General features: G+C 44.2%; 1 protein-coding gene across 1 annotated transcript; it reads right to left on the bottom strand.

The window, feature by feature from the left end:
• Positions 1-44,274: 44,274 nt before the first annotated feature.
• CRISPLD2 (cysteine rich secretory protein LCCL domain containing 2) lies at positions 44,275-67,534 on the bottom strand. Its single transcript, XM_009814926.2, has 14 exons — positions 67,292-67,534; positions 61,838-61,956; positions 59,628-59,760; positions 59,395-59,510; positions 57,289-57,389; positions 55,572-55,730; positions 54,671-54,731; positions 53,988-54,054; positions 52,885-53,015; positions 52,693-52,736; positions 51,709-51,781; positions 51,211-51,286; positions 46,395-46,528; positions 44,275-44,329 (listed from the first exon to the last, which is right to left on the bottom strand). Exons 1-14 carry the CDS (start codon positions 67,532-67,534, stop codon positions 44,275-44,277), a joined length of 1,512 nt encoding a protein of 503 aa, XP_009813228.2.
• Between the last annotated feature and the right edge of the window lie 4,555 nt (positions 67,535-72,089).

Here is a 72,089-nt window from a genome sequence, read left to right as displayed (position 1 = left end):
TGCTTTCAGTTACAAACATCTCTAAAATGGCAAGACCTTTGAGGATGCAATAGATATCCTATTTAGACATATAGTTTGCCTAGAGAATGAGCCACATCTGTACCTTTACATAAGCAATTACACAGTAATCTGGCCAGCCAAATATCAGCTAGCCTGTTATCAGCACACCCTTACTCTCGGTGAATCCCATAGCCTAACGCTGCTATGGAAAGAATGAATTGGCCCAAATCATTTAATTCTTTCTTAACTGAGGCCATGTTTAACAAAACAATTGTCTTAAAGACTTCAGATTTCCTAAAACTGAAGCAACTCACTGAACTACTGGATTGAGAGAAGACCAGAGAAAAAGATGAGTCTGGCAGTATGATTTCTTTAAGATGCCAGTTAAACTTGCAGTAGGGACCAGCCGGCACAGCAACAACAGGAAAAAAAACAAGGCCTCCACAATGCAGCCACTGTTGCCCTGATATAATGTGAAATCATCTGATGAAGCAGAAAAACTCGAGCGTCTAAAGTCCTTTCTTGCAAACTTACAGCCCAATTAGAGGAACTCCAGGAAGACGAGACAGCTCTTCTTGACAGAAAACCTAGGAACTAGTAAACTCCCAGCAGAAATTACCAGACTTTCAATTTAAAACATCTGTTCGGATACTGAGTGGGGGAAAATCTTCCATAAGAAATAGGTCAGGAACTTCTTTTTATTCCCTGCTTTTTAGAATTCTCCAAGGAAGGGATTTTCCTATTATTCTTAATTTTTAAAGCATGATATCCTCATCAAAAGCTAGAGTATTTTATCTAGAAGCTTATTTTTCTCCAAGTAATTATTTTAAGAAAGTAGAAGGGAAGAATTTTACAGACATATTTTCTGGCTCCTTCAGTTCCTTCAGTCTTCCTGGGATGATATTGCAAGAGCAGTTTACATGTCCTTTAGCTTCTTCTTCTAGAAACACAAGAGAATAAATAAATAAATAATCTGTCTTTTGGGTTTTTTTTTTTTTTAAACAAAACCAGAAATAACTCCACTTTGCCCTCTACTTTTGCCAAAGTACTTCAGAAACATAAGGCTTCCTACAAACTGAGATGAGGTGCTAATGGCAGAAATAAATAGAAGTGTGTTTATTACACTGTAAACATAAATCAAATAGTGACTCGGTGGTTGCCAAGGTGTCATTAGTGATGGGCAAATCTCATGACAGCAGCAGCATCAATCGGCTGATGTATAGCACTCAGCACAGCATACGTGGCATAACGCAAGGGCCTGAAGTCATGACCAGTGTGTGGTATTGCACGGCATACCCTTGAGCTGTGGCATGAGCATTTTGAAGGACACCCAGGCAGCCCTTACAGCAGGCTCCGAAAGGTCTCAGTGCAATCCGTGCATCCCCCATCACTTCCCAAACTGGGCCTTCTGCCAGCACATAGCTGAAGTCTACCCGTTTAAACCACAAGGAATTTCTCTTGGTCCAGCCAGAAGAACTCAAATGTTCCTTTTTTTTTTAATTTCTGGTCTGGAATTTCTCAAGAAAAACTTTGCAATGACAGAATGTCTATAGGAAAAAAGTTGTGCCTGTCCCTGCCAGAACTGAGGGAGACCTGAGCAGTTACCACGGTTGTCAGGGTTTCTGCATCTTCTCACTCTCCTATGTCTCGTACAACCCCATTTGGGTCCATACCCATTCCCTTACATTACATATGTAATTCCTTTTTCCCCAGGCTGGAATTGCCTATGGCAACTGTCCATCACTTTCCAGAGCCAGCAGGTTTAGGGGTGTATGGGTGCCATTCTTTCAGGAACCAGAGACCAGGGATACAAAATCTAAGTTCACTTTTAATCAAAGGAGTTTTAAAATGAAAGTCTCGTTTCTGCAACTAGATAAATTAGAAGTTCTTAGGGAGCTGGAGAGGGCATTACTATGGTCCCTTTTAGAAGCCAGGCTAGGGACACTATAGCTGTTTGCTGAGGCACAGCCTCTTCCCATCCTCTGCAGTTTCCCTGAAATAACTCCTACCAAGCAGTAATTCATGGTTCTTGACTAAGCTATAGAAAATCTCACGGGAATCTAGGAGATAAATGTCCTTTGGTTTTCCATAAATAGAAGCGATGGAAACATAGCATTTATGTTGCCTTAGACACTGCCAGAAGGGTTTGCAGCTTCTCTGCAAATCTGTAGGATTATATTGCTCTGTGCCTAAAAACATATTTACACTGGGAACAACAGGCTGTGTGGAAACGGCATCTTTTTATACTGACAAACCACTGGAAAATTAAGCCACAGTCCTTGATAGACTTTTGGACCACACTGAAAAATAGAATTTAGGAAAACACGAAGAAACTTGAATTGACATCAGTAACGGTGAAAATCTCTGGCTTTGTTAGCAAGTGTCTTTCAAAAGCAGCTCCTAATTGTGTCCACCCTCCCGCAGCCCATCGCTTCGGTCTCCTCCGTTTGCCCCCTGTGGAAATCTGGTGCTGAAAGGACAGATATCAGATACGACCCACCTCTTCTCTGGTCATTTTTATCTTTCTGAGTAATACTCAGATTCTTCCAGCTAGGTAGGCTGTTGAACCAAGTTTAAGTCTAGTAAATACAACTGCCCCTGTAGTTGCTTACAAGATGGGATTGCTATTGCATGAGCAACACTTCATCCTTGTTGCTACAGCCCTATGCTTCCTTTCAAATCCACTATTTAGATTACAGACAGACAGAAATTATGTTGCAGTTCAAGGAAAATCACCCTTTACGTCTGTAATCTAAACCTTGAATTGCAACATCATTTCTGTGTGCAGAGTAACTACTGGGGTGATTAGTATTAGGTCTTGTAGACCGTGGGAAGGTCAATGTGTGCAACACGTAACGGTAGCAATACTCACTTTTGATATGGTGCTCATGATGTTTCCCAGACCAGCCACACTAGATGAGCAAATGCTGCATCAGACTGAAAACTGACTTTGGATGACACCTGCTATGTCTTCAGGTGGTGACATGTAAAGCAGAACCCTGTGCCGGCAGCAGCAGACCTATGGTGTCATCTCCCCTGATCCTTTCTCAGCAGTTGCAGTAATGCAAGGGATACAAGAGGTAGCAAATCAGGTCCTTATAGTCCAGAAGCTAGAATAGAGAGCTCTAGGAGTAAAAAGCAAATAGTTGCAGTTTGTTGGTTCTCAGCACTGATTCATGCATGCAGCCTGGATGTACATCAAATCCTCCACTCAAAAAGCTGTATTAGTCATTGTTTCCAGAAAAATAGATCTTGCAGCAGACACCACAATGTACCTCTTCCCTTCTGCAGTTACTCATGCAATCATTACTTACAGTCTTCCTTGGCTTATTTGAAAAATTCAAACATGAGATTAATTATATCGGTCATTAATTACCCTGATCCTGGCCAAAACTCCCATGTACAAAGCAAAGGCTACAGAATCTCATCTGTTATGACTGAGGGGTCTATTGCTTCTTTGTGGGATTGCACAGCTCTCCCCAAGGAAAGGGGTCAGTCTTCCTCCATGAGAGGAAAAAAAAACTTGGCATGAGGGAAGAAAACACTCTGGGTTTTCTTTTTATGTCACATCCCTCTTTCTGAGAACACTACTCCTCTTCCAAGGGCAGGGCTGACAGTGTTTTGCTTCCAGGTTTCAGCCGTAATCCCTCCTTGAACAAGCTGCCATTGCCCTTCACCAGGACTATTCTTCCTGACACTGGTAACATTTATTTGTCATGGCTGAGGAAAAGAAGTGAACTGAATCACACATATATCCATTTCTAAGAAAGGCTTTTAAAACTCTCCAAGATGCTTTCCTCTGAGTGTTCATATGTATCATCTGAAGAGCTGCCAGACCACCAGCCATGAGGCACTATCAAGTGTAACAACTCTTTGTTATTTTATATATTCCTCCAGTTGGAAATAATCAAATATTGCTAGGGTTCTGTGGAAAGGCAGTCTTGAAACCTTAGTGACTTTTTAAGAAAGAAATAGGACTTTCATCACATAATAACAGGCAAGATCATCTTTACCTCTGTCATTTCTGCCACTTTTCCTGGAACACCACTGAAAGAAACAAATTCAAATTTATCTTAGCTGGACTAGATATCAACACCACCTTTGCTTCCATTACTGCTGGACTTGAGGACTGGTTTTTCTGTAAATATAGCTAACAGAAAAGATGAAAAATGTAAAGATTTTCACAAAGTCTTAATGTTTTGGATCATGTGAGCCCTTGGACCTTGATAAATGTGCACCGAGTTACTATTACCGTGACAAAAGCATGACCCAAACTCCATCTCTGCAAGGAAGTAGACACTGCAAAGACCATTATTTTATAAATACCTGCCTATTTCCATAATTTTTGATTTGCTTCCACTTGCATACACTTTGCATACATATTTTACCATTTCCTTTGCATACCTCAGAGGCTGCAGTCGTAACAGCTCTCTCTCTAGAGCCTCTGCTTTTGGCTAGCAAGCTGTGACAGACTCAGTGAAATCAGTAGGAAAAGAGGTAGGTCTGTTATGAAGAGCTCATCCTTATCCAGTGCAGGATACTGCCAATTCAACACTGCATTTGCATTTTCAGCTTGCTCAGGTGCTCTGGAGAGACTTCTTGGATTAGGGGCAATCCACAGGAGTCTCAATACATTCAGGCATTTAGTTGGTTCTAGCTGGCTGGGGACAAGACCATTATAGATCAAAGGAATAAAGCTTTTTATTGCATAGATTCAAATATCAAATAAATCCATTTATTGCAAAGGACTAAAGCAAGAAAGCATCTGACAGTGAGGGACAGCTGCATAGCAGAGGACTGAGGAACACACGATTCTTCTGTCCTTAAGCCAACCTCTTCTTTAAAATGCAAAATATTAAAAGCCACAGTTTTTCTAAATGTGATCTTGCATTGAGCTGAAAGTATCACCTGCGGCTTTCATTCTTGGTGATCTAACCCAGATTAAGTCAACGATATCAAAGAAAGACTGCCAAAATGTAGCTCTCTTCTTCACCCTGAAGAATTTACAGCTTAAACTAGATTAGGCAAAAAAAATACAAGAAAATGAACAAGACACTGCAACACTTCCCGGAGGGAACATGAGAAGAGTTCTAGAGATGGTATTAAGAGAGGATTTGAAGGAAAAGAGAACATACAAGGTATTACAGCTGTTAGGGAAATGAACTGAAAACATTTCTTCCTGCTGTGGAAAAGGTTGGACCTTTGTTGAAAAACACAGAAATGAAATCAAAGAACCTTTTGTTTTCAAGCTGTGTCAAAAGCACTTTCACTGGTTTTGACAACCTTTTGAGGGAAAGGTTTTGACAAATCCCATGCTCAGCCTAACGAAGAGGGATGAGAGGGCAAAGGAAAGCAGAGGTGCCGGGGTATGACAAAGCCATTGATGGGGGGCAACAGTGAGGAACTGCAGAGAGACAGCGCCAGGAGGAGTTAGCAACAATGTCAATTATATATGTGACCCAAAGCCTGGCTTTCGCAAAGATTTTTTTTCTGTGGAGTTTAGAAATCATCTTAAATCCTCTCTTTTTTGTATTCTAATAGGTGAGTGGCAGAAGGGTCCCCACAGCCTCTCTTCCAGCCATTCCAACAGCCTACACAGCAAATAACCCTTTGGTACAACAGCCCGAACTCTCACACACAAAAATGCAACGTGCCACAGCAAAACAAAAAGCAGAAAGAGAATAGCTAAGTGCTTGGTTCCTTGTGACATGGAGATGTGAAGGTCTAAAACCCAGCTTTGGGGGAAGCCGACTGGGTTTCTCTTTGCCGCTGACAGCCCCATCACCAGAACAACATGAGGATCGCAGGAGACAATAACTGGTCCTAATTGCAGTGAGTCTCATGGTTTGGTGCAAGGTAGTGAGAGGATGGACAGGCAGCGTTCTGGCTGCTATAAAGAGCACTTTGGAAAGGCCAGGTTTAAAGAAATAAAATCCAGAAGATAGACTGCTTCTGGGGGTGGAGGGTGCATGTGAGATAAATCAGTGCTGCCTAAAGAAAATCCTTAAGCTGCTCTGTGTGATGCTTTTCAGGTCATAAAAAGAAATATGCTGCACATGAGGAATTTGTTCTTAGCTCTGTTTCATGAACAGGCAGGCAACAACCTTGCAGAAGTCACTGTCGTTTTTATAGAAAGAAAATATTTTAACAAGATGTTCTGTCCTTGAACAGGGGCTATTCCCTGCGTCCCTGGGCACCTGATCCCCAGAGCCAAACCAAAGCGTGTGGGACTGGAAAACAAGCAGACGAACGGCTGCTGCCTCCCGGCAGCATGCCAGCTGTGAACAGGAGCTGCTGAAATGGACTTTCTTCTTGTCAAACACAGCGTAAATCTCTGCTCCTGAAACAGCTCCCTGAAAATGGGCCATCCCTACCCCTGCCCGTCGGGGTCTGCAGCAAGGCAGGCTGGCAAGCGGATCCGTGGGAGCAGGGAGCATCACTGCCATGGATCAGGGCTGCCGGCTTCACGTGAGTTGGGCACTTGATGCATCTGCCAACCTGTTTACAACGTCCCTTCACTGTTGGTGCCTCCAAGCACACTCTCGGCTTGGAAAACAAGAACAGCCCCCAGGATAAAGTAGGTGCTTTCCCATGCTGGGAACATTTTCTGCCTCACTGACCACATCAGGTAAAACTTTGCTGGAGTCCAGACCGTCTCCCTCCAGCCACCATCTGCTGAAGGTCTGATGGACCCATCAGGGGATTCATTACCCCAGCAGGTCTCAGCAATATGCCTGTCTCTCCCCTTGCATGAAGGACGGGAGATGGATTATGCTGCTACCAGGCTGTAACGCATCCCCGCTGGTTGGCCTGCCCGGATGATCCAGGCATCATCCCTTCCTCCCTCTGGTTCAGCCACTCACTCCCCTGTGCTGTGGGTACGGCCACCATCCTTGCAACACCCCACAGAGATGCTTATTCCCCTTGGGGGATTAATAGCCTAAATTTCCACACTCAAGGACAAGCTGGCAAAAAAAGCCACATCCTGTGTGAGTCAAGTGCAAGAGTGCATGTAAAATGTACAGTGGCCTTGTGGTTACATCAAGCTGTGATGTGACATCCTGGGCAGATTCCCCCTGCTTCTGCATATCCCGTGTCTATGAATATGCCAAAGGGTAACCCTGTCCTAGCAGCCTTACTCAGACCTTGTAAGCTCTTGAGGGTTCTGGAAATGAATATAAATACACTTGTGTTTATTCAGAAAGAAATATAAATAAACATAGTGTTTTGCTTACTGTTTCTGGCTTTGACATGTGTAAGACTTTTGGGTGGCACAGCGTGATGCAAGGATGGTGATGGGAGCATCCTATGGGACCCATCAAAGGCAAAGCATCAGCCAGAACTTTTGGGCAAAAGCTGTACTTGTCTCCAAGCCACAGCATTTATTGAAAGCACAGTGTAAAGGTATTTTTCTTTCCAACAGCTCATGATTTGTGCTAGGTTATTGTTGGCTACTCTGTATTTGTAGATATTTTCACATCTGTTAGGCTGTAAAGAGCAACATTGTTCTCTCCTCTCTCTGTTTCTGTAGGTGAGATTGTTTTGGAAAGGACACTTTGTAGGTTAGATAGGCTTCATCTTGACCTTTAACCATGTCAAAACTCAGGTGGTCAACACAACATATATATAAAAGAAAGACCCAGTTTCAGTTTTGGAATTTCTAGGGGTACCAGCCCTTGTTTATTGCCATCCATCTGTAGAGTGAAAACCCTCTTGGCCATTTTCACCAAATTCTCTGGGACGACCAAGAGCAGTTCAAAAATGACAAGAGCAAAATCACTTTGACTGCAATATGGCTTAATTTTAACCAGCAGAAGTTTCAGAAAAAAAGAAAGAAAAAGTACTTGTTGACATGAAGCATGTGGAGCCACTCATTTAGCATTGTGTAAGGGCTATAAATCTGTCTGGAAATGAGGCATGAAATGCATCATAAAAAGTATATAATCAGAACTATAATATCAGCTCAAAATTTATGGTAGGTAACTTAGGGAGAACATTACATGCCTGATGTAATCAAATGTTCTTCTGCTGTATATTTCTGCAAGCTTTTGTATAAAACTCCTTTATCTTATTTCCCTTTACTTGAAACAAGACTAAGTATTTAAAAACCCATACTATTTTCTATAAATTCAGCAGTGAAAACTACGTAATCTGAAAGGCAATACAAACCTGCCACAGAAAGTGAGTTACAGTAGAAAGCATCGCTGGTTTAAACTTTGGGGGAAAATGTCATTCACTAGCATAAAAGAGAATTCATCCTCTCCTGCAAAGATTTAATTGACTCAACTAATGCATCTCTCCATTTTACTTATTACTTTAAGATGTTCTTTTGACCTCCATACCCCCACTATAATTATCTTGTTGGTGTTAGTTTCTCTGTCTTCCTCTCCCAAAAGACTACTATCATCTTTCTGTGAACAGATGGAAACCAGATGGGGAGGACAGGGAGGAGATACAATGATTTGGGCTATCTACCTGAATTTTGCTGTGCCTGGTGAGTATGGGTAAGCATTATCAAAATTAAATCATTAAATTACTCTCTAAAACCTAATAGAAATCTTTCTTTTGGTTTTAATATTGTGCCAAGGGAGCAGTATCCTTCCAAATTTTTTGGGGCCAGAGCTTTATCTCGTCTAAATTTCTCTGCACCACAAACCAGCCAACAAATTGCCCAGCACAAATATACAGGAGCTCTGTTAGTCTGCAATGATTTGTCAAGATAAGGCTACAGTGAGCAGTGCAGGAAAGATTCTCCTGCCCACAGAAGAAACACAATATAAGAACAATTTCTAAAACAAACCAAGAGCTCATTTTCTTCTGCTGATATCTTTTGTAGCTGGACTTCTTGATGTTTGTCTGGTAATTCTTGAAAGATTAAGAAGTGAACCACAGTCCTTGCACCCGATGCATGGAGAGGTTCATGGCAAGTATATACACATGCAGTTATGAAACTGTTTCATCTAAATGCTAGTTGTAATATATCTGAGATGCTCTTTGCCTTTTTCCTGTTGTTTGGCTCACTGGGAGACAGCCTTGTGCAATCTTTCATGTGCAGTTACATTTCTGCCAGTTATAGTGGAAAAGTTTTAGCAAGGAAAAGTTCCTTGGCTAGACACCAAACACACTCTTAAAGATTAATTTTAGGGTTTTGCTAAGGCTCAGCATTCACTGCTAGAAAGAGCTGATGTGCCCTAGATTTTAGTGCACCAAAGCAGACTGCTGACACCTTCCTTCATCCATCCTTCCTGGGAGTGTCTCACCCTGTGTTTCTTTGCAGGCGTTACCCTCTGTTTGCCCCTGTTCCTCAGGAGATTACGAGTGAAGTCTGGTTTTGGTTGAGTATGAGTATTTCCTTAGACTGACAGAAAATTTATAGCTTCCAGCCTGATGTTATCCTAGCAATGAGTTTATGGTCCCATTAGCATCATATGGTAGTATCTTCCAAGCAAACAGAAACCCTTTCTGTCATCTAATCATCACACCAAAGTCAGGTTTGCAAGCCAAAGAGCAATACAGAAGCCTCCACCAGACAGCGTAAAAACTTTGTGAGCAGCCTAATTCTGTGGCCAACAAAAGATACCGATGTTTGAGTTAGACAACCCAAAAGTTGCTAAAGCCTGACCTGTTATGAACATGTGACATACGAAATAAATTCTCCTGAGTATCTCCAGAATAAACCAGACACTGCTGCCACTGGCCAGTCCAGATGAGTGTTAGGATTAATGAATGATCACAGAATCACAGAATCACTAAGGTTGGAAAAGACCTGTAAGATCATCAAGTCCAACCATCAACCCAACCCCACCTTGCCCATTAAACCATGTCCCACAATGCCTCGTCCACACGTTCCTTGAACACCTCCAGGGATGGTGACTCCACCACTTTCCTAGGCAGTTTATTCCAATCAGTAGAGCAGAAATTTGGAATTTACAGATGAGTAGTGAGTCCTTTGCAACCCCTGAGGAAGCAGGTAGTCTGTAGTTGTGGTGGCTCAGGAGCTGTGTGACCCCAAGGCTCACAGGCTGGTGCCCAAGGTCTCTCCTGGACAAGGAAAAGAGGACCAGATGTTACCTTCATCCTTTGCTCAGCTGCACCGATGGGCTTCTCAGTCTGGATACACAGGCAAAGACTTCCCAGCTTTCATCCACCTCCAGCTACACATGGGAGAAACCAAGGCAGTTTCCCAGTGACTCTTCTTCCCACGGCAGTGGAAAAACCTGGGTGGAGGAGAGACAAACGGCCCTGTGATCCCTTGCTCGGTATGAAAGGTTACCCTCAGCCACATCCTAGAAAGAAGCTGGCATGATCACCCAGGGTGATAAGAAATTTTGCTCTGCTTTGCCAGGCCCAGGAAATACTAGAATAAAATGAGTGTGAAACATGGAAGAAAATCACAGGAGCACAAACAGAAGGCAAATTCAGAGGGAAAAAACCCTAGCCAAGTATATGGTCTATATATATTCTTTTACAAACTTATTACATTATCCCCTGCTATCTGCACGTCACACCCTATCATTCATTCTCTGCTGATTTACACAATAGATTTTCTCCCCCTTGGTGACACAGTGCTTTGGCATTTGGACTGGCAGGGCAACAAATATTGATCTCTCTGGAGTGACTCCTGATTCCAGCACACAATGTCCCGCACTGCAGTCCAAGGCTCCGGCTGCCTCTTCTGCTCCACTTTATCACTGATGTCTTGGCTGCATCTTCTGCTTTTTTTTTTTCTTTTTGTACTTTTGCCTATTTCTTTTTTTTTTTTCCACCAAGCTGTCCTCTAGAAATCTGTTGATCTGAATAACCGCTCTGCCGTAGCGTCAGCTGGAATAGCATTGAACATGGAGCTGAGATTTATATGAGCTGAATGCTCAGACAGTTGTTCGAGGTGGAAACTATTAACCTTCAGAGTCTAACAGTTGATTTTAAGCAAACCTCTCTGTCTTATCTATTTATACGAACCTTCTCGCTGCAGTACCTTTACGTGTAAATCTTGTCGATGCGTTCACCAACAGATGCAGCACTAGGAGCTGCAGAGGCTAGCAGCTAGACTAGGGAGTTTGGGCTTGAGCCCTTTGCTCTGCTGGCACCACTGTCCATACCCTCCCAATGCCTCAGTTTCCCTCCAGGATCCCTGGATGTGCTCCAGGCTGGATTTCGCTGGGTTCAGGACTGTTCGTCACTTCTACAAGCATTTGATCAGCTCCGGGGGAAACCTAGCTAAAAGGTGTGAGGTATGTCAGCACTTTACATCCAGATTTTGAAATGGCTCAAGATCCAAAATATTTTTCAGGTGCTCCAATGAGAGCAAAGTCTTTTCAGTCCAGCCCATCCTCACCCTTCACAGTGACATAACCCCGCTGGCATCACTTCTCATGACCTTTCCAGGTTCTTCAGGATCTCTGGCACATGGGTGTAGCCCCAGGTTCTGGGAACAAACTAGCTGGCACTTGCTGTTTTGACTTTTTTTTTCTTTGCAAAAGATCTTCCTTGGCTTTCAGAGGAAAGCATGAAAAAAGGGAAGCTCATAGTTCCCCACGGAGAAGACACTGTCCAGTTAAGAACATAAAAATTACTAGATTTTAAAAATGCATTACTTTTAAACCATTCCTTTGGGGGCTAGTACTGCTCTTGTTACCCTTAAAGGTGGAAATGTCAGGCTCAGAAAATTCAGAGTAGAGGCAGGAGGAATAACGATCTCAGCTCTCTTCTCCCAAAATGGTATTGCAAAGCCGGGTTACCTTTTTCCTCCTTCTTTCTCAGCTCAAAGCACCTGAGTTCCATTCAACAAGACTGAGTCGGATGGGATAGCAGGACATTTGCAGGGGAACAGCCTTACACCGGTCACAGGGGAGAAAAGTTTAAGTAAACAGAAGTTATTGCTTCGCTGGGATGTGGCTGTGGGCAGGGAATGAAGAGGGCCATAACAGTGTGTCCCAAGGACCAGCATGCAGGTGCTACTGCATGCTGCAGAGCACCAGGAGCCGGAGGCATCCTGATTTCGGGTGAGGGATGCCTCGGGGGAGCTCGTTGCAGGGCTGTGAAGGAAAGCCTCATGTTCGTGATTCCCTTTGCATGAAATGAAAGGCATCAAGAATGACTCTGGCCCGAATTTGGCCCTTTGCCTGTGGAAAACAACAGTATGTAATGTTCCTCATGCCAGTGGATAGCCCAATAACTATTTTAATTACTGTTTACGATAAATGAATTGCAATAGAGAATTCAATAGCACATTTTTAGGTTCTTAACCCATAGTCAATACATTCCTCCTCCATATCCTGGGTAGGATGCTGCATTCAGGAATATACTGGTTCAGAGGCACTTAAAAAATTTGTGTCTAAGGGTATTTATGGCACACTTGCCCAGTCCCAAGTAAATGCTACCCAAAATTCTCCCAAACTATTTTGGTTGGGAGCAGAAGTACCTTGCAACTCCGAGCTTTTTCAACGAGCCCACAAAAAGCAAAGACAATGTTGTAACAACCAGTTGAAGATCAGCAGAAAAATTATTTTAGGAGGATCATGGAAAGCATGACAGCTTTACAAAACTAATACAATTATGTGAAGCTCTGGTGGAGCTGGTGAAAAGGAGCTGTGAGGCAGAACTAGAACTGTCTTACTGCAATCAATGATTGACAGGTTGGTGATTGACATGCAGCAAACAGAGGACTCAGCATTAACCACTGCTCTTTTTCTAACACTTACCCTTCTGACTGGACTCACCCTTTCTGGTTTTAATGTTGTCACCCCTCACTTTAATTAATTAGAGCCAGCTACAGTGCAAACTCTCCACCTGTTCCCCTCAAACTGCAATGAAAGTCCATTAATAACTGAAATACAGAACACATGTAAGCTTTCCAGCAACGAAATGAAAGCCTAGGAAATACCTTGATAGCGTTGTCCCAGGGAGCACTGACTTTAATTTCTGTTCATTTCTCTAACATCTGGTATGTGTTGCTGAGGAATGATGCTCCATTCAGCCTTGGACTCCTTCCACCCTGCGGATTCAGTAACAGAGTCAAGACACCTGTACCTAAAAGCAAAGCCATCCAAGTCTGATCAGATACGCTGCCTGAGAGATATTATTCTTTTTCAGATGAGAAGTAACAATTAGGTCCTGGCTATACTGGAAAGACAACATTGTATTTCTTGCAAGGACTGGGATATTAATTTCTGGCACAATTCAGAGTCAGGACATTTTTTCTCTCCTAAAACTCCCCCACCCTGAATTTACAGTTGGTGGTATTAACCTTTATTCCCCCACCAAAAAACACAAACTCAACTTCTGTTGCCTTGCCAGTATCGTCTGGCTGTACAGCCCCAACCCAGAGTTACAATGGTGAAGGAATGTGCTGCAATGCCGTGTCTTGCCAAGCCCAAGGTAGGATTGTTCTGGCCCCTCCAGGCCGTTACAAACAGCCATACTTCACTACCTACCCCACATCCCTGGTGGAGGCAGCTCTGGAGCAGGCAGGAAGCCACAAACCCCCTCAGATGTGTTGCCAAGAAGGGGACATTTGCTGCACCTTCACTGTTGGGGTGATAGCAGTGATCTCCAGAGAAGGCAGGGTGGCACTGATGGATCAGTCTGCGCATTGGCACAGCTAAAACAATATGCTTATTTTTGCAGTTATCATTCGGGAGTCACCCTGGGCTGTCTGTTCACCATAGTCCTAACGGTGGCTGTTGCTGTAATGAAAAGACCAAAGAAGAGACAGAGCAGTGACAGCTCAGGTCGCGGAGTATGTGTGATGGAGGAGCTTTGGCCACAGTCCTAGACAGGTGGGATCATGAGCTGATACTGCCAAAGCAGTATGTTTTACTGATGCAATATTCTTACAGCATAAATAATGGTGCAAATAGAAAACAGCTTCATTTATAACGGTCAAAAGCAACACTCTAAATCTCAATCTGCCTCCAAATAAAACCTCTCGATGCCATTGCTAAGATATGCACTCTCCACCGCAGGCTTTGTCTAATGAGCACGGAGGGCAGACTCAAATAAATACCGCTTATGCCAAGTTCACAAAGTGTGTCTTTCCAGTCCGGGGGTTGGACCACCCGGGCCAAATGGCAAAAATCGCCTCAGGTAGCTCTGAACGCCTACAGGCATCGAGCAAACAGCTTTGCAAGAGCCGAGCGCAGTAGACGGGGCTATTTATCATAGGCAGGGGCCAGAAACAAATGAAGTGACCTGTAAAACCAAACACTTCTGTGGCTTTGATTGAAAGCGCGTAGGATATTCCTGTTCCAGGATCCAACACAATGGCTGTGTCTAGCCGGACATGCCTTTAAGTGATTGAACTCAAGCTCTGTCTGGGCAAGGCGTCAAACTCCACAAATCTCTATCCAAGCCTCACACCTGATGGCACTTTGAGCCAGTCCAGACAACAATCTGGAGTTTACGTTCCACTTGTGCAACCCCCTCCGTCCCCACCAGCAGCTGCCAGCCAGCCTGCCTTCGTTCAGAGAGAGCAGGGGAGACCAAGTGCAAGTGGAGCATTGCAAAAAACAAAGAAGCCCTGGGAAAAATCAGGCTTCTGGCATCAGAGCGGATCTTTGACTGAGGAGGTGTGAAACCATGCGGCCGGCAAGAACCTCCAAGCACTGGCTGCAAGAAACACAATGTCACAGAGCAATGTGGGTTCAAAGGGGCCTCTGGTAGGACCAACTCCCTGCTGAAAACAGGGATAACTTCTGAATTTTATCAGGCTAATGGCCTTGTCCAGCCAAGCTTTGAAAATCTCCAGAAACGGGGATTTCACAGCCTCTCTAAGACTTTGTCCCAGCATTTGTGCGCACTTGTTGAGTGGCCACCTCTCATTGCTGACTTTCGTATGGACACAGCACCAGCAGTTCCTGCTCATTCTTATTCCCACTAGACATTGCATTACAAAGAAGCATCAGCACTGGCCACTATTTCTAGGGGGACAGAATCAACTAAAATTTGAAGTGAGGCCTTTATTGATGGACTCAAACTATTCAGAAGTCAAGAATATGTTATTTTTGTCATGGTGACGCTTTTGGGGGTTCCTTCTCCAGCGTTACTGAAGCGTCAGGCTTGCTGTCATCTTGTCAGTAATGCATAAAGTCTGCAAATCAGCCGAGCTATCACCGCGTTTGACACGGACACAGGACTTCAAGATGAAAGGAGGAAAACACAATTTTCCTGTTGTCCTGTTCACCTCAGACATAAAGGAAAAAATGAAGTCTTGACTCAGAAAAAAAAAGTATATAAAATCAGCACCTAAGCAGAAGTTGCTCCTGAGCAACCTGCTCTTGTTGACCTTGCTTTGAGCAGAGATGTTCTCCAACCTCAAATATTCTGTGTGATCTTAGTGGAACTTAAAATAATTTTTCATGTTTTTTTGACTATAACTGTATTTAAACATGCATTTACATGCATTCCAGAAATGCAGCATTAAGTGGATAGCTTGTTGATAAAGCCATGGACCCAAACTGAGAAATTTTTGACATTCAGATTTTATGTAACTCCAAGCCTGATCTGGAAATTAATTTAGTTGCTTTAGCATTTTTCTGCATGAGGTCCCCAATTCCTACCTTTATTCATGTGGCTGTATGGATTTCATGGGAGCAATGATGATTTACATACACTCTCTGAGGCGCTGACCCCACTTTGTTATGCCTGTACTTGTATTGTCTCCCTATCAAAGCCACACGCCTTCTTTACTTAATTTATGGCACTGACCTCTGAAACCATGTAACTCCTCTGGATTCTTTCCAAAACCTTCAGAGAGATGACATTCAACAGGAAAACAAAAAGGCCAAAGAAAAGGAAAAACACCCTTCTCACAGAGGAAGAATAACCTGTAATCTTATATACATGGCTTCCAATTTTTGGCAACAGCAAGCGCACAACCTGCATATTCTAATAGGCATCATTTTGATAGTCATTACACTGCCTGAGGTGCACATTGAACGAGCCATTGTTGGTGTCCAGAGGAAAATATTGCCTGCTGTTTCTTCAGCAAAAGAAGGCCCTTAAAATGTATAAAACGCCAAGTCTTGACATTAAGCGCTGGGAAGGGGTGGAGGCTGAGGGAAGGGTAAGATGAACATGGTTATGGATTAAAAAAAGGAGTGAGGACCGGAGGGTGGGAAGCTGGGCAGGTCTGGGCATAAATGCACACGCTGCACAGACAGTCCTACCGCACCGGCGACATCAGCTGCCCCATCTTCTGCTCCAGGTGTCCCATCAGTCCCACATTTAAGTAAATTGCAGACCGCAAATGCAAACATTTTCAAAAGACAAATCCTTCTGCAGCCCAGCTCATGCTGGAGAAGGATTTGGTTTGAGAAAAGACGGCAAGGAGATGGCTCGCAACCTGAACGTCTTCTCAGTCTTCTAAAAACTGTTAGAAGGCCCACAAGGCAACAGCTGGTCCCTGAAGATAATCAAGTCCTATAACTATGACAAAAAACTGGGAATAACGTTGGCAATAGAACACACAGTCTCTTCCTGGGGACAAAGCCAGAACACACTGATTTATGGCAAGAGGAGGAGGGAATTATTTTTTTTTAACCGAGACAAACTGAATCATTGTAGAGGCAAGAACTTAAAAATAAAGACCAGATCCCATGTCCTTTCTCAGTTTAATTGCAGTCACTTTAAGAAGATTTTGTTTGAACAAGGATGCCTGATGTTATGTCTACTCTGAAAAGAAAAAAATGTTTTTATTTCAGTTTGGTCAACCCCAATGAGCTAGCCCAAGTTAAAATAGAGGCGAAAAGACTACAAGAACACAAGAACATGTGGACTAGTTCAGATCAAAGGTCCTTATATGCTCAGGGAGGAACATACAAGCATGGGAAGCAGTGACTAATTTCCATGCTATATTCAGCCCTTAGAAACCCACAGCTTTAGAAATGTTTGAAGTCAGAGGTCCCAACCGATGGACGTGTTTAAGAGCCTCTCATGGGCCTATGCTTCATATGACAGCTCAGCCTTCACAATATCCCACAGAAATAAGCTCCTCAGTCGGATAATGGATTGTGGGACAAATTACTGCTTCTCAGTTGATTTAAAGCTGCTGCGTGGGCACGCCAGCTTCTTCAGTTATGAGCAACAGCCAAAAGGTGATTTGGGTTTTAGGTTGGGGTTGAATTCAAAGTGCTGAACTGAGCAAGAGCCTATGCTATTTTTCCTTTTTTTTCTTCATCCTTATTTTCATTAGTATTAATTAATATGAATTGGTTAACTGGCATTAAAAACATATTTTTCTGCTTCTGTATGTGTATAAACATACCTTAAGTTGAAACAGAATCAGGATGCAGATATGAACCAAGGCAAGGATTCAAGCATGCTCTAGGTCTAAGGAAAGCCCATGCTCCAATCTGAAGTTTGTGTTTGAAATAAAAAAAAAAAAATTTCAGACTGGTGAGAACAATTTATTAGTCTACAGAATATTGGTCTACCTGGTTTTTATTTTAGCTGAGCCTACCTGATTGCAACAAGGATGAATGACTAATTTTTGTTTTCTAAGGCTCCAATCCCAGTAGCATACATCCCTTCATTTTTCTTTTTCTTAAATATATTTGGCAAATAATTTCCTTCTCTGGCTTGTTACACCATATTTTGTATAGGAAGGCTAAGGACAGGCCTGGCTACGCCAAGGGGTCACCATCCAGGTTACAGATTAGGAAATAGTACGGTTTGTCAACATTTGGCCCTGACAAACTTTTAAAATATAAATACAGATGGTTTTATTTAAAAGAGAAAAAGTCTGATTTCTACTAAAGGTTGAAGCTTGTTTTCTTTCCAATCTCATTTTTTCCCTGAATGTTTGGTACATTATGTTCCATTGTTATCAAGTTTAATCGCATTTATATAATAAAATGTAATTAGGAAATGGAAATAGAAATGGAGAGTCCTTGGGGTTTGTGGTTTATTCAAGAAATTCCTAGCCCAACTTGAGTAGAATTCATATATGTCAAGTATTTCTGGGAGTATATTCCAATGTTAGGAGGGAATACCAGCCCAAGTAAAGTAAAATAAAGAGGAAAACTTATCTAATTGCTACATCTGTGGACCAGACAATTAATTCCCTTCATTCAGAGTTTGACTCTGAACTGCTGTGGCTGAACCGCTCTGCACGTGAGCTCTGATCCTGTATAAGTTGCACAATACCTCAAATGCAGTTCACATTTTAGCAGTTCTTGCTCAGGTAGAGATTTCTACCCCAGAAAATAGAAATTGAAGCCTTTACAGTCCAGCTCTGCAACATATCTCTCTGCATCAAAGTTCACAGGCTGACAGTGGGGTCCTGAATTACCAAAGAAAAACGCACAATAAATTTTTCATAACAAGAAAAAACTCTCCACCAAATGCCTGTAATTCAGGCATGATTCATGTTGATAACCTAACATATGGCTTTCAATAAACAGTGTGATCCAGCTCTTGAATTTCAAGAAATCAGTCTAACGTGTATCTCAGGCCTGACACTTTCAGTGACCTTTGGATGCTACTACTTTAAAAATACCATATCATGCAAACTTCATGCCCCAGGGCTAATAATCCAATAAACCCACATCTTGTCATTGCTTCCTGTTTTGCAGAAGCTTTTCATCTTTCTCTCCCCTAACAAAAGCAAAAGGATTCATTCGCTATGTGAAGCATGGAGTAGATGATAAACTTGTGCTGAATAAAGTAAAAACAGTGCTATTGCTTGAAAAAGGGACACATTGAGAAGTACAGAAACAACACTGCGAAGAAAAGTGGGTTAAAAGACCACTGCTTTTATCAAGAGAGGTGAAAAAATGTGGCATTCCTTAGCTAAGAGCTAGATAATGTTCATAGCAGGATACTAGTGAGCGTGGAGCAGAAACAAAGTTTTGGAGATTTATTTCCCTGGGAATCTTACTGTGACTCTGCATGACATTTGGATAAGCTAACATGGGTAAATATGATGGAGACAAAATGCCTTTAACATGAATGTGAAACTAATGAAAACATCCTGTTCAATTTTATCAGTTCAGAGTCAGGCCTTTGGGGTAGACCCATGAATCTGTTCTAGGTGGTATTGGTGCTCAGGACTTGGATAAAGAACCAAAGAATGAACTTGCAAAGGCTGAGATTGTATCACAGTAGGAAGCTTTGCAAGAGATTTACCAGCCAAGATTAAATTCCAAATATTCTTGGAAAACTGGTGAAACGGGCTGAAATGAAGATGATCAGATTCCACAAAGACAAGAGCAAAGGATTGTACTTAGAAAGGAGAAACCAAGTGTGAACGGAGAACTGGTGGCAGGGGCCATACTTGGGTGTGAAGAACCCAGGAGCAAGATGGATCCGCAGACTGAACGAGTCAGTGGGACTCAAGTTGCTTGAGATAAAGCCAATGTCTTACAGGGTTGCAGTAATGTGAGTGCTCCAGTGTTACTCCATCCTGCTCGGTGCTGCTGGCTCTCGAACTCAACCATCGCCTTTTTTCGGGAATGGGAAAGGTGATGAGAATAAACTCAAAAGAGGACAGAAAAGAACAGCTGTGAAAAAAAAGACCTTGGAAAACACAGTGTATGAACAAGAATTTAATTTGTATAAACTAGAAAAGCGGCAACAGGAGATGGGAAATGTGTGTTCACAACTAAGCACATGAAGATCGTTATCAAGAAAACAGCAACCAGCAGCTCTTCAAGACGGCTGCGAGGAGCACACAAAGCAGTTGGCTTTATTTACAACAAAGAACACTAAGGTTGGGTTGTACAAGACATTGCAGACCCTAAGGATAGCTCAACAGTGACAGGTACCTGCCCAGGGTAAGCCAGATGTATCTGATCCTGCCTCAGAGCAGAGAGAAGCAAGTAGCATTTTGCCACCCTCCCCAGACAAAAACATATGTTTGGAATTTCTCCAGCTGGGAACCCTGAACACGTCTTCAGGCTTAAGCACTATATGTAATTGTTACTTTGTTAGGATTTTTTTTCCCCCTTTACATCAAACATCCTGAAGGCAGCAGTAAATATATATATATTAAGAACATGCTAGCTTAGTCATCCGCCCCACAGAAAAGCTGGAAACACTTCAATTTGTCACAGATGCAAACGCACTCCAATCTCAAGAAGAAAGTGGTTCGTTTTCCACGAGGACACTGTTTTCAATGCCATTTTTGTACTGAGCCCATAATAACTGTGATACCTGTCCCCTGGGACCAGTAGCTGAAGGAGCAATGAGTTACACGTTGAGTTTTCTGTCACCAACATGCAAGGCTGGTTTGTGTTATGCAGAACGCATGGTCCAAATGCATCAAGCAGCACAAAGTATGAGCAATACTTCATGGTCAGATTTTGATTAAAATGCGGTTTTGATTCTCCTTAGGATTTTGAGACATTAATCTTTAAGAAAATTAAAAGCAAAGTGGATCAGAAGCGGGGAGAGACAGCACTTACAGCCCTGCAACTCGGAGCTGGAATGTCAAAAGCAAAAACTTGGGTCTGTGTTTCCTGTTAATGCATGAAGAAACTTCAGGGTTTGCGATTCAGCTGCGATTGTGTGGTCCAGTCTGGAAAGAGTTATTTATTTTTAAAGAAGTATACAGAACTAGAAGCCACATTTGCTGCAACACATGCTAAAAGGCAGTGTGACAGCCCTGCAGCACCCAGGGGGAACACTGTGAGCAGCAATGCTGGGTGGAGGAGCCAAGTCACTGTCCCAATGAACGGTGGTCGCTGCCTTTTCCTTCACGCACTACCCTGCAGCACATCCTGCTAATGTATTTCAGGAGCACAGTGGCATTAGGGTGACATTTCACAGAATCACAGAGTCATTAAGTCTGGAAAAGACCTGTAAGATCATCAAGTCCAACCACCAACCCAACCCCACCATGCCCACTAAACCATGTCACAGAATCACAGAATCAGTACGGTTGGAAAAGACCTGTAAGATCATCGAGTCCAACCTGGGGGGGGGAAAAAAAAAAAAAAAAAAAAAAAACACACAACATCAAAAAACCCACAAAAAAAAAAAAAAAAAAACCAAAAAAAAAAAAAAACAAAAAAACACAACACAACCACAAAACCCACGCCACACAACAACAATAACAAGCCACAACCCACCCAACACCACACAGCACCATGTCCATCAAGCTACATCCCACAATGCCACATCCACACGCTCCTTGAATACCTCCAGGGAGGGTGACTCTACCACCTCCCTGGGCAGCCTATTCCAGTGTTTCACCACTCTCTCAGTGAAGAACTTTTTCCTAATGTCTAGCCTGAACCTCCCCTGTCGCAACTTGAGGCCATTTCCTCTAGTCCTGTCACTAGTCACTTGGGAGAAGAGACCAACACCCACCTCTCTGCAACCCCTTTTCAGGTAGTTGTAGAGAGCGATAAGGTCTCCCCTCAGCCTCCTCTTCTCCAGGCTAAACAACCCCAGCTCGCTCAGCCGCTCCTCATAAGACTTGTGTTCCAGACCCCTCACCAGCTTCGTCGCCCTTCTCTGGACACGCTCCAGCACCTCAATGTCCTTCTTGTAGTGAGGGGCCCAAAACTGAACACAGTATTCGAGGTGCGGCCTCACAAGCGCTGAGTACAGACAGGGTGTGTTGGCCGGGACGCACCTTTGCCAACTGAATGGAGACAAAATACGTCACCGAGGCAAAGAGCTGAAACTCCCCTGAAGCCCCACTAGTGACCTCAACAGCCTCCAAAGCTTCCTTTGCACAAGCTGCAAATCTCACCCCCAAAACGCTGATTTTTGTCCCTTGCTATGCCTGTGATTAGCAGAAGCAAAATTCTTGCAACACCTGCGCTCCTGCAGCGCCAGGCAAACCTCAGGGGACATACCGAGCCTTCAGCATAGGAAAAGCTCTGCTTTCCTGAATAGGATGCAAATAATCAAGGTTTGACTATATGACGTATGACGGCGTTAGGCAATGTTTCCTGATCCAGGTGGGAGGTGCTGTAAAAGCTGACAGGGGCTGCAGCTAGCAAATTATACCAGATATTTAGGAGATTGTAGAAAATATTCCCGAAGCTTTCAACTCCATGTGCAGCTGCAGCACGGAAGGCAAACAGGATGTCGGGTGCACTGATAGAGGAATGTAATATAATTGAGAAGATTTGGTTATTATTGTATGAGGAAAAGATAAGATCTTGTGCAGAGTATGGTTTGGTCCAGAAATGACATGGGAAATAAATTATATCAGTTCTCCAGGCCTAAGACAGGAGAAACATTCAGGACAATGGGCTTATTCTCATTTCTAACAGCCTCTGGTAGATGGACCAGCTGTAACATTCAAGAGAATGATGTTTTGCGTCTGTTTGCTTTGTCCAGCTGCCAAATGTGAAAAAACACTTTCAAGCAAACTCTCAAAAAGTTTCCCATCCTCTGTCAGCACAGCTCTGCAGCCGCACACCCAGCCTCACCAGTGCTGCCAGAGCCGGCTCCAGCGCCCAGCGCTGCAAAGCACCTCTACTCTGAGAAGACTTCAATGTGATGCCACCACAAACAGTCCTAAGGACAACCTCAAAAAAATAAATAAAAAGAAGACGCTGCCCCTTAGCATAAGGTAACGCTCAGGGTCACCTCTGGTGATGTGACCTCAGACAACTCAGGTTTTCGTTTGCAGATGTCATGCAAGGGACTATATTTCAAAGGTCTCTGACACAGCAAACCATTGCCAGCTTGGGCTTCACCCTGAGCTTCATTTCACACTTTGCCACATGTAACCCAAATATTTTGCAAACATTACTTCAGCAACTCACCAATGAAAGAGAGGAAAAGAACAAAACAAAACTGTTGCTAAATCAAGCAAATGACATAAGGTTGATTAATGAAAGAGATGACTACTACGCCATTGGCCTTCTGTGAGGTCAAAACCAGAATGCGTTTGTTGATATACCTTCAAAAACAGATGTAGCAGCAAGAACAGATGTACTCACAGTCATGAAAATACAGTTTTGGACAGATGTTAGTTTTGCTGGGTCAGCCACACACGATGATTTGTCAACCACGGCTCTGAAAAATTTTCATAAAGACACATACTTAAATCCATACATCTATAATAAAAGTGGAACCGCTATTGGATTTGGTTACTGAGAGAGAGCAGCAATGATGACACCTGGAGATATCAAATCCCACTTTTCAGATGGGATGACAGGACCGAGAGGGGCTTGTGGGGTCCCTACAAACCCTATGTCTCCCTTGGTGTTTCTCACACAGCCAACTCCAATAACATAACCTCACTGGTGGCTGCCCTAAACACCAGTTTAAACTGGCTTAGCCTCCTTGTTCCTCCCATAACACAGACTTTCCTTACCTCAATTAAGAGCTGACCTCTTCAGGACAAGTCTTCAGGTGAGAGATCCCATCTGAGGTAATGAGCTGTGCTCCTTCTCTGGTCTCTCAACCATCAATAGAAGACCCTTGGGGTTCCCAGGGACATCTCTCTTTCTCCAGGGATGCAGAGGCAGGCCTAGATGCTCAGCATAGACTACTTGACTCTCATTAGGTGCTAGAAGGTATGTATAACCTCATGGATCCCCATCCAGGCCACCAAGCCATAGCAAGCCCAGTTACAACACTGACCTGGACTCTTTGGTAATAAATGCTTCCGCTATTGGCTTTGCTTCGAGGAGGAGAGTAAGTCACCAAACTGTGCTCTTCTCACTGTTATTGGGCATTTTTTCAAAAGGTTTGATGGTTCAATGAAAACCCTGAAGTTCAAGCAGTTGTCTAAAACTTTGTGACTACCAAAGCTTGAATGGGTGATGGGTGACAGATTTTAGATCCCTTATTTCACCAGGGAACACCTGACAATAATCCATGGAAACCAGCGGAAATTATCGTGGTGTTGTCTAGTGCTTAATGATTTGTAATCTGGTCAAGCATAAGGGCAAGCGTCATCCTTCTCCGTTTGACCTGAGCACAACTACCTCTTTTTTTTTTTCTCCTCCATATTTCAGTACCTGTTTAGATGATAAAAACGGGAAAAAAACCCAAACCCCAGAACAAACCCCAGAGGTATATGCAGAGGCACAGGGTTTTCTCAAAGCCTCAGTAGGTTTTTTTCCTTACTTTTACTTGTTCTGAGTTTTACATATCAGCTCTGGTTCTTCTGGGGTATACCATAATTGCTTTATACATTTTCACAGTAGCAGAGATTTTACACAAACAGCTTGTGTTTTCCAATATCTTCAAGAGAAGAACAAAGAGAAAACTCTCTGTGATTTTTGAAAACATCCCTTGTGCTCTAGTTTTGCAAAAGACCAGGCCAGATTTCTGCCAGAGAAAAATTCAGCAAATGGGAGAGCTTTGAGGGAAACTTGAAAGTGGTAGAACAGACAAGGAAAGTAAATTAAGGAGATTTATTTTAGTCTATTTTTTTCATCTCTGGAGTCTTATAATTGAGCATTATCTGACTATAGACACAGACACAGGTAATTTTTGCTAAAGCATTCAGCTGTTTATCTTTTCTGTTCCGTACGCCATGATATGTCTGGCCAGAAAAAGGCTATGTATAAAATTCATACCTTTCTACTCATTTCTTAACAAAAATCAGCTAATTGCATCATCTCCTCTCCCTGCCAAATGGAGACTGTCGTTTTACTTGGCCTACTCCAACTTGTTTTCTGTAGAAGTCATGATATTTCTGGATGTTTCTTTCTCATTTGAGAAAATAAACTTTGCAAAACAGCATAAAACTTCCACAAACACAAGCTGATTTGGACCTGAAAAATGCTGTGTTCAGACTAGGACATTTCTACTGAGGCAAATGGAATTATTACTCAGTGTTTGCCAGTGATCCATTAAAAAAAAAAAAAAAAAAAGCACATGTTTAATTCTGACTAAGTCTCCTCAACTTGTATTACATTGGACTTCAATGTAGCACTTCAATACTTCAATGAAGAAGTTGAGTAAACTAAATGGAAATGTTTGCTGACTCAGCAGATCTTATCTTCCAGCCCTACCAAATGAATTGGTGCAATCCCAATCATACTTTAGGACAGAACATCCAAACTTGGCTAAAAGGCTTCTTAGATTATACAATTTGTTCACCTCTTCCACGCAAAGAGCACATGAAATATTTTGTGTTATCACTATTATTTTTACCCTTCCAACTAGAAGAAAGCTATGTTCCTTTCTGCAGCTCAAGGCTTTTGGAGAAACATTCATTAGAAGATAAAGTAGTCTTAGAGGATGGGGTTTGCCTTGTACTGCCTTATGAATGACAGCTCAGCTACCCCTGCAATGTTGCTGCTGGAATGAGCATAAAGTGCTGCTGAAAGGCAGGGTCTTGCACGGACCTCCAGAAGCCCACACACATTACCTGCATTTGCAGCTTCTCCGCCCAGCTTTGCAGTCCCTCAAATCACTGCCAGAAACACAACCATTGCAACCCAGTGATGCATTTCCCCGTGTGCAGCCATCAACCCTGACAGACACGTCTTCAGTTCGTTGTGCTTGACCCTTCACACTGTGGTTTTTTTTCTAATGACCATCTCTAATGCTGACACCTGCCTCACATGAAACATGAGAGACATGGGGACTCAAGAGCCTTTAAAAACCTCTGAGGAGGTAAACGAACTCAGGTTTGTGGTGACATCACAGCTTCATTAGGCCAAGTAAGACCAAGTGACAAGTGGCAAATTCTATACTAAAACAGTGCTTGAGATACAGCCACACAGAAATACTCTGCCTTCCTTACACCCCATCTTTTGGCAGCTTTTTGGAGAAGGAGGGGTCTGTTGCAGTGTGCACATATAGTATTTCCAACCCTCTTTGTAATTAAAGCATTGGTGGCCTTATATGTAATGACACAGTTAATGCAATGTAATTATTTCTCACCAGACTTTCAAGTGCTACTGCACATTTGTATTTGATAAGTATTTATTCTTGGAGGCCTTCCCGTGACTGAAGTCTCCTGTAACTTCTATGCAAAATGGCAAGATGCTAAATGGTGGCCATACCTCCCCTGCAAGGGGCCGAGCTTCTTTATTCAATTATACACAACTACTTCGAATAACATGGTCCTGCTTTTTCCTTCAGGAAAGTCTGGTCTGCGCATATCCAAATAGGAACCCTTTGATGCTCATGGGCTGCAATGGCTTTGAGGCTGCCAAAGCCAACTGTGGCAGTGCAAACAAGAATAGACTCATCTGTCCCACCACAGTGCCCCGTGTGCCGACATTGCCGTCAAAGACGCTTTCTTTGGGCTATGCTCTTCCCTCATTTATGCAGCCTGGAAGAGAAGCTGGATTACTCCCACAAGGGCTGGGTGGCAGAGGAAGGCACGCTCTATATGAACCTCGCTATAATTAAACGGGGTAGCTGCTGGGATAAAGACAACAGGCCATACATCAGTGAATTCTGTCTGATGGTTTCTCGTATCGCCTCCCACTGTACTAGCTGCCTCTCTGCGCTTGCATCCCACTGAAGGGGGGCAGGATGAGCAAATCCTCGGCACAGGCTGAGTGCGGGTTAGGCTGCCTTTTCCCTTGGTACTGCCCTCACGAATCTCCAAGCAGACATGGAGGGCTCCCCCCAGGCACTGAGCTGCTGTCCATGCTGATGTATCCTCTCCGTGTCTATCTCTTTGGTTCCCAGCCATCTCGGCTGCATCCTCACGAGCAAACTGGAGGACACCTCATTAACGCTTCAGCAGTAGGATCCAAGTGCATGGCTCCTAGTCCCAGGACAGGCTTCCTCCTGCAGGAAGATAAGAAGAAAGAATAACAAGAATGCAAACACCACTCAGCAATTCCAGTGATACTGGAAGTACCCACTTTTGGGATAAAGCGCCTTTTCTTTCTAACTCAGATGCTGAGAGGTTGAAAACAATCTGCTGGTGGGAGTTTAGCCTGGTTTTCTAAGGAAACAACGGATCAAATACTGCAAAAGGCGGTGAAGGTTGGCACTGGGGTCGCGTGGGTGTTTGGCTGCTTCTATATCCCTCCCTTCGCCTCCTTCCAACTCCAATTTCAGCTAACTCCAACAACGCGACCCAGGCTATCTGCCCTGGTTGCTCTTCCAAATTACATTCCGCTTGCAGATATCTTATTGATTGGTAGTGTCCAAAAGCTTATTCTGAGTTGGAGGAGCCAAACACCCCTGCAACTCGGCATGGTCAGTTCACCTCCGTGGGCACCTCCACCACTTCCAGCCAGTGGCGTGTCCCAGCACCAGCCCTCACATTGCAACCTCTTTGTGCTGCATGCTAGCAAGAGGATTTGGCCCAAAAGTTTAAAGCAAAGCAAAACTTTGTGCAGATGCCCGGAGTCAGGAAAAGCACAAATCGTTTGCATTGGCCTGCTGAAACGTTGGCCATGTTGTATAACTGTACCTTTGCACACTGGTTTCCAAGAAGAAAAAAATAAAGCAACTATGCGCATTTTATTGCTGAGGTCAGGTTCCTGTCTTTCCAGTCCTGTTTCTTATTCTCTAATCAAATCATTACTCTTAATATGACCGGTTCCTAAGAACCTGTTTTGCCATAAAGTGCTTTAACCTTAGAATCTTATTTACTATGACCTTAATTAAAGGGTTTATTCAGACTTAATCTATAAACTGTTTTGTGTAATCAGCCAACAACTCGAGATCAGCAGCAAGTCCTGGGCCCAGAAATCAGCTATGCCAAGCCCAGCCGCCCTCAAGGTGACCTTAAACTGGGTTGAAATAACACTCTCTGGAAATGTAGAACAATGCAGTAGAATACAGCACATTTAGAGGAAACCATCCCAGCTACAGCAAGAGCAAAAAGCCTTTCATGAGAATGTAAGACTAACCTAGAATAAGTTGGGTCTGGGCCACCTCACTTTCAGACCTAATTTTTCAAGTTCTGTCATGGTGAAGTCAAGTAGAACTCCACCTCTGTGCCCCACTTAGGAAAAGGGACCAAGTATCAGGCGTGCACTCAGAAATTGTCCAAAGGAAAAGGCATGAGCTGGTAAATAAGAGCTTTTTGTGATCATTTCATGCTGCTGGGACACTGAAATGCCATGGTCTGGTCATCCATTTCCCAGAAATGATCATCACAAGAATATCTTACTCCAGGCCACTGACATGTGTCTTGAAGGTGCCATTTTTCCCTACACATCTCAAGCTATTGTTTTGTTATACAAGATGCTTTTTGATTAATTTAATAAGAAAGAAACCAGGTGAAGTCTCTCGTGCAAGTGGCTTTATAAGTTGCTGTGTCTTTTTACAGATCACACATTGGTTCCCATACTGAAAGATATTCTACTCAGCATAAAGCATTCAGCATCATGAACAGTCATGTCTTTATAGTCACAGCTTGAACTTTGCATGGCTTTAAAAAAAAAGTGTGCCCAAACTTTCATGTTTTCTGGAAACATTTTGATTTTCAAACTATTTGGGTATCCTAAAACAAGAAAAATACTTGACAAAGAAGAGATGCTTGTTGAAAGCATTACTTGTTTCGTATTTCAAAGAGAAAATTGAAAACACTTATGAAGGGTGTAGCTATTTACCAGTCAAAAGTGTTCTTATAAACAAAATAATATAAAACATACCCTCTTTGCTGTTTTGTTGTTTAGTGTCTTCCAGTGTATCACCATGTAGAGAGCAGAACAGAAGAGAAAATAAAGTGTATTTCCAAGAAACCTTGCAATAGACAAAAAAGGTAAAGGACAATAGCGTGGCAGCAGTGTGTTTTAGCTTTATATGCACAGGAATCATGAGATATGAGACAGCTATCAGGTTTCCATCAGCAAAGCAGCAGAGAGTCTCTCATGACATCTACCTGCAATTCCAGTTGGGCACATCAGGAAAAGTGAAGAAACCTGTAGGCCAAGAGAAGAGTTGAGTTCATCAATGGACAAATGCACGTAGGAAATCCTTGAACTTCTTTGACAACCTCTTCGCAGAAATTCAGCTCTGGAAAACAGATTAGCAACAACAAAGTCAAGTTCACTGTTAAATTATTCTTATTAAACATTGTTTCCTGTTTTATTTACAGCTGTTATGCCCATCGTAATTGCTCTACTGGCACCATTTTACCCGCAACGAGCCCTGAGACCATGAAAAATATATTCATGTACAAAGCCTAAAACACATCTCTTGCAGATGGGTTTCCAACAGTGAAAGCATGGGGAGGATATTTGTTCTTTCCACTGGAGTGGAGAGGCTGTGACAGTGCTTAAGAGACTGCATGCTGAAGAAGTGAAGGAGCTGGTTTGTTTTAAAAAGAGACAGCACCAAATGGCTTTCTATCATTTCACATCTGTAGAACAGCTGAATTTATCCTGTGCTTCATCCAACCATTTTATCAGATTTCTGTTCTTTGTAAACCAAGCAAACTTCTAGAAATAACATTATAGTAAGTGAAGAGTGATGCATTTGCTGACGCTGGTCTCTTGATACACCATATACCTCAGAGGAGCAAGCAGTCTGTCAGAAGAAATGCCATGTGAAGTTTATTTCTGTTTCCAGGCCCATGTGATTCCCTGGGAGAGGGCAGATCTGCCTGAATCCATGCAGCCTTTCCAACCATAACAGGAAACCACCTTCAGCAATGGCATAATTCATGGTTAAGACTTGCAAGCCCCACCAAGTCATGTTCTGAACCTTGGACAGTGATGAGATTGCGTTTAATCTAACTGCCCCAGAATATGGAGTTGGGTTTAGCATGCATGACATTATATATCTTATGCTGTTAGCAGCAACATTGTGTGGGGTTTTTGGACTGTAAACACCTGCAGCCAGAATGTGAAGTAGGTCCATCAACTGCAGTGAGGTCGTGCCAATTTACACGACCTCAGATACTGCCGATGAGGGTTTACTCTGCCTTGAAAAACTGAGTGACCCATTCAAACCCCAAACGAGTCCTTTCCAGTTTCAGTCTCATGGATAACTTATGGGCAAGAACACAGTCCGAGCCACATATTCAAGTGCTGCAAATCCAAAGCAGAATATAAGTTTTCTTTCATTAGGGAAAAAGAAATTTCCGAGATGAAACTTTCCTTTAAGATCCTCATTCATTTGGCTAAGAAGTTGAAGTAGGATTACAAATTGTATTTCCCAGATACCTGAGACCAGTTATACAGATTCTCCAAGACACCAAAACAGATCAAAATATTTATCACAAGGCAGAGAAATTGTGTCTAATAAGGACACGCTTCTATCAAAATCAGAAGTACCCCAATATAGTAATGTTCAGAGCATAATGCAACACCTCTCCCTCCTGCTGTCCAAATCCAGACCATGCAATGTCAGAAGTCAGGGTGACACACCTACAGGACAGGTTGGAAGGGTTTTCTGTAAAGCAAAAGAGCAACACACGGTAACTGCCCACCAGCTTCCCAGAGCATGGAAGAAGTGTTTCAAGCAATACGTGACTGTCTTTAATATTTACATTGAGCATGCTCTCATCTTCCCATGAGAGAATTAAAATTTTCCAGAGAAAAAGTCAACTCCTTACTGAAAATACCACAAAATTCAGATGTCACAAGTTCAACTTTACCACCATAAAAGTTTTGATCAGAAAATGGCCATGCCTTAGACCAACATTGCTAAAGCAGGCACCAAAGCTCTCCAAATGACTTGTGCATCTCTGTTCTGTGCTATACAAAGAGCTACTGCATGCTCCGCTGTCCATTGACAAAACCCTAGTTGCTTTCTCGGGGCAAATAATTCATAAAGGATAGCACAGAGTTATGCTTACCTGCTCTATGTTCAAAAGAGTGTCCTGAGTTAACATACTTTTTGGAAATGTACCAGGCAATCTTATCTTCATTCCAAACATAGATCTCACATTGATACTAGTGGACATTGTGTCAAGGAGGACAAGACAGGGGTACAGAAGAATACAAGACTGGTGAAATGAAATGTGCAATATGGAACTCTTCGTTGTTTGTACCCTTTGATGACTACTGATGGGAAGTTTTAGTTGGAAATCATCCAGAGAAGAAACTTGAGAGTCCAACATGGTGGTTTGGGTGTAGTTGCTAGCAGTTGGCTTTCTCAGAATGCAATACCTATTTCTCTCCTTCCCAAAGCCATGAGTCAGGCTGCGTACAGGGATCCAACATGAGTAAAAGTGCAATGAAGGAAAATCCAGTAAGCTTGAAAACGTAGCTGCCTTTTCTATGTCTCAGGACATGGCCCTAGTTTCTTTGGCTCAAAAAGCTCATGGTTAAGATTGGTTCCTCTGGGTGAACAAGGTTGCGCGCAGCTCTTGCTTGTATTGTGATGAGGCACAAACACTGGAAATCTTGAATCAGCCAAATGGGGCTACAAACAATGTAATATCATCTTTGACGTGATTGGAAAGATGTTTGACATCTGCCTTCCTTACTTCTGGAAGGGAATAATTGGCCTCATTAGTAAGGAGACAAGCAACCTTTCTTCTTCCCAGCCCTCCTGTCCAGAACCCATATCTCACTCAGAGCAATGCAGGCTCCTGCTGACAGGCAGTACTTGGAGGCTGATTTCACCTCCTGGCCCGTTTCCCATGGCACATCATGAAGACCTCCATGTCTGCTCTTGATACAGTCAAGAACTGCAATAGTTATGTCATACTCTCTTGAGACTTTCTTGATTTTCTCATATATATTGCTTCAAAATAGAGTCTCTCTTCCTAAAAGCTCATTTTATTCCTTCCTATCTTGTTATTGGCTGCCCAATAAAAAGAAAACTATACCTATGTCTCTAGAGCACCAAGTCTAAGCCCTGCTACAATGACAAGTTTGTGGACAACTGTCCCAGCTGGTGTGAGGAGGAAGAATGACTAAACATCTAAAAGGATGCAACCAACTGTCAGACTCATCACAGTAATATCCTGTTCCCTGAGTCAAGACATACTTGGAAACACCCTTCTCTCTTTTGCTGTGCATCACAGCTCGTATTTCTCACAATGCCTTGATTCTCGATTTGGAATAGTAAACAGCTTTCCCATTCCATAACCCCTGCTCCTGCCATAAAACAGGTTAAGACACCAAAAGCTCATGTTGCACCGCGCAATGGGGTTGCAGCGTAAGGCGCCATCTCATCATCCGCTGACTCACTTGTGTGAGTGTCGGGTCCAAGCCACCATGCTGCCAGCAGACTTAATGGGGCTTAATGAGGGGTGATGATGCTCAGGAAGAGGTACTACCGTGCCCAGAGGGGAACGTCTGTGCAAGACACTCCATTCAAATACCAAATGACACAACGCCCTGACATTGCACCACATCAGCCCACCAACACTCTGCAGTTATTTTAACAATAGTCCTAAAGCAGACCTCAATAAAATAAACGAGGAAATGAGCATCAAGATAGTTGCAATTTAGTAAGCGGCTGTTACCAAACAGTGCATCACGTATACATGAATCAGAGCAGTGCAGTTTGCAGACCAGGACTTACGCAGCTGCGATTCAGGTCTGTGGGCTTCCTACGGCACCCAATTGCCTCTTTTTTCCCCATGCAATATCCTCCAAAAAATTGTGAGAACCACTCATGACCCTTTAATTAGAAAATTCATTTGTAAGCCTTGTTGCAGACCCCATCCCACAGCCCTGTGGATACCCACAGGAGACATTGCCCATACCTTTTTCTTAAGGTAACAGCACAGCCATCAACAACCAGAGGCATGGTTTGATCCCATCTCCTGTCCTGCTTCTTCCATGGTGGAAATCATTTGTCCTGTAAAGACACCTTCACCAAGACGCCACCACGCCAGAAAAATCTACATTTTCCTGCCTGGCTGTTTTGGAGCCTCTAATACAGATCATGGGGCTCTCTAAATGCAAGGCAGCCTGGTTGTGCTGTGCAGCCTGGGGAGGGGAGGTCGTGTGCTTCATGTGAAAAATGTGGATCTGTGCCTACGTTTCCCCACGAATGCAAATTTCTACAGATCTGGGGTTCATGGGCAAACCCTGAGCAGGCAAACTTGGGGCAGAAGTGCAATGGCTAGTTCAGGCCCTGGTTTAATGCTTCCATAAATGAGATCCTGACAGCATTTTGTGAGCCTTTCTTTTAGAAAGGGGATCTGTGTCTTTGCACCCTTTGCAATACTGGGTTCCTGTCCCAGCCAAAACAGATGTTGAAATCTACAGTAATTTTCGGTACACTCATTAAAAAGGAATCAGTGGTTTGGTTTTGCTTCCTCTTCTAATAGTTTTCTTGCCACCCTGCTCTCCCAGGAAAAACTTCCTTCACCATTAATACGATGCTGTACTCTGAGCACAGCCCGTGCCTACAGATCGCTGCCTCGGCCGCCCTCCATGCTCAGCACAGCCCTGCCTGCCCCTCTGCCACCGGGGAAGGGAGAGGGAATGCAAAGGGGAGTGTGTGTGCAAGTCCCAGAGGTCTGCAGTCTGCTTTTAATTAAAGGTAGAGATCACAGAAAACTAGGCTGGTGGGCAGGCAGTAATAAGAAGGGACGGGAGAGCTCAGCACCAAGTGGAGCTTTGATGAGAAAGTCACATCTGCCAAAATTACTGTGCCCAGAGAGCTGGTAGGTAAAAGGTGTTGGTGGGAGTCGGATTTCCCTCTGTTTTGCATGCCCCCAGCTGTGGGAATGACTCCTTTACCCACCTACCAAAACTGAGATGCTCCCACAGATGGGATACAGCTAATTGAGACACAAAGCCTCGCTGCACCCCAGTGAGGGAGCAGACCGGCGTGCCTCAACAGATGGGTGTTTAAACTGGGTCTACAAATGGAGTAGTTACAAGGGGCCACCCACTTGTCAGTGATGGAGCACAAAACTGATGATATCTGTCGCTGGTGCAACAGCAGAAGTTGGGCTTTTGTCCAGGCTTGTAATCCTCGGCAGTTTTCCAGGTTGCACATGTCTCGGTGCTGTTTGACCAGCTGACTTAGCTGTTCCACCTCATTTTCTCTGAGGAAGGCCCACTGGGAAGCCATTGATATGAAGAGGTAGAAACAACAGCCGTGTTGTCTGCCCACCCGCTGAGCTGGAAAGCCGCCCATTAATTTCCAGAAAGCCCAAACGTTAGCTCAGGAAAAGCTAGGCTGCTTGTGGCTGTCCTTTCCTGGTGAGAAACTTCCTTTACATTGCATTTAGCTGAAGCGAAGAGTATCGCGGTCTGGTCCCTCACAGAAGATGGTTATCCTGGAAGAAGGCAGAGCTGGTAGTGGTACTCTTCCATGTGCTTTCAGGGGAAGGGTGGAACGTGTCCTAGGCATTTCTGGGCAATTCCAGCGTCATGTGAGACCTTTCAGTAGAAACTGCCTGGAGCAGATGTGGAAGACATGGACTTACCTCCTACACCCCTGAGACCCTCAGGCTAAGATGAAAGAGAAAACTGTCTCCATGTGTACTTGCTGGCATCTCTGTGCCAATACAGCTCCCAGAGCAGTAACAAGTATTTTCCCTAGGGCCACAGCGTGCCTTTTCTCTCTGCATTGGACCACATCCAGGGTCAAAAAGCAAAATGTGAAGAGGAACATCCATTCCCCATTCCCAGAAAGAGACCTCCAACCTGCACTGCCACATGGGACCAAAATCTACCGCTGAGGGGTGCAGACCTTCAAGCTGATGTGTGTGCTAATTAATGAATCGACTGCTCAGAGTGAAAAGCTCTCACAGAGTCCTTGCAAAGCTGGGGTTTGGCTTAAAGCAGCTGAGGAACAAGAAGCAAGGAGTAATTTGGGACCACCTAAGTGGCAGCAGGCTCCCCACCACCGCCCTGGACCCTCCTCAGCGGGATGGGCTGCAAAGCCAGGGCACAGGGTCGTGAAATTAGGCACCGATGATGAAGCTGTCTTTCATAACTGGCTGAATAAAACGCTTTTCTTTTGCAGAGGAAGAGGAAAGTGTGTTTGTGGTTGTTCAAAGCACTGGGATCACCTCACTTTCTGACTTCCACTCACCCCTCTGGGTTTTGGGGACTGGCTTTCGTTCAACGTCCAAGGCAAAACTGCCCTCAGATTTGATAAAAATAAAGCCTTAGACTCCAGTTTGAGTCTTTGTCATAGCCCCTTGCTCTTCACTCTGCCTTTTGCTCCATTCCTCCAAGAAAAGCCTTTCTCCTTCGCAGTTCTGTCTGGAATATCTTTTTTTTTTTCTTTTAAGTTGACACTCCTTTTCAATGTCAACAAAATTTGCTCCCCTCTTCACCCAGACAACACCTCAGTCTCCCCCATGAGCCAGCAAATACCAGTTATACACCATGGGAAACTAAAAAAAAAAAAAAATCTTATTAAAATTGTCCATTAATGCTTTTCAGTGCCAACAAACTTTCAAGAAGTCATGCTTTCAAACGTGAAAATAAATTACTAAAATAACTTTTTAAAACTTTGAATTTTTTTAGGGTTTTTTTTTTTTTCATTTTGATCAACAAAACCACTTTTCACTTAAAATTGCCTTGCTAGAAAAACGAGGGGTGGTTCTCGCTCCATTTCGCTCCTTAATGCAACAGAAGTCCTTTGGGGGATTGGGTGGTTGCATAAACTTTGCATAAATGTGGTTGGTTTGGGGTTGTGTTTTTTTTCCAGAGGTCAGTCTGGCAATGAAAAAAACCCCCTCATTTATGTGCAATTTGCAAATATGGAGTTAAACCCTCCGATTCCCCAGGAGTGCCCCACTACTGACCCCCGGACGAGGAGCGCTGCTCAACGCCCTCCCTGTTTGGGTCCCTTCCAGGCAAGCTGTTCCCCTCGTGGGACCCAGACACCAACCAGCTTCGCTGACCCAAGACCACGGAGCAGCTCCAAGCCTGCATCTCAGACATGAAAGGTTGGCACACACAAGACAAAAAAAAAAAGAGAGGAACACATACCCAATTCTGTAATATTGCACGTAAAAAAGACCTGCCTTACAAATCCTGCTAATATTTCTGTTCCCAATGTATGAATTATTAATATTTAGTATCTGTGACTCACTGATATTTGCTTTAGGAAGTATTTTTATAAAGTTTGACTGGTTTTCTCGACGTAGGAGCTAATGGACGCTCCTGTTGTTAACGGCCAGGGAGCCCTCCCTAAACAAACTTTTCTGGTCGCTGTTTAAACTGGGCTGCTGGGCTCTTTTATGGCCCTGAACCTCTAACGCTGAGCACTGAGGCTGGCGGGGATCGCTGCCGATGGCTCTGCTGAGACACAGCTAATTTTAAATCTGGATCTCAAGGCAAAGGAAAAACCTCTCTTTTACTGGCAAAACTGTCACAGTCGAACGCTGTGTTCAGATTACGGGAAGAGGCTGTGAGAGAGCACACACAATCCCTTTTTTGGGTACTTGGCATTAATTTTATCTGAAGTCATGGATTATATAAGAGAAGAGCAGAGACCTCACACAAGTTTCTACTGCGTCAGCGCGGGATGCCCGGGGGAGGTGGGGGACCCCCTCCACACCGAGCCCTCGCTGTCGGGCCGTGCTGTGAACGTGGCCGAGGGGCCAGGGCTTGACCACTTTTCCAGTAACTCTCCTCAAAAGAGGATCACTAGCATTTTCTGGAACTGCATCCTCAGCTGTCCACAACATCAACTAGAGTTGGCTTTTAAAGTCCTTTTCTTGGTCTAGATTAGAGAGTTTTGAGCTCACCAAAACTCGAGTGTTTTCATAATTTTATTGCTCTTGTTAAAATGGTTGGTATCCAAACAAATTCTGATTCAGTGCTTTGGACTTAGAAAAATCATCATTTTCTGATAAAGAAGCTGTTCCCCAGAAAAGCATTGATCAGCAGTAGGCTCCTTAGCTCCCTGCATCTGTTTTGCTGTAACTGTTTAAGACAGCTTAACTTCACTCATGTATTTGGAAAGGCGAACGCAGCCTGCTGAGCTGGCCAGCTGCCCTCAGACGCCTGAGATTGTTTCATGACTCTGCAGATGAGAAAATTTCCATGGTCTCCATCTTCCCACCAAAAGCTTGTCCTTAGATGGTGCTACATGCCTGGCACTGGTACGAGATGCCTCCTCTGCATTTCAGCGGTCTGTGCTGCTCTCCAACACCCAACACTCAGTTTGTATTACTCTGCTTAGTGACATCCCTGCAGGGATGCCCTAAATCATCCCTTGTCAGCATTTCAGATCAGCATTTTTCAGGGTTTGTCCCCAGTACTTTACCTCAGACGTCGCAGGAGGTCCACAGGTCCATCTGCAAACCCACCTCAGGATCCCACAAGACTCATTTGTCTCCCAAAAGACCTACAGGGGGAAAAAAAAATCTGAACAACAGTTAGGAGAGCAGTGACTAGTTTTTGTTATCTCAATCCATACTGGCATGACGCTGAGCACCTTTATCCAGGCCACTTCTACTAGAAGATCATCATCTGTATCACCCATGGGACAATGCCAGTTCATGATTGTTCACCGTCCTGGTCCATATAGATGATAACCCTTCCCACATGATTTCATGTTTCTTTTAGCGTTGAAAATTATAGAAATTACATTTTCCAGTCCATCCTCCACTCAAAGCAGGAATAGCAGTGGCTATCTCATTCTTAGGAGCTGCCATCCAGCATTTTCTTAAAAACCTTGACGGATGGCCTGAAAAGACCATGCAGAGTATCTGTTCTAGTCAGAGTCACTTTCCTAACGGCCAGTCTCAATGTTTCCTACTACCGTTTAAGCCCATTACTTCTCAGTGGGGCCTCTTTGGACATGAAGAACAACATATGTTCTTCATGTCCATATGCCCTATCTCCCCTTATGGTACTTTTACACACTCCTCGAGTTCTCTCCCTCTCCTTTGTTATCCTCAGTGATACATCCTCCTTTCTCAAGGGTTGTTTTAGCTCTCAGGTCACTCTCTTTCCTTCCTCCTGGACTTCCCACAGTCAGTTGCGTATGTTTTGGGCAGTACTGTACAAACCCAGACATCATACTGCACTAGAGACCTTAACAGCACGAAGGAAAGCTGAAAGGTTTCTCAGGTGTCTTGCAACATGTCTCTTCGCACATCTGAGATGACATTTATCTGCTTGGCAACAGTATGATGCGTTTAACTTTTTATCTCAGTTGGGCTGAGTTACTGCCTGACTAGTTGGTCTCCATCTTCCGCTATTCCTTGTATTCCTCCCTTCCGAGTGCTGGCTTATTTTTGCAGACTGTTTCTCTAACTTTTAGAGTGATTTTTGTTCTCTGGCCTTACCTTTCAGCATGCTCTCAGTCCGTCCCACCTCTGTGCCATCCATCCCTGTGCAGATGGAATAAGCATATTCTCTGTTCCAGCACGCAGATCATTCATGAAATTATTAGATTTAAACCGATGAAACAAAACAGATATTAGCTGTGAACCATTGAGAATTACTCTCCAGACAGACACAGTTAATGAGCCAGTTTTGGAGCACCCTTGCATTCATCTAAACCGTATTTTGATAACAAGCACATCAAGTGAGATGGTATCAAAGACCCTCCTACAGTCAATCTGTATCAGGTTTTACTCTTTTTTTTTCCTACTCACAAGGCCTGGTAAGCTGGTAGAGAAGGAAATTAGGCTGCTGTTAAGATTTGTTTCTGACAAACTTGTCCTCTGGCCCCTTGACATAGTTCATAGACGGTATTTTCTTAGCTTCCACAAGTGCAAAAAATGGATGTGCAGAAACAAGCCTTGAAGCAGCTACCGAACTAGAAACTTGAGGACCAGTGTCAAGGACTTCTCAGGACAGTGTTGGCAGGTCCTCTCTCGGGGTCATGGTCACCACAGCCCCTAACCCAGAGGAGCCCCAAGTCCATGAGAAGCTGCACTTGCTTGTAAGGCATTCTTAAGCACTGAATTTATTTTACAAGCCTTTCCTCCTGTCCCCTTCAGCTTTCAGCTATAATATTCCACCTGATCCTCCTGACTTTTAGCTCACTATAAATAGCCTTATATTCAATTTGACACTTCATAGCACTACGATGTGCTCGGCTATGCAGCTGATGATGAGGGAAACTGCATATAGCCTTGGCCTGCTCACAAGGTACGAAGGGTGAGGAGCAAATACTGCAGAGAAGAGCGCTGCATAAGGGAGACCTTGTCTGTTGATTTAACTCCATAACCCTATTTTAACCACTGTCAACAAGATATAAGGGTGGTTTCTATTTACACTGAGGCTTCTTTACACTGCTCTGTCCACACCCTAAAGTGGCATAAATGTCTTCTAAGTGCCTTAAAGTAGGTCCTTAGTATAAATGAGAACCAACCCTGTTGTTTGCAAAATGGCTTTGAAAACATTGCCCCAGTGCATCCTATAAACGAATGCGGGTTTTTGGAAGAACACCCATCCCAAGGTATGCCCATGCTATACATAGCCTCTGATGAGCTCAGCACGGGATGAGGAGCAGGCAGCAGAAGGCAAGCAACTGGTAACGAGACATTTCTCCTGAAACGGCGAGCAGGGAGAGCCCTGCATCCTGCTGATCCTGGAGGATTACCAGCAAAGCGAGAAAACAGAGTTATCAGGTCCACTCCTTCTGTAGGCTGCTACCCTCACTGGGATCCACATGCGTTTCTCTTTCCTTTCCACTCTATTTACATTCAGCCTTCCAGCTTTTACGTCCTCTCCTCTTCACTAAAGCATGAACATGAATCCCACCCCCAGATGGGAAAACAAAATATTAAATTTTGCTCCTACCTCTTTGTGTGTTGCTCCAAGTCTTCACTTACCTGATTTGCATACCGGCAATACAGAAAGAAGACACAGCTTTGTCTGCAGCATTGCTCACACACAGCACTCCTGATAACACCATTTTTTTTTGTTGACGAGCATAGGGTAGACCACATGGCTCGAGCAGGAGGCGACAACAATTAGCAAAACCAGAGCCAGCATCAAAGGGATGGAAGCTAACATAAAGGATGGGAAAATCAGCGTTAAATTCTGGATGTTATACTGTTTTCCTCGTTACGCCAACCCAGACCTAAATTTTGCAATGGTATTTTGGGGCATTTTGTAGCACTAGCAAAGAGGAAATCAAGTAAGTGTTGCAATCAATAGGATGGTCTAAGCAGCCTCATTATGACCATAAGCATTAGTCTGAATACTCTGCTCTGCTTACTTTTAAGCTCATGAAAATCTTCCCCAATATTTTTAGCAAGGGAGGTATTTTTGCAGCAGTGAAAGTGGGGGAGAGCAAGCAAAAATTGGGCATGAGCAAGTTCAAACAGGCAGTTTGTAACTGCAGAGCATGCAATAGCCACAAAACTTTCCTTCTGCAGCAATCATAGGCAGCTCAGTAACTGTGTTACCATGTCAGTCCTTGGTTTGGGTTTTACAGGTAAATACCATTCAACCGTAACTGTTATCAGGCCAGCCTTGGAGTAATGCAATCATCTCTGCATCTTATGTTGATCTTCTTGTATATGTAATGGAAAACATAAAATTTCATGGCGTTCTTGTCAATCAGGACTCCCTCCCATGGCTCAGTCTGCATTTTTGGTCAAAAGCCATATGGTGCTTATTGCCTGGAGGCCGAGTTGTAAACCTCCTTGTCATGTTGCTCCTTTAACCAAGACGGTGTTGAATTACCATGAAACAACTTGGTTTGATTTGTGGTGCTGTCGGCAAGTATGAGCTTGGAGAAAATTTCAAGGGGAATTAAAAATAAAAAATCTGTATACTTTTCCCTTCAAAAAAGTAAGGGTACATTTAACAACAGCCTGGTCAGCTGGGGAGGAGTTCATCTCAGTTGTATTTTTCCAGCACTACTTCATTAAATGTTATTTCCAACCCATTAATCTACTTCAGCCCTTATATTGCAGGGACTTAAAGACAGACACCGATTTTCCCTTACTCTAAGGATGTTTCAGGAAAGGATGCATCTTATTCTTGATGGAGTAAAGGCTGACTATTAATGCCTGGGTACTGGGCAGTTTTATTTATTTGTTTGTGGAACAGACTCTGCACATCCCGATCTTGCTTGGGCTCTCCGGGGGATACTCTAGTCCCCAGGAGTAATCCCAAATAGCTCTTCTAAATACAACCCCAGCTCTGGCTGAGCATTAAAGACAAGGGAAGCATTCATTCTGGGAAGGTTTTATTTCACAAATAATTCAGAAATCAAAAGAAAATGGAGGGGGGGGAAAAGATATTTTACAATTCTGTATTTAGAAAAAAATTATAGTTTATAAACAAACACACGGCCCCTTGAAAAACATGCAAAGGCACACAAAAATTTACAAGAAATTTTTATACATAGGAAGTAAAATACATCATTTTTCATAGAAAAAAAAGCAACTCTATGAACTGGCCCTAAATATTTAGACTGCACAACCGACCAACTGGAGACTCCTCAATCAGCTGTTGGCTGAACGTCTTAAAATGAAGAAATTAATGGAGCCAACGGACCCGACAGCACACCGGCAGCTGGGGAAGCGCCGCGCTTCGGCTTTCGCGCTGGTTGTGTTTTCTGGAGATTCGGCTATGCTAAGCCAGATGCTCTGCAATGGTAGTGCCTGCACTGGCAGTCTTGGTTTCACAAATAAATTTACTGGAAAAGAACAACCAGGCAGCATCGGCTTTGCCAGGGGTTTAACCAGACGCTTTTGTAAGGCTACACCCGGGTGCTTCAAGTTGGCACATGCTTACTAATCTGCTGAGCTGGGGTCTAAGGAGGAACGGATCTGGTGATACAAACACGTGCTGCATCTTTAAGCTGCATTGAAATATATTAGGCTGAGAAATGTTTTGGTATCAGAAATAAAATCAGTAAATATTTGGCTAAAACCTGATACTGTCCCACCTATATATGAAGAGCTAGCACACATGATTGCAAGTAACTGATATATCATGACTGCCTTGGAGGACCTGATCGCCCCTAATTCTGGTGGAGGTATGTTTAAATTAATAGCACCCAGGACCTCGAATAATATTTGTGTAGTAAAGTCACAATTTCTCTTTTGTACAACAAATATAAAAATAAACAGATACAGACTTAAATTAACATCGGTTTCTAAAAATCCAAACCAGTTGGCTGAAGATAAAAACACGCAATTGTAACTTGAATTAAGCATTTTAGGATATTTCTGTTGGAATAATAATTCTTCCCTTGCCCCCTTTTTGTCAGGTAGATACATCCCAAGCTGTTTGGATTTTTATGTGCTCACGATAATCCCCTGGACTTTTCTCCAAGAGCCCTCACCTTTCTTTCCGTCACTTTACAGCACACTAATTGTCACAGACAGCATAGTAGAGGTGGGATCCTACGCTAGCATCAAGGCGTTTTATGTGCTCTTGCAGTCCCCGTACCTGATGGCATCTCTTACACTTTCCAATTCAATAAATAGCTCTGTGACTATCATTTGGCCCATGATGGTCCTAGATTCATCCTGCAGTATTTAATGGGCTTGAACCAGACCATGTACAGAATAATTATTCACAGTGGGCAGAAACAGGGAAGCCTTATCTCATTGCCAAGATCTCAAATGCTTCCAACCAGCAGCTTTTCTAAGATATGTTCCAGCTGTTTTTAACATCAATTTATGTAGTAAGAAAAAAATAGTTCAGTTTTCCTATCTAAAGCAAATACTGTACACCTTGGAAGATGATACTATATAAACAAAGACGACACACGGAGTCATTTCTCTCTATCTACCCCAACAGTAGGTTTGCTGTGCAGCACTTTTGGAGACAATGCAAAGCAGCTCCAATTTCCTATTTTACAAAAGGTCTCTTTCCAAATTCAGATTTCACAGAGAAAGAAACCCCATCGGTGAGACAAACTAAGCGATAGAAGTAATTTCCTTGCTGATTTCATGGTGTTTACAGAATGAAAGAAGTACTTAATCACATAAACATTTTTGGTCTGTGTTTTGAAACAGCTTGAAGAGATGGCTTTTATATCTGTCTAGGTTAAACCAAACATAGCCTGAGCGTAAGAGCAGCTATGAGACATCTGCCAAATAGAGGGAAATATTTTCCCATTTGTTATACAATATTACAATCAAGTTAGTGAGTAGAAGGACTATGCATTTACAAGAACTGAAGAACTAAAGTTTACGTTGCTTTCTCATGAGTAATTAAGTTACTGGATGTGTGTGCATCATAAGACAACCAGATTTGTGTTTAGACCAATTCTAAAAATTCATTTCCAATATGAAGCAGAGAATATTCTCCCACCTTAAAGAGCAGGTCATGCTAGGCTCTTCTTTTGGCTTTGAAATGCATTTGGATGCACGTTGAGACATAAATAACAAAATATTAAACATCATCATTACAACACCTATGGGTTTTGCAAAACATACCATCCCGGATGAAAAATGCTTGTGGGTACAGCTTTTACACTGAAAGTTAGGATCTGTTGGTGTCACAAATTGAACGGGAAAAATTCATCTACCACAATTTATGCCATATCTTTAAACTCTCAGAACCGCACACACCACAAAGAGCTTCACGAAGGTGAAGTGAACATGCTTCCTATGGATGCAACCATTCCTAGCAGAAATAAGGTTAACTTTATCACTACTTAACTACTACAGATAAAACAACCAGCACTGCTGTATAAAACAATACACTGCATTTAACTGAAATTTTATTTGAAATGGCGTGTAGTATAGGATGAGATGTGCCAGCACAGGAGCCCCGATTCACTGACTTCTCATAGGTTGCCAGACTTGCAAAATACCTGCGAATGTTTGACCAGCAAACACTAAACCTGCTGTTTTGATTATCTGGTGGCCTCATTTTCTACAGCAAGGATCTCTGCCACCATTTCACGCCCTACTCCAGTCCCCAAAAAAACCTTGATGTCCGACTGACAAGAACGTCCTATCCCCAAATGTGACACCATCGTACAACGTAGCCTAGTGCGATGCCCCAGCAGCCTTACACAGCAGTGCTGATGCATGCCACCTCATTGGGAAAATACCAAATTTTCTCTTCTTTGGTACAGAAAACATCAAACATACACAAAAACACTCTATCAAAGCCCAGCCTCTCCTCAAAAGATGCAACTTTTAAAACAGTTTCTCATTTCAAAGGGTCCAGCGCCTGGACAGTCACTCACTTCCGAGTCTGCTCAGCAGTGCACGTCCTCACACCCATTGCAGTAGGTGCTTCACACCCTAAAAATGCCACCCAAGGCCAGGCCGAGATCCCTACATCTGCTGTACATTGAGCCACGGCCGTTCTGTGTAGCACACCTCTCTCGTAAAGTGGAAGTTAGAACAGTTTATCATTGCTGAATGCCCCTAGAGAAACAAAAACATGAAACGAAGAGATACAACGCTGAACGGGTGCGATGAGATGCGAACAGCTGAGTCAGAACCTGGTGTCTTTTTTTTTTTCTTTTTTTTTTTTTTCTTTTTTTCTTTTTTTAATTCCCTGAAAGAGATTGGCAAGGAGGGTACGGTCAGAGCTGATGCCATCAGAGGAGCCTTCCTGTCTCTGGAGATCAACAGAGCACTCTCCCAAAGAAACCTGCGCCTTCCCTGGGAATTTACTGCTTCACAGCAAAAATTCGGAAAGCATTTCCATCTGAAGGGTTCTTCAAGCTGGAGAAAAAAAAAAAAACAAACAAAAAAGAAAAATAACCATGAATGAACCAAATGCAAGCACTGCAGGACCCATGGTGTGATAGACCTACAGGTAACTCCGAATTTCTTTGGGGTGCACTGCTTTAGCACGCTGGCTCTGCACTGATGTGGCCCCCCCAGGAGCAGGAGAAGGATAAAGGATGAAAAAGAAGAGGCACAAATCCACGAGTTCACCTTTTTTTTATGTTTCCAATCCCAATCGACAGTGCTAACGCCAACAAAGCAAGCTGGGAAGCAACAGCCTCTCTTACAGTGCTAGCTCTTACCCAAGGAACACTGTGCTCCCTTATGCAGGGATTCAGGCATAAAGAGGAACATGCTTTCCTAAAAACAGTTGTCAAATAGGCTGGCAGGATCCCAGGGCCTGTCTGGCCCATCTCCTGGTGCTGGCAATGGGAGTAGCCAGATCAGCTCACGTTAAAGGACAACAAAAATGTATATTCATTTCCAATCTGCAGACGTGTCCCCAGCGGCTCCGACTCCGAGCTGCTGGGGCTGGCTGTGCGCACGGGGGCAAGGGGTTGTTTCTGTTCTCCGCCCTTATTTTTTTTCAGCCCTGCTGGGCTGCAAAATCCCAGGAAAAAGGTAAATTTCATATTCCCGTAAAATAAACATTACAACAAGCGTAAAGACTCAGTAAATCTTAAAGGCAATGTTTTTCCCTACCTGTTTGGGTATGTACCTTTACCAAAGGTTATTTCCAGTGTCCTAAAGGGTAAGATTTTCACCTTGATCTTTGAAAAGCTATTTCAGTGTCCAGCGGATCTCACAGCACCAAGGTGCTCCTTATTACTGAGTGTAAATAACACTATCCAAACCTTCATGCTCATCCCTGCTGCAAGAACGTCTTTGGTTTCCCTCACCTCCTAGATCAGCACCTGGTGCTCATATTGCATGTCACTGCTAGCAGTAGAGTTTATTCTTAGCTAGGGCAGAGTTTGCCATCCAAGTAAGAAGTTGTCTGGTAGTATAAAATATAAGTGAAAGCAAGTCAGAGATAGAAGAAAACTCATAAAAACAGGAGGTTTGTCACCTAAATCCAACCTACCGAATTACAAACCACACAACCGCAAAATGCTGACCCTGATAGATCTATACTAAAGAAGCCCATATCTAACACCTATAGCTTTCCTGGTTTAGTCTTTTTTTTATTTTCTGAGATGCCCTGCAGCATTCTGGGATATCCATTATTAGAATAAAAACAGCAAACTTGTTTGGATTTCTTATGGTAATTATAAAAGAGGAACTACATAGAGCAGACAGAGCCATGTTAGTAGTGACCAAAAACCCCCATAACAGTGGGAAATTCTGTGCTTGCAAAGATAGCTCTGAGAAATCAGTACCATCTCATCAATATCTGAAAAAATACATCACAGACTGAAACAGAAGTTTCAAATTAGAAAGGACTGAAAGGGCTACGAATTGATCATTGTGATCATCTGGACGTGCAGGATTTTGGAAGCACCGATTTGCAATCGTTCACTGAAACCAGCAAGGTTGGCCCAAAAGAAACCACAAAAAAATTACAAAGGTGGCAAATCCATCTTCAAAAACTGTTTGATCATCTCTCAAGAGGTTAATTTATTCATGCTTCTTTCAAAGAGCATAGAAGAAATCAGTTAACAAATACAAATGCAGCCCACACCCCAGAATTGAATGGAAATCCCAATTAAAAGCCTCAAAGCATGACCCAGGCTGAAAGGTGCAGAAATACCCGTGCTTATCTTTTAATGGGTTAAACACACACAACAAAACGTATTAATATGGAGCCGTACTGTAATAAAATAAAACAAGGCTTAACAATATTTCATACCCTTCACACCAATCTGAAAGCAGCTCCTCACTTGTGGAAGGTAAGAGCAGGACAACACGCTCTATTTGTTTGGGTCTCAAAATTCACAGTGACACTGTTAAGTCATGTATTTCCAAACCACCAGCCTTTCTAGCTGATATCTGCTGACTTTGACATACAACTGAACACACAGCCGAGAACAAGAGGAAAGTACAAAGAAAAAAATCCCACCTCTCAGACTGGACTCCGTTCTTTAAGGAGCCAACGTAACTCTTCTTCTTTTCTACAGGCATCACGTCCACAAAACCACCTCTTTCATCTGGAATGACTCCTGCGTGCACTGCAGTTTTGCAGATACTGGAGCTCTGAAAAATATTTAATTATTTTGACTTACAAACTGTCTATATTTTATATCTGGAGATTTGCCATCTCTATAAGCACCAAGGAAAACCAGGGAGTAAAAGAAAAAAAGAGTGAAAAAGCTACAAAACGATTCTGCCCCTCTTACAGACAGACTAGGGATAAAAGATGTCATAGACCAGATCTTGCAGGTATGTCATAAGCCCCGGCTGTAAGAAGATCCGCCACCACCGGAGAAGACAAGCAGCCTTTCCACCACTCCCGTCTGCAGTGGAGCTGCACCTGGGAGATTATCCAGGGCCAAAGCTGAATCAAGGACAACTTTCCAGCCAGCGCCTCTTGGGTCTGCACCAGAGAAACCGCTGCGGTGAAAGTCTTTGCTAGGGACCAGCCACCTCAGCAAGGTTTATTCACCCAGTTGCTTGAAAAGAGATGCTTTTCCTGAATTAAGGTAAATGACCACTAATTGTCCAGGACAGTCCAGATCCTTCTTTCTAGGAAGAACAGAAGGACTGCACCCATTGAGCGGTGTAGTTTTTGGACAGGCATTACCCCATAAGACAACACCGAGGACGGAGGGAGATTAACACTTCTGAAAAGACTAAAGCTTCTCTATCATACATTGTGCCGTTACCCTCCTCTCCAAGATGTGCAGAGTCAGAAGAGCTGGAGGAACACAAAACACTAACAACTGATGACTGAGCTCCCAAAGCATCCAGAAAAGAGAGCAAAAGCAGAGAAGGCTTAGCCATAGCATAAACTTGGCCATCAACCCTCTAGAGGATTTACACACAGCGAGCTGCAATAACAAAAAGCAAAAACCAGCTTTGCACAGGGAACTGCAGCAGGTGAAAATCCCAACCCCATAAACTCCCTGATCGCTAAAAATCAAAGTACCACAAAACCAGTGCCAAGGGCAAACGTTCCCGTCGTGTACCTACAATACGTGCTGTTTCATTCTCGCAGCCATATATGGCAGGTTTGCCTTGTCCCCTATATATTTATCACTTTGGATGGCCTATCTCTTGGCAGCTCTCTGAGTTTTGAGTGCCAATTTGGTATTTTGCTTCTATATATGGTCAAGGGAGCAAGGGAACACCGTGTTTGGAAGATATGCTGTGAATTCGCCCTAGTATGCAGTGGGAAATCTGTAAATCTAAAACTGGCTCATAAAATTAAACTGTCCTGAATCAATTTGCAACACTCTCCACTGGGAGACATCCTCAACGATGTTCTTTTCAAGGCGTTCCTGTTTCTTTTCCAGGACTTGCTGTTCTGCAGCTTACTCAAAGCTTTGACCAAGAGGCTTTTTATTGCCTTACCCCGAGCCTCCCTTTATCACTCTGTTGGATTACAGCCCTCTCATATCCCAGGCCAGGCTTTGCTTTGATAAATGGATCGCAGAGCTTTTGGAAGATGAGACATTAAGAGAATAAAGGCCTTCCCCTCCAATTCAGCAGTATGACAGCTGTACGGACAACGCAACGGCTTTCCATGGTGTAGCCCCTTGGGATGGTCTGAGAGCTTTTCCAGACAGAGTGGACTCTGAGGCATACGCCATAAAATGACAATACTTTTTATAGTGGCCCATTAGCAATAGTCTGTGACTATGGCTTTAATCACCCATAATTTTCTCATTAGTGTGACCAGTTTAATCATTAAGTTCACATCTCCTGACAGCTGAGCCACCCGAGTTGGTTTGTTCTGGTGACACACACTTGCCTCGTTATAGGTGGTCTATCCTCCTCCAACTGATTGCTGCACAATTGTGGATAAAAGACCTTATCTCAAGAGCAGAGTGCTGTTTTCTCTTCTAGCTGGTAAGGGCTCCTGAGCAGGGCTGGGGACAGGTTTCTTTTGCAGTGTGTGTCACACTAAGAGCCAGGCAGAATGATAAATGACAGTGTCTCATGAAACTTAAGAGAGCCTTGGTAAAGACCCCGGGGTGTTCACACAGCTCCAGCATCACCCCAGAACCGGTCCTGTCCACATTCGCAAGAGCTGAGTTTTATTTCTTAGGCACAATCATGCGTTCACAGAATTTTTTTAATTTTTCCCTCAATGTGCCACAAGGGAAAAGAGGCAACAAATTTTCTGTTCCCCAGCCAGCTGCTTCTCACTACTAATTTCGGCACTGAAAGGATGCTGGATATGTTTCCCTCGCACCCCCACGTGCTGCTTCAATCTGCAAACCCTGCATGCAGGCAGCAAGTCTGTTCTCACCGAAAAGTCACGCCATTCAGTGGGAAGACCTGCGATTTGGGCATGGACTTTTCCCATAGCACATTTTCTTGCATTTTGTTCATTTACCCCAAATTTTAAGGCTCCTCTATGTCCCTGTTCCACAGTCTTACTAATTTCACCATGAACAATTTCCTGCACTGCTTTTTAAAGCAAAGGCTGCCAATATCTCTTTGTGCTTCATTTCACCAGGACTACCCAGGAGACGATCTTATAAACACAGCTTCCAAGACAATTTTATAATGATGAGTTAAAAAACCTAATCAGAATGCATTTAAAGCAGGTAAAAATTCCTTAACTCAAACCGAGACAGTGGCGCCTATGCCGCTTGGATAAAAATCAGACTTATCTCATAAAAATTGCCAGTTCTTCATGCCACAGCTTTGTTCTTCATGGCAAAACAAATTTTCACATGCCTACCTGGGATCATGTAAATGTGAAGGCTACCCCGGGCCAAAAGCACAGGTCCAGTTACACAGACTAGCCGTGCATTTTTGTCGTCATAGCTTGGGCTGTCAACTCCTTACCTGCCAGAGCATTTAGCAAATGGTTGTTTTGGAGAAGGTGCTAAAAGGCCAGAGGGCACTCCGCAGGGAGCGCAGACTGGAAACAGGGCAAGACGCTGCTTCTTCTTTTGGATAACTTATTTAAGACGACACAGTTGGAGCTCAAGTCCCCCCGGGGCCGTGGAGGTGCCACTCTAAATGTGAAGCCAAAGAGTCCTCCCAGAAGACTAGCACTTGTCTCATCCAGCTTATCCTCTGCTTTAATTACTCCTGGGCTGCGGGATCCGGTTAATTCACAGCATCCCCTCCTGGAGAGCATCCTGCACAGCCCGTGCTCCCTGGGAAAAGCCCTTGCCCAAGCTCTCCCTGCACGGCATAAGTATTTCTCTTGTCAGCTTTCCAGCCGGAGCATTTCTCAACATCACTACCTCTCCCGCTGCAGCATGTTCCACAGCCTCCTCAAACTCCTTTTTCCCAGCTGGTTTCACCTGCTTTGTCACTGATCTCGCACTCTCATAAAAACCTAAATCCTTTCTTTATTACACCCACATCACCCTGTTAACACAGTAGACCAGAAAAAGGTTAACCAAACCCTCTAGGAGGTGGCCAAATACTTTTTTTCCCTCCCCCCCCCGCCCCGTTTTCCTCCCAAATCACAGTCGATGCCCCCGTTTATGAAACAATACCCAGGGGGTACGGTAGGAAATGGAGCTTGCGATTCATTAAAGGACACTAATCCTTTTGCGTCAGTACAAATTAGGAAACTACGCCAACCCTGGTTGCTGGTCCTCGCCTAATACCCTTATAATCGCAGGCCCCGTTCGGGGGTAATCTGAGGTAGTTTTGTCCTCAGTAAAAGAGAGAAAACTATTTCCCATTTCCTGCAGGTCGGAGCATGCACAGGGGCAGGTACCACGGGGCGGCAGCTGCCCGATGCATTTGCATGCGAGCTAGTCCAGGCTAACCTGTTTGTGCAGCTCTACTTTTAAAAATAATTGGTCTGGAGTAAAATAAAGAAATAGGGTTTTTTTTAAAATTGCTTTCACAATGGCTTGCCCCAAATTAATGGATGATTTCTGCAGGATGTTTTTTCCCCGGAGTCTGCAAAGCTCCACACCAACCCTGAGCTGGGGGTCCGTGATCTGCTGACTGCTTCACCCTGCTTCCCCATGCCTTCAGAAAGCATGTTCCTTCAGGCTACACACCAGCCAGGGAGCTGGCGTTTCTAAAGACAATCTCAGACGGAAAAAAAAAAAATAAAGAATAAAAAAGGAGAGAAAAAAAAAAAAGAGGCACCCACAAATGGAAAAACATTGAAACCCAGTTTTTAGAGGCCTGATATTAAGAGATTTCGAAAAAATGGCTCTTTGCCTAGTTTTAGCATCAAGTGTCTGCTCATCCCCATGAGCAGAGTTCAGAAAAACAAACCAATAAAACCAACTCGCATGCTTTCTTTCCACTGCTCTGCGCTGCGTCCCAACTGCTCGAAAACGCTGTTCAGCTCCCAGAAGAGGAGGACAGGGGAGGGGGAAGAAAGTCTGGTTTTGCCAAGTATATAGTGCAATAGCATATAATAAAAGCCCATTGGTGCTCATCTGTAGATCCCAAAACACTATCTGCAAAGGCAGACAAGAGCTACCATCATTTTACAGCCACAGTCCCTAAGGCACAGAGCGGTTAAGTGACCTGCCCAAGTCCGTAAGAATAAGTCAGTGCCAGAGAGTGGAAGGGCTCCCCCCCAAGCCCGTTGACCCCAACCTGGTGTTGTAGCTGTTGCACTTTGTTGGTGCTACTTCTTCCTTCATCCCCATTTACGCCATCCCCACATTGCAATGATCATGAAGAGTTTGACTGCCTTCCCTAAATCGCAGAGTATGACCCCAGCTCTGCGATATAGACGGCGCGATACACGGGGTCATCAGGGAAAGGAGCATACTCACGTCTGCGTAAACATTTGTGCCAAACACTGGTGCCCAGTACGACGGCTCATCTTTACAGTGGGCTGGACAATAAATCCTAGAAAACAATTTATTCATATTTATTCTCTATATCAAGGCTCAACAGGAAAGCAAGCCGCATTCTTGGGAGATTTCAAGTGCCTGCATCTGGTCTGCAGGTGGCAACAGTGAATTTAATTATTTTTTTCCCCTCAGATGATATCTGGTAGTTACTGCAGAACTACAGATAGAGGGGTTTAGACCAGTAAAAGAGGGATTGGTCTTTTATGACATTTTCAAAGGGGAGTACCTATATTTTTGCACAATGCTGTGAACATAATTATTTGCACGTGTTTGTGCTCCCTGGTCATCTGGTAAAATCAGCTCCATTCCTACTAGCCCTCAGATTTGGGAACCTCAGCATCTCAGCATCCTCCATCCTCACAGCAGAGCAGGTTTAAGCCAAACATAAGCGGGCTCGTGCTCGCGGCACGCAGTTACCTTGGGCAATGGGTCGCCGGCTTTTTGAACTGGCACAGCTCAGCTACTGTAGTATAGCAATCCAGCGTCTGTGCTGCGGAAATAGATATGGAAAGGCAAATTACTAGACCTAATAGCGCAGGCAGCTGCAGGAAACACAAGTCACAGTCACAGAACGCATCTGGTGAGACCCACGTCCAGCTGCGGGCACCAGGAGGAAAGCTGCTCACTGCTTTACCAGCAGCATGCACCCAGGAGAGGGCTGACCAGCTCTCCAGCAGAAATCCTGCTACCATACTGCAACGTGGCCTTAAAAAGGTCACAGCTTTCAGAAGAGAAAAGCAGCTGACCCACAAGATGGTGTATTTTTGCTACAGCTCCAGGCGTGGAGTCCAAATAACCTGATACCTACAGCTTTCCCTGAAAGTGGCTCAAGTGGATCTATTCAAAATGACTATTATATGGAGGAGGAGGAACCATTCAGAGATATTCAGAAAGTGGGAATTGTTTAAAAAGTAGAACTCCACAGTATTTATTTAATATGCTCAGCATAATTATGACGAGTCACTGTTCTAAACAAATTTCTTATGTATTACATGTTTCATTATACTATTGCACTGTCATATTAGGTACGATTTTTTTCAGGTTTTCTACAGTGTTCACACTAGACCGAGGCTTTCATACAAGGATGGCTCATCTTCCATCACTTTACTATCAGCAGCTTGTGACACTGCAGCTGATGTTCGGACCCAACCGTGATCCATCACCAGGAGATGCTGCTGGAAATGGCCAGTTATCACCTTGTTCTGCACCTTCCTCCTACATCCCCACAGAAAAATGAGGTGGTTGATGGTGGAATTGCCCATAATGGGTGATGGATCGCCACTCTAGGGTGTAGTTGTGGTACCAAACCATTTGACATGACCACTTAAAATGACAAAGAAGTTTTCAAGTATCCCACAAATCTCTAGCAACAATGGTTTCTTCTCAACCTTTAAAACTTACTTGTGACTTTGGAAACCATGAAGGCATTTGAAGGCTTACTTTTCCTGCAAAACAAGCAAACAAAAACATTCCTTTAAAAAATAAGCCTACTAGAATTACTTGAATCGCTATGTCTACATATGAGTAACAAAGACCACTGAACATCTGCTTATATTTAAAGCAAATACAAAAACTTTTTCATGAAGGTAGTACCTAAAAGACTCCACGCCGTTCCTGGTAGACTTCACAAAAGCCGGTGTCCTCCCTTTCCTCGTGATATCAACCAATCCTCCTTTATTGTCCAGGATGCCGTAATGAATTGCAGCACGACATATGCTTGATGACTGACAAGAGCACAAATACAAATAGTATGTGAAATAAATCTCTCTCTCAGAGCAACGCTGACCAAGCGCTGTACAAAAAAAGAAGAAGAAATGAAACCACCACCAAAGCGCCAAATGGAAAATAAGCTGAGTACACTCCTTTGGAATCTGGTTGTTAAATCTTGCTCTCCCAACACAGTCTTATTCTTCTATTATTATTATTATTTTAAGCACTGCCTGGTTGAATGGCAAGCTTTTTTAAATAACAAAACCGTACATTTAGCTACGATTTAGAAGAAAAGCAGCATTGGAAATTAACGACCAGTATGAAATATTTCCAGTTCTCAACAAAATATTCAACCCCAGAATATTTCTGCTGAAACCACTTGGAGAAGGCAGCTGTCTGCAATCACAGAAGTTGCAGGGCAAAGATGTATCACGGGCGATGCAGTCATGCACCAACAGTGAGAAGAGGGAAAGCAAACATGCTTTTACACAAAAACCCTTGTATCGTCAACCTTTCTTCACCCCAAAAGTAGTTTTGATGGGAAAACAGTGCCATGCTTTATTTATAAATTATCTTGCCAATTCAAGATCCAGCAAATCAGCCCAAATTATTATTTGGTTACAACATTTAACAATGTTTTCCGTATAAAGTTTCTGTTCAGCATGACAGCTGCCCACACTAAAGAAGAGATCTTTGTAAGAGCTGTCTGTCAATCCCCATCCCTCACTTTCCATGGGTTTCATTGCACATTAAGGGCATTCATGATAAAATCACGTCTGGAATCACTTTGCCTTTCCAGACTGCTTCTTTTTTTTTCATCACTAAGATGAGGAAAATACAGATAATCTTTATTAGCACCATTTTACAGCACCACAACTGGAGAATATGAAAAGCCAAATTACACTAGAATTGTTGGCATTTCCCATTTCTGTTATTACCGCTAACTCCCCACAAATTACATCTATGAGCTATTAAAAGGTACTTACACTCTCATAATAAAATGTTCCAAAGATCTTTCCCTTACTGTACAAGCAGCCAGCTGGGCACAAATACCTAGTAAAGATATATATCTTTGAGGGTGGCGAAAAAACAATTCAAGAAAAACAGACTTTGACTCTATTTCACTTAATAGTCATTCCATTCATTTCACGTAACTCTTCCATTTAAAAACAAGATTGCAAAATAGCTACTTTTTAAAACGGTTTCTCCACCCTCCTTAAAAGCCCAACCAATATTTAGATTCTGTGGATTTGGTTTTTCTCCAAGTGATAAACTGTCCCGTTCTTTGCAGAAACTTTAACCAGAAGTTCTTGACTGGCTGGGAGGGGACAAGCCATGAATTATTGGTCTGGCTTGGACAGCAGTGGAATGCATGAAAAAGACTCAAAAATGACTCTGCCAAAATTTATTAAATTATTTTGGACACCTGAAACTGTGGGTCATCATGGCTGAATAAAATAAACTGATTCACCTTATTGCTAGGCTTGGCTGAAGGCTTTGTATCAAGAGAAATTAAGGCTTTTTTTTTTAAAAAAAAAAAAGAGATCTAGCTAGATAGTCACAAAAAATACATAGTATTTTATTTAACTATCCTATGTTTGTAAGAACGGGACAATTTTTAGGCCACTTTTTCCTGCAGCACTCTTAAGACGTATCAATAAAACGCTACCTATTGCAAGTTGAGCCTCTGCATTTGTCTCTCATCTTGGTTTCACAGGTAATGACTTGTGCTGGGGAGAAAAAATAAAATAAATAAGCATTTTAAAAAGGAAAGAGACTGCCACAGCCTGCTCTCGAGCTACAGAGATGAGCAACCACCATGCATCTTTGCTAGAGGTCTTTGGTGCGGCAAGATAAAAATCTTATCACAGACCAACCAGCCTGGAGCAGATGGTGGCTCTTTAGCCCTTGCCCGGAGCCGGGTGTCTTTGGAAATATTAGCAAGGAAGAAACATCTGACAGCTGAAGGCTTTGATTTACAGCCCGAGGTCTGCAGCCAGGGCTCTCATTCTCCATTTAATTACAGACTCTCGAGATGCTGGTAGATAAACTTGAAAAGGATGCGTTGGCTTGCCTCACCTTGTTTTCACAATAAGTCTCTTTTAATTAACAGCGATTAGAAAACAACTGAGGAAGTATTACCAGCTCCACAAATAACTTCAGAAATCTTCCCAGGCAAGAAATAAAAGGGAAACAAACTTAAAAGACCCAGAAAAGCTGCAAAGGGGGTAGCTGCTGAGTGCAGAGTATTTTAAACGGGAAATAAAGCCAATATTTCCTAAAGTGATTACTGATCTGCGGACCTTCAGATCACCAATACTTCCTTGAGATGGCTTAAAAGAACAAATAACTATTGCAGATTGATGTGCAGAGGGCACGAGTGGCTTTTGAAAGCTTTGCTCCCCACTTCTGGGAGGCTAACAGCGAATTTTCACAGACATTACCTCCCCCCTCCACTCAAATAGCCTCCCAGTTCTTTTTTCACTGAGCCTCCTCATTGCTTTCCACACCTTTTTCCACAGAGGTGCTTTAAAACTTATAGGAGCTGAAAAAGAAAGAGGCCGTCTTACTCATGTAGGAGACCGGGATGATTTTCTTGGGCTTGATGGGTTTGCTGGGCTTGCTTTCCGGAGGGTAGAACCGCACCGGCTTTTGCTCCGCGACCTGCGAAATCTCCACTTCGTTAGTCTCATCAGTCTCAGAGATGACGGGATCTTCGTAACGATAATCTTGTTAGAAGAGGGGATTAAAAATAATTACAGCGTGTTCGCATTGATGGAGAAGTCGAATAGATTCGTATTCTGAGAGAGGCGATTTAGTTTGACGAGGATCTGCTTTTACATAGTTGGAAACTCAAAAATGCCCATTAAAGGCAGCGCAGGGCTATTGCCAAGGCAGGTGCAGCACCAGGAGGGGAGATCTGCTCCTCTCCTGCTCCTCTGCACACAAAGCAGCATTTAGAGCATCTTACAATAAAGGTTTGAAATGATCCCCACTAACTAGTGAAAAAAAATGCTGCTATTTCTTCTTCTGTTTCGCATACAGCTCCTTCTCTCTGGAGGAGAACGCAACTTTGCTGAAAGGTGCGTGCAAGAAGAGGGCCCTGGTATTTGGGAAGGTGGCTGAAACCTCTTCTCCTCCCACCTGGGTTTGCTTCTTCAAAGCACTGGTCCTGCTACAGCGTGATCCCGGCTTCAGCGCCTGCGGCGGGTTTATCCCTCGCTTTACCTCCGCCGGAGAACAAGCTGCCTGCTGTTGCAGCCAGGCAAAGGGATTTGGGAAACGGTGCCAGCAAAATTCATTTCGCTTGGCCAGTCCTACCCGAAACCCTGCGCCACTCTCATCCTCGGCAACGAGGAGAGGAACGATGCAAACAAAGGGAGGATGGATGGTGGCTCTGAGAGGGCTTTCTAGCACCGGGGCATGCCCCCTCCCTGCTGCAGCCCACCTGCATCCTGGGGACATCCCCCTGGACATGCAACCCCAGGCTAAAAATGATAAATGCAACGTTGCAGCAAAATGAGCCTCTGCTTTGAGCAAGTCTCCAGGGAACCTGCCTGTTTCTAAGAGCCCGGTTCTCTGTGAAGCAAAACACATGGGAGGAGAAAAATGCCCTCAATGCATGACCCCAGAAAATCCCGCGTGCTAAGGGGATAGCGCTGCTTCACTGGAGGCTTCAGCGTTAATAATATTTTTCACTCTGTTGACCTCTATTTCAAGAAAACTCCGCAGGTCAAGGAAAACTGTCCATGATCCCCTCCTCTACTCCAAGAGACACGAATCGCTGTATTCATTTTGCAGCCATGAAACCCAAGGTGGGGAGAGAGGGAAACGCTCCGTCCCTGGCCCCCGAAGGAGCAGGGCAGGCGGCCAAGCTCTGCCCACCCACGTCGCCTCTGGTAAGCGCCGGGGAACATTCCCTTCCCAAGCAAACCCCGTGAGGATGGGATCGCTCCTGCCCGCAGCCTGCCAGTGCTCAAAATCCTGCTGGAGCTCCCAAGCCAAACCCATGTAAGCTCAGAGCAGCTTCCACCCATCCGAGCTCTCACTCTCATTTTCACCGGGGAAAACGCGCCAAATCCGAGCTCCAGATTTTAAGCGGTTCAGGGCTTTTTAGTTTCAGCAGCAGCCACCGATTTACCACGTGTCGCGATGTCGAAATATTAAGGATGGCTAATTAAAATGTGAATAAAGCTGTGGCTGCTTCCAATTAAAAGTTTCCAGGCATAAGCTTGCTCCACCCTTTTCCCCCAGCCAGGAGGGTGCCCCAAGCCCCCCACCCCATACCTTTGTAGCAGAGGTTGTTCTGGCAGCCTCCTCCGTAGCTCGGTGGGCACTCGGAGCAGGGGCGGCCGGTCTTGTATGGGGCTTCTCCGATCCAGTTGCCCCTGCAAGCACAGGACCAGTGCGCACACATCAGACACCCAAATACCCACCCTAGCCCCTGAGACCGCCTGGCACTAAGGGAGTGGGGACAACGGGTGTTTCTGCTGTGCTCATCCTTGGATAGGGGGCTGTAAATGGGGAAAAGATGGCCTGTCCCCACTCTTTCCATCCCCGTGTTGCCTGTCGACCTCCCGCGGTAGCTCAGCGGCTGCCTGCCTGCTGCCCCCATTTGCCTGACGCTTGCCTTCATCTCTCTTGCTCATCAGAGCCACGAGTCTCCCACCGTTTTCTGCAACACCCCCAAGCAGCTGCATGGGACAGGCTGGAGCGCAGCGCTTACCATAGAAAAGCTGCTCCATTTTCCATCTAGAACCATTTCCAAACAGAAAAACATCAGAAATACATGGTCCCTCAGGCCAGACCATCAGGGAAACAGAGGAGCGCTTTGCACTTTCTCCTAACCCAACCTGGCCATCCTCAAGTCCCCAGTTTTGCCTCTAAGGCTGCAGAAACATCGTCCTGGCCCAGAGCAACTAAGCAGAGACTAAACAACCAGCCTAGGAAAGCCTTGTAAGAAAAATGTTCCTCCTCATTTCACCTCCAAGATGACATTTTTAGGGTTTTACTTAAATAAATTGCATGCAATATCGCTTTTACATTAAACTCCAATAGAAATACTGTGATCTTATGTAAACAGAAGTAAATCAATGGATTACTGCATTTTCTTCAAGAAACTACCCAGAAACAAAAGCCCTTTTTGGCACTCTATACTGCAAACTTTAGGGGCTGAGGAGGTTGAAGGAGCCGGAGTTCAGCCCATGTCTACGAACCCTTCAGTTATTTCTCTTTCAGCTGTCTCCACCTATAAGGCTAGATGAGGACAACCCACACTTACGCCAGGGAGAAAAGATTAAGCAGAAACTGCAGAAATAGAGTATTTTTCCATCCAGCAGCCCTGAATGGATGACGTGCAAATAGCCCAGCCTGCTGTGGGAGATCCAAGGGAGATCCATGGGAGACGATAGGATGCCATACAGGAGCAGGTTATTAAATCCCACCAAGCCTCAAGCATAAGGGGCTCAGCAGCTAACAGGGGGAGAGGGGCTTAGACAACCCACCCATAGGGCTCTGCCTGGATTGGGCTATGAGCTGCCAGCTCTGTACCCACACATCTTACTTCTCTGCGTTGTTCTGCCCTACCATCTCCAGAAGTCAGATGCTCTCCAAGCCAGTCCCTTTGTATATGGTGATTTCCCTATTATTTTTTTTTTTGTTGCTAAGATTTATATCACCAAGGACTTGGAGTGGGAGTGTTTCTCCTATTAGCCATTAAAGCAGAAAATATTAATTGCCATTGCCAGGGAGGAAACTTCTCCTGGATGTAGTAGACAAGAAATGTGATTTTCATTTTGAAATTTAATCAAACCATCGAGTTAACTGCATTAGTCAAGATTTAGCTATTTCACTTTTTTTTTTTTTTTCTTTTTTTTTAGCCACAGGGAGCTCATCGGGTCTGGGATTTATCTCTTCGCAGCTCCTCGCAGCGGGCCCCAGCTCACTTTGCTTCCACCAGCGACCGCTGCAGGGTGGGCTTTGCACAAAGCGGTGTGGTTAAACCGGCAGATTTTGCAGGAAAGGGGTGAAAATGTCTCATAATACCTGGCTGCTGGAGCAGCGTTCATCACCACCCCATCCCCTCCCGCCCTCCCAGCAGCAGAGAGGGAGCAAGCCTCGCTTGGCAGCACGCGCCAGCTCCGTCCTGGCCATCTCCTGCTCCTCCTTCCCATGGCAGGAACATCAAAGCTCTGGCCTGGCCCCGGCCCCTCATTCAGTTTTCCAGGCAATGCTCAGAAGTCTTGAACCAGCTCTGTGCTGCCGTCTAAAGAGAGAATTTAAAGCCACAACCACCAGTCTAGACTGCCTGAAATCTTTTCCCCAGATCCTGGGCTAGTTAAGCAACCTGCCAGTTTGAGGAAAGCTGGAGGGAGCGCAGCTCATCTGCCTTACTTCGGCGAGTAGTTGCAGACCAGGTAGACGGCGTTCTCCCAGATTTCTCCCCAGACGTTCATCTGCTTGCAGACGTTCACGGCACAGCCGATCTTGTTCGTCGTGGCCCAGACTATCTGCAAGCGCAAGGCGGTTATTGAAAATAAGGAAAGTACCCCGCTGTGGGCACACAGTGACAACCGGGACGTGGGGGGATGCAGAGTATAGGTACAAAAGCCCTCCGTCTCCTTTACCTGGGTGTAATGCGTGCACATAGAGCCTGTGCATTTCTCCGGACACCACGGGTTGCACTCATGAGGATACGGGTATGTGTAATCTTTAACTTCATCGTACCAAGACTGGACATGGAAAGCTGGAGACCGATACCTGAAGGAGCAAAGACTGGTCACAGCTCAAATCACCAAGGTCTGGTAGAAGTTTTCAAACAATACCTGTAGCCTCCCGCCACGCTGTAAGCTCAGATTTTTTAAATACAAGTTTTTGCTAATTTTCTATAAAAGTTTTACTAGGTTTCATTCATTGAGAAGGTGTTGCAGTAACACAGGCTAATGATCAGGCAAAAAAAATCTCATTGAAAAGGTGAAAGATGATCTCTCTTCCCCAAAGATTCACAGCCCGGTCTGACTGTCTGTATTATTTATAGGTTTGACATGCTCTTCAAGTGCCGCTGACCTGAAACGTCCTCCTGACTTTTCCACACAACTACAAAAAACTTCTAGTTTGGCGGAAAGTTGTATTTTGAAAGTAAACAGAAGTTAAGGTTTGCCAAACATCTTAAACCAAAAGCCATCGTGTACCTATTTTACCACCAGGCAATTTGCTAAATCTGGAAGTACGCTAGCAGTTAATACTGTAAGACCTTTGAAAGCAAGTGGGCTTTTTCACGCTCCCATCACACCAAGAGTTAGTAGTGCAGAACAGTCGGTGCACTACACACATACCCCACCTTTTACTGCAGCAATTTCCCTCGGCACGAAGCCCCCGCATACGCTGCGTGTACTTTGTGCAAACTTTGCACGAGACATCGCAGCCTGTCTCAGCACTGATGCTACTTGTGCTGCTTGGGGGAACACAAACAGCGTTAAAACTACCTATAGAAACTCGTATGCATTTTGCACGCTACGTACACAGTGAGCAAACAGAGCGATCTGCAAACTCTGCATCAAAGCAGAGCAGCGCTTCGAACCCACTACTTTTTATTGCTTTCAACAGCTCACATGAAGCAAGCGGCCAGAAATACAAATGATATCATTACCAACTGGAGTTTGTTCTTTCAGCCAACTCTTCATTAAAAAGCATTCATTAGAAGTATTTTAAAAACATTAATCTCATGATGTCATTTAAGTGAATACTTTCCGAATCCTATTTTACAGGAGAGGAAATTGAGGCAATCAAGTTATAGCCCGTTCCTGAAAAAACTGAGATAAATCTGATTACTTTTTCCTCTCGGTGACTGCAAAGGGAGGGAGATTGGATCTACCTCCATCAGTAACCCATGGCCATCTTAAATGCTTGTAGGAGAGCCAAGAACAGCCCGATCTTTTGACTTTGTTTCCAATGGATTAACCACTCTACTTTCCAATCATTATTTAATTCTGCCAACAAAAATGGGCTCGATTTTTATATCAGGCCAATTTCACACCAGCAAATTTCCATTGCTTTCAACCAAGTTCTACCTGATTTACAACAAGCATAACTGCATTTCCACCCATTAGGGCTCCTGAGCACATATGAAATGTTTGCTGTACAAAGCAAGCTTAACTTAACAGCTTAACAATAGGGGCTTTACAATAAACAAATTTCACCAGGAGGTGGAGAGGCAAATCCACTTGGAAGCCTTAGCATCAGCCTTCCTTAGCTGGGTTAACAACTTTAGGTTAAAAACCTTCCCCAGGAAGTTTAAAAAAAAAATAAAAAAAAAAAAATCTGCAAAGTAGTTTCAGTAAAGAGAAATTAGGAGCTGGATAAATATTTATGGGAAATACAGCAAGAGATAATTAAAAAAGTTTACGGCAATGAGTTCTGAACTTGCAGCTGAGTCCAGACATTATTCCTGAGAAACTTCAGCTTTCAGCCAGTTCTCAGCGTGGTGCCAGAACCCCCCCGAAACAGCAGATTTAGGAGCAAGGGTTACGGTTTCTGTAGCTGTTCCCCTTAAGGAGTAAAAACGACCCCAGGCACATTACCGCTCTGGTACCCGGAGATACAGATATATGGAGTAACCCACATCAATGTTGGTTTGCCAGGAACGCTCGGCTGAAGGCGGCTGCAGATGCTATTGGTATAACCATTTCACCAAAGCAATGCCAATTATTGATCCTCACCTTTTCTCCCATCTCCCCATGCTCTACTAAGCATCAACAAGGCAAACCTTCCCAACTGGCTCTCAAGAGCGATTCATAAATTGCTCTTTGCAATGAGCTTGTAGCACCCCAACTCTTACCTGCCCCAGTGAACCGCCAAGTTCTGTCCAATTGACCTGATGAGGGCACTAGGCCCATGGTCCCAGATGCACTGCTGAGCCCAAGCGTGGGCTGATTTTTCCAGCTCATCATCCCAGGTCTGCAGGGGGTAGGCAGAGAAAAGAACAGGTCATTTTGTCATCTCAAGCTTATTAAATCAAGAGACTCAACCAACAGCAATTAGAGGAGAAAGAGAGACTAAATTACAGCTCACCCCTGGGGTCTGGCCTGTCCTTGTGAACCCAGCACGTTTTAATGATGTGCCCTGACCTAAAATCAAGTTTCTCAAGATGTCCCCCTGCCATGGAAATGCAGGGCACTAAAGGGTCTATTATTTTTCCTGCTTGATGTCATGCTGCTTAAGAGACGCTTCGCATAGCTCAGCAGAAAACAGACCCAGTAAGACCTTAAGAACCCAACTAGGCTATCCACCCTAAAACACAAGACATTCTTGGCAAGTGTTTTTCCAATCTGTTAAAAAACACCCAACAAAACATCAAGGACAGAGATCCCAGTGCTTCCTCGTGACACCTGTTTCTGAGATCTGCAAGACTTCAAACATGCGGTCAGTGCTCTGATGCAGCTACAGCACTATTTTCCATCCGTTGTCCTTACTACCAGGACATTTCCTGGCTTTCCCATCAAGGGGAACTCCAACAGTGGATGTACTCCTGCCCTTCACCACTGACACAGGTGGGGATTTTTGGCAGAACCTCTTGAGCAAGGGGTATGGGTCTGAGCCTCCCTGCCCCATCTCCCCTTCTCCTTCCAGAATAACTGCTGAGTCTGCCCATGGATCCAGTCAAATTCAACAGAGGTGGCAAAGTCCCAGAGCTGTTAAGCTAATATCACTCTCATTGAAACAGGCATCAGGTTAGAAGTGACAAATCCCGTTTATGTTCCCACTGAGGGAAGGATGTTGGTGTGAATTTCAGTCCTCATTGAATATCACCCAGCTGTAAGACAAATGAGAGCTCAAACACGATATAAAGGCAAATAGGAAAGCAGGCTTCATTGGCTCCACTGCCCAGGAGTGGATTTGTTTTAAAGGCCAAACTTGCTGGACCCAGTAGACAGTGCCCTGAATTCATTGTGTAACTCCTGACAGCTGGTTTATTCAGAACAGTCCTTAGAGGATAATTCGTTGGGATTAAAATATTACCGCACATTCCTACAAATAAAAGCAAAGAGAAGAGAGGTCTTGTAATGTGTCTCCAGCCCATTCACGTGCCAGCGCAAGATTATGTCCTCTTTGGACATTTACCATAACAACCAGCTGGTCTTTCTAAGTCCCGTCTTCTCCAGAAGAAAAGCAACTTCTGACCTCAAACACATCAAAGGACCTGTCAGAGCCCGTGTGGAGGACTGGAGGGCATTTAGGCTCTCAAACACATTTAAAAAACATCAAGTGCTCATTCCGAGTAAGTATCTGAAAACAGTCTCGGGCAGTTATAGCTGGGACGGGGAGGGAGCCCATGTCCCTGGTTAAGATGACAGGAAAACGCAGTGTCTCCTGGAACTTAGTGTGTCTACACTATCTTAGTAAGGCAAACATGAGGTCATCCAACCGAGCTAACAGCCCAGACCTCCGAGAACAGCTTATCATTAAGCATGCTCAGCAACCCAAATTCCAACAACATCCCGGAGCTGCTCTGAGCCCATCAGCCTGGCTTTGAACCGACCAGTGGCCAAGAAAATTCATGTCAGTCTGCAAAACCCCGTGCGGACACAGCTCTGACAGAGGGAATAAAACCATTTTCCGTCCCAGCCCTCCAACTCCTTGAAGGTGTATGGGATCTGACCCACCACACACACATTTCCAAACCTCTGTTCAAACAGACTATTGCAATTGTGCCTAGACACACAGCTTTTTGTGGTCTCCCACTTTCTGCACCAGGCAATGACCAGCCACAATCCACCTCCCCATCCAACACATAAGCCACAGAAACTCTCCCAAGACATTATGCGCTGCTACCACTTCAGACTTTCTAGCAGAGCATTATTCCCTGGAGCCTCAAAGGCAGAGACATTCCAAATCTCCTAATTTAATGCAGAGACGTTATGAGCAATAGGCCATTAAATGGAAATTGATGTGAACATATGTGTTACATCTTCCTTTGATGCCCATGGATAAAATAAATGAACTCGGACAAAAGATACTCAACAGGCAATTGGGAATGAGCTACATCTTTGTACGGCTTTGTGCTTGATGAGTAGAGAAGCTCATTTCTGCGGGCATCAGATTACAAAGCCATCCCATTTAAATTAGAGCAGTTATTTGCCTCTTGCTTCTCAGATGTGAATGCGGTCAGGAGGCTGGAATTATTTCAGAGCAATAACCATATCAAAAAAAAAAGATATTTCAGACTTTCCCAGCTAAGCTTGCAAAAAGTCTTTATGCCAATATTCAAAGCAGTATCTAGGAAGACTACTGAAGCCAGAGGGGCAGTGTACGTCTGTGCTGAGTTTCCTTCTCAAGCAGAGATCGAGAAGCCTTTGGATATGTGCGATTCCAAGTGATTTAGCACATGGACCCTCTTCTTTTCCTCCTGCAAATTTGTGATGGCCTTTCAAAGTACAGTGTACACTGTACATGTAAAATACATGCACGGCATATGCACACTGTACTACAATTTGTAGGTTCAGATTTAATAAGAACATACCCCACAAGGAGTCCATTTACTCAGCCTAACTAGTTTGTAAACCTAGCCCTAGACGCCTGAGTTGTAGCGATCAGGTTACTTTCTCATTTTTCTCCCCAGCTTAGGCTTTTTGCAATACTAGCAATTACTTTTAAAAGTGGCATGAGAGTCCAGGACTGACATGTACTGGCAGAAGCTTGGGCATGTTTTGCTAACCCAAACATCCCATACTATCCCATCCTGACAAGGAAAGTCACCACCCTACAGTTTAGAGGAAGGATGGATGCCTTATACATGAAAACAAAATATTTTCCTTCCAGCAATCTGTACTGAGAACAAATTTGATTTATCCAGCTGTCTTTGAGGCCTCTGCAAGAGGAAATATTTCTGCCTTTCATCACTGCGGAAAGCCATCTGACTAAGCCATCTAAAAAGGTCAAGATGTCTTAGGAACTATTATGTCCTTTTTACTCTGGGTTCATTAACACGGAGTTTGTTTTGGTCTTGGTGCCCATCCGCTGCCGTGACTGTTGCTATAAAGTCCAAACACACAGTGGAAGTTTCGATTATAAAGCTGTTATAGGGTTAAGGTAATTCTGTATTTGACCAACTTGGTCAGGAAGATGTACGAGGCACATTTTCCATTAACACCAAATACCTGTGCTAGCTTTCAATTAATTATACAAACCCCGCAGCAAAACTGTTTCTTTCTTCATTTCTTCACTCCACTTTACCTTTATCCCATATGCATACAATTCTTCTGGTCTCCAGATAAGTCATGGGACTCACTGTGTTACTGCTTTCTTATTAACAGCCTCCACCAACTAAAGTTCATCCTGGAGTAGATAAATATGTACCTTTCCTGGAATACATTAGCTCCCCTTGCCACTTTAGATTGCTTAAATACGTCAGATACGGAGCTGGGAGAAAGGACTTTCACAAGGCAGCGTTTGGAGGTGGATGGGCAGGAACAAGTTCTACCTACTTATCTGCAAATTAACACCACACGTCGGCTGTGATGCTCCACACCAGCACCAAAGGAAAAGGGAAAAGTTTATCTATGGCACTAAAGACAAACCATCCTCTTAAACGAGTCCAAATGAGAAATGTCCTATGCAGGACAAAGGATTAAAGTGAAATTCACGTTCAGAATATACACAGCATTTCCAAGTAATATTGGGTAAACACGAATACATGAAAGACTGATTATAGCCTTTCCAAGTAGCGCCATCTTATACTCAGCTTCTTTCTTCACAGCATATAAGGCCCTTTCATTTACCCTCAATCGCCCATAAAAACCACTAGAAAAGCACACTGAGCAAAGGCAAACATAAAAGTGTAACCACGCTGCAAGCGTAAACAGCAGTCGGCCAGTGGACAGTCCGCAACGGCAACCCTCTCAGATCCTCAAAGCCAACCAAAACACATTTGGCTTTCTCATGCTTTGTGTTTACTTTCTGGAAATTAATCAAGTCACCTCTCCTCTGGCAGTACCTTGCAGGCAGCCTGCAGGGTAACGTGAGAGCCCGCTGAGAGATGCACAAAGCAGCGGTTCTTAGAAAGGCATGCGATCTCTGACAAAAGCGGGATGAAAGACCAGCAGTGCGAACGCTAACGAGGACCAACTGATGGACAGTTGTCTTTCGGTACTGTCGTCTGCTCTCCCTTCTCTTTTCCTTTTCCCTACAGTCACAAAAGGCAGGATTTTCCATTTGCAGCACTCACTTCAGCACAGCTGGCAAACAATTTTGTATTACATTTAGTGTACTATTTCTTCTACCCTTTTAAACACGGTCTTAACAAATCATTAATCATTTAATCTGTCAGCAAGAGCGCACAGTTGAAGTCAGGCTAGTTTTGGTCATAACTATATTTGCACATTGGGAAAAGGCACAAAAAAAAATATTATTTGCCTACATCATTTTCTGGCCCTGCAATATTTTGATGGCATGTCAAAAATAGCTCAAAGAAGGGTCTCTGGCATCAGGTGAAAAAAACCTATTCATCTGAATTGTTGATGGTAAAGGCATATTTCATACTCATACTTTTAAATTCTCCCTCTGAAGTGGGAGAATGTATTGACCAAACTTTTATTTTGGTTTCTTGAACTATGAAAAGCCAATAGCACTGACCCATCCACCCATGAACTCCCAAAGTCTTTCCAGCTGTTGAAATTCTTTGCAAATGGAGCCACATTCCTCCAGCCCTGTTTCTCTAAGGTGCTGAGCAGATTCCCAGCAGCATCATGGACGCTTGACTCACGTTGATAATCTCTGGTGATCGATGTATGACAAAAGGGCAGATGCTACCTCCAGTGTTGGGTGGTAGCTGATGGCAACCCAAAGACTATCAGAGGTTTCTCCAAACAGACTGTGGTGTCCCGAAATACCAGCCACAACAGTCTGAAAGCTTTCACAGGGAGAACGTGGGTTAAACACTAGGGAAAATTTGATGCTTTTATGACCTTAAGGTAATGGAAGAACCTGCTGAGGCAGGCTGTGGAATTGCCATCACAGGAGATGCGTCCAGGGCTGGGCCAGGCGCTAGTTTATGAATAATGGAACCAGTCCTGAAACTATGCAGTGGATGGACTCGATGACCCGTTAGTGGCCCTTTCCAACCAAAACAGTCCAATGATCTAAAGCATCGTTCACTCTGGAATGAAACTGCTCCAGGAAACCTCTTGAGAAAAATTTACTTTAGAGGAAATTTGCTACACCTCTTGCACTGTAAGGAAAATTAAAGTTAAAAGAAAAAGTAATACTAAAGTTAGGTATCAGAAGCTAGACTCACCATGTATTCCATATTAGAGGCCACTGGGTACACTTGACCTCTCAATTTATTGTGGAGCATCAATATCTCCTGTCTGTCTGAGAATAAAATGGCTCTCTTGGATCTGGAGTGAGTTTCCCCATCCTGATATTTACTCAAAATGCTCTCCAGGTGACTTGAGTTGGGCAAGATAAAGCCTTCGGCTGCCTTTGACAGGAGCAGTACACATCCAAGAGGAAGGATCCAAGGCAGAACAGGATTCATGCCTCCTCCTCTACAGCCAGCAGAAGTGGAGACGAAGACGATGGTAGGTTTTCTCGCAGAGACGCCTGTGGCTCAGCGCAGGTCTGGATTTTGGGGAGAAGCAGGCAGTCAGAGCAGTGCCAGAGAAGCTCTCAATGCATATGACCCCACTGAGGAAGCCACACAACCCAGATTTTTGCTTGAAAAAGAGTGATGCCTACAGTCTAAGCAATTATCATTCACCCCCATGACAGGAAGACCTGAACGACACTGTAAGTGATGGGAACTCAGTTTATTACACCAGGGAACTCCCCTGACGTTATGCTGGGAGCGAGCATTAGCCAGGCAGCACTCAGGCACGGCGGCGGGTGCCTTCTCCACCAAAGATGCCAGGGGTGCAGGTGTTGCCCAGCAATGCCCAGCAGCTCTGAATAATCCCAGCCCCGTCCCTTCGCAGGTGGGAAGGGGAGACATTTGAAGCTATTCTCCCAAAGAGCAGCTGTTAAAGCGGAGAACGGATATGAATAAAAGGGAAAGTAAAATTCCCAGCAAGCCAGATCACAGAGGTCAGACATCAGCAGGAGCTATTTCGGAGGCCCCACTCTGCCAATAGACTCCAGCAGAGCAGCTGCCAGACTCCGTGAAAGCAGCTGTTTATGTGAAATGTCACCGTAATGTTGAACACCCAAAATCCCTGCTGGCGAATGACGCACCGGGGTGTTCTCGCTGACGCATCGCTTTACAGCGGGCGGGAGCGTGGCCAGCAATATGAATTACGGCATATTAGGAGAGGAGCTGGAGCACCCGTCGTCCCCCGGCCAGAAGATTAGGTGTTCCCATGCATGCTCGGTAGCTGTCAGCACCAAGGGCTTGGAGAGATGGTCTCAATTTGGTCGTTACTGGGTTTGAATGGCTTCATTTAATCCCCATCCCCTCCCTTGCTCCATGGTGCTCCCGCTCCATCTGCCATTTCCAAACTCTTCCTCCCTTCCTCTCTCCCCCACCCCGACTTCTCCGTCTAATGAGCCTTGTGCATCCTGGCTGGTTTTATCTAGCTCATGAGCTCTTCAGGGAAGGAAATACGTGCTGCTGCATGGCTCTGCAGCACCTAATGCTCTTCAGGTGGGATCTGAGAGCCACCAGAGCAGAATAAATCCATCAGGGGCAATAGGCATCCATACAGATGGTGCAAGCACAGCATCCTCTCTCCTTAAAGCTAAATTTTGGAAGAAAGCTTCCCCCTCGCTGCCTTCAACACTAGGTGAGGATCTAATTTTGACAGCACGGTTAAAAGACGTGCTGAAAGCATTCCTACGCAGCATCAGGAAATAACCCCCAGATTAGCAGGAATTATTCGAGAAGTTTCAGCCCAGTGACATGGGATTTGGACACACTGAGACCAGATGAGTTGGAAACCATCCAAGGCCGGGAAGCACCTTCCAGCTCCCAGCTGGAAAAGCTACGCTTGAGCACAAAGTCCCAAACCCCTGTTCCCCAGACCCGGCACAACAGCATCTGCAGAGGACAGTGGCAAGCACAAGGTGCTTTGCACACGTGGGGACCCCCAAAAAACTCCGAGGCCATTGAGAACCCCTGAAAACTTGTTGGCTATCAACACAAAAGAGACAAAGTCCCCGTTTGAGGCTTCTTGCTTGTACTGTATTAAGGCAGATGAAAACCAGCTGCCCTCAGTCCCTCTCCAGGCATAGCATTAAGCCTGTGCCTTGGTAGAACAATGCAGGAATGTAATTTGCTCGGTTTAGGTAGCGGCTTCTCATTATTTCCTGCTCTGCAGAGCAAGTCGAACACACACGCCTTGTCCCAGCTCCAGGCACACCTGAAAGACAGGACGTTCGGTGGCGTCGGGACAAATATTGCTTTAACCTCATCCTCTTCTCGGCCCTGTTTGTTGGCATTTGCTCCCCCCCAAGCAGCAGCCCAACTTTCTAACGCGGCTACGGAGGGGTAAGGGAGGCAAAACGAGCTGTTGCTTTTGTAGACTGTCTGACCCAAATTCAGGGAACAATTCCTACTTTGAGGCACTTCCCTAAGAGTTTAAAAATAGATGCTCTGCCACAGCCATTTACAATGTGGCCATTTAGCACAAGCCGTTTTAACTGCAGCCTGCCCTGTAGGTAGAGCAGGCGGGAACAGACAGCTAATATACGCTGCAGTTGTACCCCTTCATTTGGCCGGGTGCCCTTTGCTAAATAGGAGCCCGTATCCACCACCCATTTAAGGCAAACACTGAACTTACAGAAAGGGCAGCTTGAAAAAATCAGCTGTAGCATCTGAAAGCCCAGAGGAGCTGCCCCACTCACGGCTACGCAACGAAGCCGACGCGTCTGGTTTTGCGATCCAGCCAAAACCTTGCAACAGATGGTGCATTATTCCTCGGGATGTTCTTCCCTCTATCCCATTTGCGAGCGAGGGGATACTAGCACCTCTCTAAAATTAGGTGACTTTGGCACTATCTTCTTTTTCGCTTGGGGTGTGCAGGTCCCTTCCTCTGCTTTGGCTCGAGGTGGGGAGCGCTGAGCATCCGAAGGAAGGATGAAGTGATCAGAGAGGGACAGGGAGAAAAGAGCTTCCTGGCCAGATTAATTGAAAGCAGCAGAAAGATGCTCACGTTTCAGCTAGCTCTCACCGATTTCAGACGTCCGTCCCTTTGCCTCTCAATAGCCTCATGCCCAGGTGCAATGAAACACACGGGCATGCGTTAAAGCTCAGCCAGCCCAAGTGCCCTGCTGAGCTGGGGCAGTGCCTCCGGGCTGCATGGGGACCGCCTCATCGGGGAAGATTGAAATCATGTTGCCTTTGAGTTGGGATTTGACATTATTCAGAAAAAATTATCACCTGACAGTCAGCTGAGGAAGTCTCTGCTGTTGTTTTCAAGGGTTCAAGAGGAGCATTAGCACAGCCTCCCTTGAAACGCATCAGGCCCTTGATACTGGTGCCAGGTAAACATCTGGGAGCGATCAGAAACGTGTGAGTCAGCAGAAACCGACTCCCTAATATGCTGTAAAGCCTGTCCAAACTGGGGACAAAGGAGAGGCCGCCTTCTGGGGTCTGAGGAAGTTAAAAAGCAGCACCGGACTTCGGAAAAGATTATTTTTAGAAAGCTATTTCCCCAGCTAATAGATGGTGTCTGCATTTCACAGAAAGCAGCAGAGCTGGTAGCATTCAAAGCCTAGCATGCAGCGCTGCCTGCTCAAGCCACACGCAGGCGGACTTCTGTACTTCATTATGTCCTCACTTCACCTTATTCCTTACAGCTATTGATCTTTAACTGCCTCCCTGGTGAAGTATACAAGTAGGTGCCTACTCCTTGGTTGTGGATGACATTTGCAGCTAAAATATCCCAGGACCTGGGCAGTTGCACATGGAACAAGCTGACACGGCAGGAAAAGGCAAGAGTTAGCTCAGGATACCAGCAAAGCAGAGGGGAGTTAGCCTGGGGTCAGCTTTTAACCTGTGCAAAGAAACCCAGCAATAAAGCCACAACATACTTAATGCCTTAAACCCCAGGTCATGTATTTAACTGAGACGCACACATTTCAAGCTTTGAAGAATTGTGTTGGCTTCAAAAGAAAAGTGGGATGACAAGTCCCTTGACACAGGACATAACGTTGTCTGCGCAGAACACACTATGCTTTCAGCATCTTCGAGGCCACGGGCCAAAACATCTGGATCTTGCATTACAATCCGCTCCCACAGAAATGAAGTGGGTGAGTTTCTACGCAAAACCACACGGAAAACCCACTGGTAACAGACACAACACGTGGTGACACTGTGAAATTCTTTTTAGACAAGACTTTAGAGCAGAGCTGCACAAACACAGGCTTCCCGGAGCAGACTAGATGTGCCCGTGGGTAGTCAGCTCTTAAGAGACTCCTGCAGCATCCCTTGGCTATTTTCTATTTGTGTAGAAACCCACTCCTGTACTTGCAAACTCCTCCCATTCATTCAAGATTAATGTTTATTAATCTTGCATTAACCTCTGCAGTGCGTACATAAGGGAAGCTCAGACAGTATTGTGCTATTTTAGACCATGCAGGCAACTTTTTGGAGAAGTTACTAAAATTGTGCCTACTTAACTAGAGACGTTTCTTGCACACACGCCGCCCCCCAAACCACAGTTCAGAAGCAGGGACCAAAGCTTACACTTACCTCGCCGAGTACTTCCAAGTCCCCAGGAAATTGTAACTCCTCCAAGCCTGCTTGTGGAAAATAAATTATATATCTGAAATATTTAAACTAGGAGGGGGGGAAAAAGGATGAAATAAGCCTTAGGAGGTGCGAGGAATGCAAGGTCTCGGCTCAGCAGCTCGTACCAACTGCAGTCTCACAGAGCTCCCCAGTGGTATTTATGCTCTCCAGGCGAAGGGGACAACCCTGGACCATCCCGTTTGGCAACGGGCCTGTAGCAATAAGGAAAAGAAGGAGGAAAAAAAAAGAAAAAAGGGGAAAAAATCCCCACCACAAAAAGGAGGCAGGAGCAAGGCGCAGAGGGGTGTCGCTGGGGATCTCGGCAGTTTGGTAGTCATTGGGGCTCAGCAGATTAGGACCATCCTCC

Source organism: Gavia stellata, chromosome 15 (genome assembly GCF_030936135.1).
Source record: "Gavia stellata isolate bGavSte3 chromosome 15, bGavSte3.hap2, whole genome shotgun sequence".
Classification (NCBI taxonomy): Eukaryota; Metazoa; Chordata; class Aves; order Gaviiformes; family Gaviidae; genus Gavia; species Gavia stellata.
The sequence above is the reverse complement of the archived record's forward strand: the minus strand, read 5'-3'. Positions and strand labels throughout refer to the sequence as shown.

Excerpts from the sequence above, each read along its gene's own strand:
- CRISPLD2 (XM_009814926.2), bottom strand. The coding sequence starts at position 67,534 with ATGAATCCTGTTCTGCCTTGGATCCTTCCTCTTGGATGTGTACTGCTC. Across the intron at positions 51,287-51,708 it reads CCGGCGACCCATTGCCCAAG|GATTTATTGTCCAGCCCACT; the intron begins GTAACTGCGTGC and ends ATTGTTTTCTAG. Across the intron at positions 46,529-51,210 it reads GCACAAATGTTTACGCAGAC|AGCTCCAGTATCTGCAAAAC; the intron begins GTGAGTATGCTC and ends AATATTTTTCAG.